At 37.9% G+C, this 63,994-nt stretch overlaps 1 protein-coding gene across 1 annotated transcript; it reads right to left on the bottom strand.

Annotated features, from left to right (window-relative positions):
• Positions 1 to 15,728: 15,728 nt before the first annotated feature.
• RAB21 (RAB21, member RAS oncogene family) lies at positions 15,729 to 50,337 on the bottom strand. The gene is made up of 7 exons (XM_522469.9): positions 49,925 to 50,337; positions 35,591 to 35,650; positions 34,749 to 34,856; positions 31,415 to 31,478; positions 23,349 to 23,403; positions 22,776 to 22,864; positions 15,729 to 19,888 (listed from the first exon to the last, which is right to left on the bottom strand). Exons 1-7 carry the CDS (start codon positions 50,078 to 50,080, stop codon positions 19,746 to 19,748), a joined length of 675 nt encoding a protein of 224 aa, XP_522469.2. The 5' UTR covers positions 50,081 to 50,337; the 3' UTR covers positions 15,729 to 19,745.
• Positions 50,338 to 63,994: the final 13,657 nt, after the last annotated feature.

Raw genomic sequence — 63,994 nt, 5'->3', positions numbered from 1 at the left:
ACTGGGGGCGTGCCCTCCTGATGTCAGTATAGAAACTCCCCTAAATGATTGTAATATGCACTCAGTGTTGAGAACTATGCCCTCTGTTCTTTCTTTGTACTTCTTTCCTTCCCCGTCTTTAATTTAAACCTATAATTTCAAACTTACTTTAGCATAGAATTATTTCAAAGAAATCTCAATAAATAATAGAATTTAAAAGGATAAACAGTTTTTTTAGGCAACTTAAATCACCATTGCTTGCAAAATCCTAATATCACCTCTTTGGAGATCTAAAAAGTAGAGTAGAATTTAAAAACTACTTTCTCAGGCCTTTGAGTATCATCCAGAAGCATTTACAAAAGTGCTGGTACCAGGTGAAGTAACTCAGGAGTTAAAAGCCAAATACCGTATGTTCTCATTTATAAGTGGGAGCTAAACTATGAGGATGCAAACACATGCAGAGTGATATGATGGACTTTGGGGACTTGAGGTGGGAGGTTGGAAGAGGGGTGAGGGATAAAAGACTACATTTTGAGTACAGTGTACACTGCTCAGGTGACAGGTGCACTAAAATCTCAGAATTCACCACTAAAGAACTTATCCCTGCACCCAAAAACCACCTGTACCCCAAACACTATTGAAATAAAAAAGTACTGGTACCATAATGACTCCCCATGCACTCATCACTGTCACATTCACCTGCAGCCAGACACTGAGCCAACAGGACTAATAAAGAGTTAAGAACAGCAGTTCCAGTCTTCAAAGGAGTTCCCACTCTAATTTAGAAGACAAGAAAACAGATCATCACAATTCAGTATTTATTCAGCAAATATTTTGTGACAGTCTAGGATGTGCCAGACATTATTCTAGATGCTAAGGATACAGTAGTGAACAACGTGGACAAAATCACTGTCCTGAAACATGAGAGTTCCCTGACCCCCTTCGCAGGATGTGTGACAGGGATGTGGCTTGTCGTGCTCAAACCCCTTGCAAGAAGGGGGAGCATGTAGATGGGCAGGTGCAGGAGCCAATGAGAGTGCTTTTGGCTCGGGCCCCATGGTAGCATCTAGGGGTGAGTGCCTGCAATTCCTGAAGCCCCAGTGGGCGTGTTATGGTGCTCTTTCAGCTGTGCTCTCCACAGACAGCTTAAGTGTTAACCAGCTCAGTGCCCTCTTGATACCTGGGTTCTTGTCCAGCGTCCAGGAAGAATCAGGTCATACAGACAAATTGAAGGATGGTAAATGTAGGGGATTTTATTGCCAGATGGAGGTAGCACTCAGCAGGATAATTGGGGAGCTGGAAAGGGAATGGAGTGGGAAGATGACCTTCCCCTAGAGTTTGGCCATCCCGTCACCAATCTCTCCAACCGTCCCCAGCCGAACTCCTCTCAATGTTCACACACTCCTCATCTCTCCTTCTTTGCTGCACTGCCCTTCTGACTCCTTTGTTCTTCTGCTCATGGAGGCCAGGGTTTAGGGTTTATTTGGGTACAGGAGAGGGGGGTGTGGCAGACCAAAAGGCAACATTTGGGCCTGAAAACAGAAATGCCTGTTCCCATTTAGGGCCATGGGTTTCCAGACTTGAGGGTGGGGTCTTTGCCAAGGAACCACCCCCTTGTACCCAGTATCTCCCTACCTCCTGTACATATCACTTCCTGATTTTATCTTCCAACCAGGGAAAACAGACGTGAAAGAATGACTAAAAAGTACACTATGTTAGAGGGAATAGGAAGTGTTGAAGAAATTATAATTTTAAAAAGGGTGAACAGGAAGTTATGGGGTTCAATGGGATGACACAAGAGTTATCATGAAGAACGTTGTAATTGACCTAGGTAAAAGCAATTTAGTGGAGTTATGGGATCAAGTCAAAAATTGTGGTAGGTTGAGAAGAGAACAGGAGAACATGGAAACAACAGTGTGAACTTTCATAGGAAAGAAGAGAGGTTCACAAAGATGAATTTTGTGGAAGGAACTTGATCATGTTTATAATTCTAGAAAAAGGGCCAGTAAAGAGACAGTTTGTTCAATACACTGTGGGGAAAATGGGACAATCTATAAAAAGACCACCAGGTAGAAAGGGGTGGGATACAGGTAGTAGAGAGTGTTAACCCTGGAGGGAAAGAATGATATAAGCAAAATCTTCTGTTAATAGCAATAATTGCTAATATTTATTTAAAATTTACCATGTGTCAGAGTATTCTAAGCACTTTATATGTAATAACTCATTTATTATGAGAAACCTTATGAGGTACATTATTATCCCCATTTTATAAGTGAACAAACTGAGACACAGAAAGTTAATTGTCCACATCACACAGAAAAATATAAGTAACATTTCAAACCCAGGCATCTGGCCTGTAAGTCCAAGGTCTCAATCCCTACTGTATATCGATAAGAGAGAAAGGTGAGGAAGAGGGAGTTCAAAGAGTTTAAAGAATACCTTGAATTTTATATAGATGATGGTAAGAATAGACAAAAGTTAGGGATTTTCAGAGAAGGTCAGACTGAATATATAGCCAGAATTTTGGAACAAAAAGGATCATAAAGGTTGCTCATTTTCCTGAGGCCCAGAAATGCCCACTAGACTAAAAGCTTTATTAGGACAGGGATCATGTCCATTTGGTTTACCACTGTGAACACATGCAGCACCTAGCACTCGACCTGATGAATAACAGGCACTTATTAAATATCTGTTGGCCAAATTAAGAAAGTTGAAAGTAAATATGTGCCTGAGGTATCGGGTTGAACCATATGAAATTGCCATTTAGGTTAGTCTTGATTCTCCTGCAAAGCACCCGCTCATCTTTCCTTTTTATTTCCCTTACCAAGCCCAGTGACCCAGTCAAATTAATTTGCTAGTTAAAATTTGCTGTTTCCCATTTCTATGACTTTGCATATATCCTCCTCTTAAAATGTTACTTCTCTTAAAATGTTACCCTTGATCCATGTTTCTCTTCTTTCAAAGTCCGTTGCAAATACCAAGTATTCTTAAATGATTAAATTTATCTTTGTTAATTTATTACTCTGTCATTTCCTTTATCCCATTTTTCGTTTTCTTTGAGTAAAAATACTCAGTTTTTTAGTATATGCTGTTTACACCTAAACTTTCTTTAAGTTTTATTTTTATTTATTTATTTATTTATATTTTTATTTATTTATTTATTTATTTATTTATTTTTGTGGAATAGACAATATATTGCATGGCTTCTACTTAAAAAAAAATACAAACAGGGCCAGGCACGGTGGCTCATGCCTGTAATCCCAGCACTTTGGGAGGCCAAGGTGGGCGGATCACGAGGTCAGGAGTTCGAGACCAGCCTGACCAACATGGTGAAACCCCATCTCTACTAAAAATACAAAAATTAGCCAGGCATGGTGGCAGGTGCCTGTAATCCCAGCTACTCAGGAGACTGAGGCAAGACTATCATTTGAATCTGGGAGTTCAAGTGAGTTGCAATGAACCGAGATTGCACCCTGCATTCCAGCCTGGGCGACAGAGTTAGACTCCATCCCCTCCCCCAAAAAAATACAAACAGGTATCCAGTTATTAATAGAAGTTTGCTTCCCACCCTTTCCCCTATCACACTCAATTTCTCACCACCATGGCTCAGATATGAGCCACCATGCCTGGCTTTTTTATTATTTTATAAAAATTAACAAGCTGATTCTAAAATTCATATGAAAATGCAAAGAATCTACAATAATAATAAAAAACAATTTGGAAAAGAACAAAGGTGGAGGGTTAGCACAATTTGATGTTGAGACTATAAAGCTACAGTAATCAGCACAGTGTGGTATTGGCATCAAAATAGACAAATCAGTGGAACAGAATAGTGTTCAAAATATAACCACTCAAAGACAAACAACTCATTGTTTTTAAACGTGTAAAAGCAGGCTTGGCACAGTGGTTCACACCCATAATGCGACTACTTTGGGAGGTTGAGGCAGGTGAATCACTTGAGTCCAGGAGTTTGAGACCAGCCTGGGCAACACAGAGAGACCTTGTCCCTATAAAAAATTAAAAAATTAGCCAGGCATGGTGGTGCACGCTTGTAGTCCCAGCTACTCCATAGGCTGAGGAGGGAGGATCGCTTGAACCCAGGAGGCGGATGGAGGCTGCAGTGAGCCAAGATTACACCACTGCATTCCAACCTGGGCGATAGAGCAAGACTCTGTCTCAAAAAAAAAAAAAAAAGTGCAAAGCAATGCAATGCAATGCAATGGAGAAAGGATAGCCTTTTCAACAACTAGTGCTGGAACAAAAAAAATGGACTGCAATTCTTACCTTGTACCATATACAAAAAGTAATTCCAAATGAATCATAAACCTAAATGTAAAACCTAAAACGATAAAACTTTTAGAATACATAGGAGAAAATCTTTGTGACCATGAGCTAAGCAGAAATTTCTTAGAAACACCACCAAAACACAATTCAGAAAGAAAAAGATTTAGCTGGACTTCAACTGAATTAAAAACTTTTGTTCTTCAAAAGACACTCGAGAACCAGTTGCTGTGGCTCATGCCTGTAATCCCAACACTTCAGGAGGCCAAGGCGGGCGGATCATTTGAGCCCAGGAGTTCGAGACCAGCCTGGCCAATGTGGTGAAATCCCATCTCTAGTAAAAATACATAAATTAGCCAGGTGTAGTGGCAGGTGCCTGTAATCCCAGCTACTCAGGAGGCTGAGGCAGGAGAATCGCTTGAACCCGGGAGGCGGAAATTCCAGTGAGGAGAGATAGTGGCCACTGCACTCCATGGGCAAAACTCTGTCTCACAAAAAGAAAGAAAGACACTGAGAGAATAAAAAGACAAGGCAGACAAGAAAGAAAGATTTGCAAATCATACACGTGATAAAGGATTTATACCTAAAATATATAAAGAACTCTCAAAACTAAATTTTAAAAAGCCTAATAAATGCACAAATATTTGAACAGACATGTCACTGAGAAGATATACAGAAGTCAAAGAAGCACATTTAAAAAATGCTTAACGTAATATATCATTAGGAAAATGCAAATTAAAACCACAATGATAAATGCATCTATTAGAATGATTGTAATTGAAAAGACTGATCATATTAAGTGTTGATGAGAACGTGGAGGAACTGAAACACTCATATACTGCTGGTGGAAATGTAAAATGGTACAACTACTTTGGAAAACAGTCTGGCTGTTTGTCAAAAAGTTAAACATATACCTACCAAATAATCCAGCCATTCGCCTGATTAATAAAGAGAAGTAAAAGCATCTGTCTTTATAAAGATGTGGGCACATAAAAGTTTACAGTAGCTTTATTTGTAATAGCCCCAATGGGAAATAATACAAATGTCTATCAACAAGTGAATAAATACACAAAATGTAGTTAATCCCTACAAAGGAATATTACTTGGCAACGAAAAGGAATGAACTATTGATACAAACAACAACATGAGTGAACCTTAATACAGTTGTGCAGAATGAAAGAAGCCAGACTCAAAAGTATACATGTTATATGATTTTATTTATATAAAATTATAGAAAATTCAAACTAAACTATAGTTTAAAGAAAGCAGGAATGGGAGGGAGAAGGGATTACAAGAAAGTGTAAGGAAATTTTGTGGAATGATGGATGTGTTAATTATCTTCACTGTGATGGTGGTTTCACAGATCGAACTTGTATACTTCATGTGCAATTAATTTTTTTTTTTTTTGAGATGGAGTCTCACTCTGTTGCTCAGGCTGGAGTACAGGGGCGTGATCTTGGCTCACTGCAACCTCCGCCTCCCGGGTTCAAGCAATTCTCCTGCCTCAGCCTCCCAAGTAGTTAGGATTATAGTTGCTTGCCACCACACCCGGCTAATTTTTGTATTTTTAGTAGAGATGGGATTTCACCATATTTGCCAGGCTGGTCCTGAACTCCTGACCTCATATGATCCACCCATCTTGGCCTCCCAAAATGCTGGGATTACAGGTGTGAACCACTGTGCCTGGCCTGTGCAATTAATTTTATCTTTACTATACTTCAATTGTCTACTATACTTGTTCAATTTTAAAATATACAGTATACAGACTGTTCTGCCTGGCTTTTTAAAAAAACTTAATATTCCTGTTGATGGTTTCTTTTAAATATGCAAAGCTTTCTCATTCTCTTTTTTATAGCTACCTAAAATTTTATTATATGCATGCATAGTAATTGATTTTACTATTCCCCTACTGGTGTCAATTTACAAACAATACTGCATTGAAAAATGTTGTACAAACTCATTTCCTTCATACATAAGCATATTTACAGGATATATTCCAAGAAGTGAAACTGCTAGGTCAAAAGAAAAGACAATTTTGATTGCTGTTGCCAAATTGCCCTCCAGATCAGTCAGCTTTCAATGCAGGAAACAGAAGCCATTATAGATATTTTAAACAGGAAGGCACTTTTTAAATGGAATTTGGTGCTTATAAAGTTACTGGAAGGGTTGAAGGAGCAGGGTTTAGGAATCTAGGTTGAGCCTATGGGAATGAATCCCACAGTGACACAAACATGATTCACTGGGGGAACTACAACCTCTGGTCACCATGGAGCCCTGCTGGGAACCAGAGGCCAGCCACTACAACCTTTCACTCCTGGGAAGCTGGAGAAAGAAGATGTAACACCACAATCTAGGGGTTGGAATGTCAGATTAAGAAGCTGCTGCCACCACCACAGCCTATCCATATTCAGGAAGCTGAACTATAGACACTTGATCACTGCTGCATGGAAACGTTTTTCACTACCTTGTAACATTCAAGAACTTCAAAACTTGGCCTCTGCTTCACTTTTGCCTTTCAAATCATGAGGAGAGAGCATATAGTTGAGAAAACTTAATTAGCATTCAGACTGCCCCCCCATCTGCATAAAAAGTTCTGGGTAACAGTTTAATAATTTCTCAGCCTCTGCAACTTGAAGAGTACATTGGGTAAATAAATTCAGAATTCACTGTCATCCTTAGCGGTTGTTCCAGTTTACCCCTCTATCAGCAAAAATACTTGTTCCCTCCATTCTTACCAATAATATCTAGAATATTACAATGTTTTATAAAACTAAAAAGTCTTTCTGGATTAATAGGTTAAAAAACTGGTATCTCAGTATAGTTTTGTCTTATACTTCTCTTAGTAATAAAGTTGAACATTTTTCCGGCTTGAATCATTTTATTCTTTTCTGTGAAAACTGTTTACAATTTTGTACCTTTTTCTTTTTGGATCATTGGACTTTTTCATTTCTAGGTGTTCTTTATAAATTAAGCAATGCATGATATGATTTGAAGATATTTTTTCCAAATTTGTCATTTTTCTTTAGACTATGCTTATGGTGGTTTTTTGCTGTGAGGAATTTATTTTATATAGTGATATAATTTATTGTTATATGTTGGGCATGGTGCCTCACACCTATAATCCCAGCACTTTGGCAGGCTGAGGTGGGCAGATCACTTGAGGTCAGGAATTCAAGACCAGACTGGCCAACATTGTGAAACGCCATCTCTACTAAAAATACAAAAATTAGCCAGGTGTGGTGGTGCGCACCTGTAGTCCCAGCTACTTGGGAGGCTAAGGTAGGAATAATTGCTTGAACCTGGGAGGCAGAGGTTGCAGTGAGCCAAGATCATGCCACTGCCCTCTAGCCTGGACAATAGAGTGAGACTCCATCTCAAAAATAATAATAATTTATTGTTACAAATTTATAGTGAAAACATTATCATTTCTTATTGTAAATTCTATTCCAAATTTTATATCAAATTCAGGAAAGCCTTTACCGCACTAAAATCTTTAAAAATTCTCTGACAACCTCTTTGGGTACTTTAAACATTTCAGTTTTCATATTTAAACTGGAATTCATTTTGGTTTATGAGGTATGAATCCAGCTTTGTTCTCTATAGCTACCCAAGTGTCCTACTACCTTTAATGAATAAACCATATTTTCCCCACTGAGCTGAAACGTCACTTTCTCCTCCACTAAATTCCCATATCTGGGTTCATTTTCCTTGTTTGAATGATCTGTCTAGTCATATGCCAGTTCCAGACTGTTTTAATTATTGGAGCTCTCTTGTTTAAATATTTCATAAGGCCAGTCTTTCCTCATTGTTTTTTCCGTTTTCCTGGCTAGTCTTGCTTTTTTTTTTTTTTTTTTTTTTCTCAAAGAAACTTTGGAATCAGCGATCTAGTTTTTTTTTTAATCCTTATATTTTTATTGGGATTGCATTCAATTTAGAGAACTGAAATGTGTATGTTGTCTTCCTATCCAAGAATATGATATGCATCTCCATGTGTTTGAATTTATTTTCATGTGAAATACAAAGTTTTGGTTTTGTGGTCACGCATATAACTTGTTTATTCCTAGGTATCTTCTCTCCTTTGGTCTTACTTTAAATGGGCCTTTTCTTCTATTATATCTTCTAACTGGCTGTTGTTTTTATAAATGAAAGCTTTTTATTTCTGTGATGAATTTTATACCCAGTGACTGTATTCGTTTTAAGAGACTTTCAGTTGACTCTTTTAAGCTTTGCACTATCATCTACAAATACTAACTTTACCTTTTCCTCCATTTTTAATGGGTCCAAATTCTCTTACCTCTGTTAAATAAATCTTCCAATAAGTTTTTAAGTTCCTTGAGGACATTAATTATAGTAGTACATTTTGTATACCTTTCAGAGCCCCTGTAAAATGCTCCACATAGAATGGTTTATGACTAAGCCCCATTATGAAAATGGAAACACGAAGTGTCTATTAAATTCTGAATCCGCTCAATGTATTTATTTCCACCACTTTTCTCAATACCACCCACAAATGAAATAAAAACTAATTTACTTCTAAAAGGAGATTATTCCATTCTATCGCATCTAATGCTTTTTTCCTCTCACAAATCTTTAAAATGTTATGTACTTTTTTTCCAAACGAAACAGGCCTTTTAGCTTACAAGTCTTTTTTCTTGGATTTACATATGAAATTGTAAGCCAAACTAAAGCTCTTAGTCAACGGGTTTGATTAAATGTTCTTGATGATACTCAACATTGTCTCTAGCAGTTTCCTTGAAATTATGTATGATTTCACTTAAAAACTACACACTTATTAGGTACAACATGAGGGGAACAAATGACCAGTAAAGCTTAAAATTAAATAGATCCAAACCAACCACTGAAATAGAAGATTAAATGCTACAAACTATACAAGATAATAAGTCTTACTTTATAGTCAGGGATCTTATGTTAACGTATTTCCAAATGACACCAGTTTCCTAGATAGGAAGGATAAGCCAGACACATGTCCATCTTAATATTACAGAAAATCAGAAGTTCCACTTTGATAAAGCACATATTTATTCCTCAGGCTATTTGCAAATGTAAGCATTCTAACCTCTAAGTTAATCTTTCATAAGATGAAGTAAAAGCTAGAAATAATATGAAAATTAAGGAAAGTACAGACAAAAAGTAGCTCTTAAAACTGCCCAGCAAAATGGATAAAATTTGTAGAGTTCCCTCACAGGGCCATGAGACACTATCCCAAGAGTAACTCTAAAGCTATTCTCAAATCTCATGATGAGGTTCTCTACTTCAATAACCAATTCCTCCTTGGACCTTATATTTCTTGGATTTTACATTGTCTGTGTGTATACCACAGAGGCTATTCTATGCTTTGCCTCTTTTCCTGTCCATTTCCTGTTTAATTCTCAGAGTGCCCCATCAGGCATTTGCAGAGAGGCTCCTTGTAGCATTTCTTGGCGAGTATGTACATTAGAATGTCATAAAATTTCATTTGAGTTTATATGGTAGTTTTAATGGTTTGCTTTGAATCTCCCATTAGATGTATTAAATTAAGTAACTGGCACATGCAATTTCTAGTTGCAAATAAATAAAAAGCAAAAACAGCAAAATTATCTTGAAAAACTGAAGAAGTAAAAAACTTCACATATACTTTAAAAAATTCCATCACAGACTAAGGATTTTTGGACACAAAATTCTACTCAGTTTTCAACAATGTAGCAAAAAATGGGGGTGAACACCTCCAGTTCTCTAGTTCCAGTGTTTCCAAGAGATGACAGGCATCATCCTAATGAGCTTCAGAAAACCAGAGCAGAGATGTAAGTGAATTCAAGGACAGCATTACTAAAAATTATGGCATATAAAAAATTTAGAATTCTTCATGCAAATACCAGGTAGCTGGAAGCTTCTGTGTAATTTATAATTTACTGATCACAAATAAAGGCTTTTTTTTCTTCTTTTGGCCAACTCTGAAAGAGGTATTAGTTAACCTTAAATTAGTTAAATTTGTGACTAGAGGTCATAGAAACAGTCATAGTCTTCCCTAATGATGTTTAAGCTGACTTTAAATGTCAGTAGAAGGCATTATTACGCTAGGGACATTCCCAAATTTCTCCATTTTATTAAATATAAGGTTTTGTTCTGTTTTGTTTTGTTTTCAAGCAGTGCTTGGCTTAGAACAGCTGCTGCTGCTTCTTTTTTAAGCACCACTACAAATACCATGATGCTTTGACAATATTTTTAAGGGGCTATTCATGGATTCTTAACTTTTAATATTCTGAATCACAAATCTTGCTCATTTTTATTTCTCTAGTGAAATCCATCCATATTCCTAGAATTCATTATCAATAGAAAAGGACAAATAAAAGTCACTTGCCAGACTAGTGGTCTTAATCAACATTGAACTCTTTAGCTCTTAGTTCCATATTTAAGAAAATTCCCCCCAATTTTTAATAATCTTATCCCTGTCAAACATTCCACAGATGAGAATTGCTTACACATGGTGATTACTATGAAAATAATTCGACATCTAGTTAACAACTTTTAACTTTTTTTTTCAGACAGAGTCTCACTCTGTCACCGAGGCTGGAATCCAGTGGCACCATGTCTGCTCACTGCAACCTCCGTCTCCTGGGTTCAAGCAATTCTCCTGCCTCAGCCTCCCAAGTAGCTGGGATTACAGGGGCTCACTACCATGCCCGGCTAATTTTATATATATATAAATATATATATGAAATATATATAAATTTATAAATATAGCTGGGCGCGGTGGCTCACGCTTGTAATCCCAGCACTTTGGGAGACCGAGGCGGGCGGATAACAAGGTCAGGAGATAGAGACCATCCTGGCTAACACGGTGAAACCCCATCTCTACCAAAAAAATACAAAAAATTAGCCAGGCGTGGTGGCGGGCGCCTGTAGTCCCAGCTACTCGGGAGGCTGAGGCAGGAGAATGGTGTGAACTCGGGAGCCGGAGCTTGCAGTGAGCCGAGATAGCGCCACTGCACTCCGGCCTGGGACAGAGCGAGACTCCGTCTCAAAAAAAAAAAAAAAAAAAAAAAAAAAATATATATATATATATATGGTTTTGTTTTGTTTTTAGTAGAGACAGGGTTTCACCATGTTGGCCAGGCTGGTCTCGAACTCCTGACCTCAGGTGGTCCACCTGCCTCAGCCTCCAAAAGTGCTGGGATTACAGGCGTGAGCCACCATGCCACAACTTTTAACTTTTTTTTTTTCTTTTTTTTTTTTTTTGAGACAGGGCCTCACTCTGTCGTCCAGGCTGGAGTGCAGTGGTGCGACCTCAGCTCATGGCATCCTCTAACTCCCAGGCTCAAGCAATCCTCCCATCTCAGCCTCCTGAGTAGTTGAGACTACAGGCACACACCACCACACCTGGCTAATTTTTGTATATTTTTGGATAGAGATGGGGTTTCGCCATGTTGTCTACGCTGGTCTTGAATTCCTGGGTTTAAGGGATCCATCCACCCACCTCAGCCTCCCAAAGTGCTGGATTACAGGCATGAGCCATGGCTCCCGGCCAGCTTTTAACACCTTTGATTGGAAAGGGCCAGCTTTAGTCTTAGCAGAGCAGCAAATGTCAGCCTCAAGGCAACATACCAAAGTAGTAAATTATTAGCCTAGAACCTAGAACCCAGAACCCAAAATCTACCATCTCCTTCCTTTAACAATGCCCTTTCTGACCATCTTCAAGAAAGTTCACCCAAAATTATGTCTTTCGCATAAATAAATTTCTTATGCCACTACTTTTGGCTAAAGTCTTTTGATGGGGATGAATTACTCCTCTCACATCCTCTAGCTTTTCCTTTACGGGACTTTTATGTTTTGAAGAACTCATTAAATCACTAAATTTACTCACCTTTTGTGAACTAGCAAGAATGAAAGTAACTTGTTTATAACCAACTAATGGGATAGTTTTTGTGTGTGTGTGTGTGTGTGTGTTTAAACAGATGATTTCGCTCTATTTTCTCCCCAGAAGGGCCAGGAGGACTAGATGATTTAACTTTATTATATTGTAATATCAAAAATATCCTTAAAAGACACTGAAAAGATGTTTAGAAAATTCATATTCATTAAACCATCTTTCTGACCTTATCTTCAATTTCAGATAGAAAAAAAGGGACCCACACTCTTAAACTGGAGAGTGCATTTAGAATTACACAAACTATCCTACTATGACTCAGGAATGGATTGTGTTCTGGCTTACTGTGTGGTGACAAGGCCATATCTGTCAAAGGCAAAGAAAACAATATGATTGCTTTTTAAATTGTATTTTTTCTAGGTTAAAAAAAATCACCGCAAAACCAAACCAAACCAAACAAAAATGGCTGCTGTCTAAATAAGCAGGAGGCATCAGTCTATTCACTGCTACCACAAAATTTGGAAAAGCAATTTGGGTTAGAGGATCACTTAATTACCCCCTTGAAGCTAGAAAGTAAGTTATTCAATTTTAATCTGGCTTGAAAATGTATTATTTGCAAAATTCAAAAACATTCTTTCCAGCTTTACCTCAAATTCACTGTCAGCTTCAACTACTGTCATTCTAATTACCTCACTCCAAAAGTTTGGCAGGTACATATCTGATCAAATACAGAATGTGAACATGTGTGCACAGGTGACCTTATATCCCCAGATAAATTACTTATATCTTGGACTATGCGCAACAGGTATCAGCTCCTCATCTCTAGGTTCCAACGATAAAGGAAGGCACTTTGGCTATCTGGTTCTCCCATGTATGTACACTGGGCACATAGCAGTTTGTGCACTGGGCATACAGAAGGCACTCAACAAATGAGTGAAACTAACCAAAGTCATAAAAAGCTGAATGTTTGAAAATTTTTTTAAATACAGAAACAATTATTAAACTCACATATATGCTTAACCTGCTTTCTGAATTTTCATTTAAAAGTCAAACATGAATAAATGCATTTGTTCTGGGGCACACGTTTAACCTTGTGTCATAGCACACATATGCTAAGCTATAGTCTTGACAGTGCAGAGAAGCTCCTATAAATTGTTGGACACTGTAATGCTCTCCAAGTAGGAAAATACACCAAGAGGATGAGCCCAACCCAGAGTTTTATGTGTATTAAGGAGCTTGGACTTGTACATTGCTCTTTCCCAACCCTATTTCCACAGAGGATAGCATTCAAGAGTTTGACTTGACTTTCCCAGAATGCTACAAGTTTTTAAGCTTGATGTATGATAAACTTACATCTCAAAAGTCCAGTAAGTAGTTAACTTCTAGTTCCAGAACTATTACTGCTGATTTAACTTGCTTTAAAAGAGTATGATTCTAGGGTGGGCATGGTGGCTCATGACTGTTATCCTAGTACTTTGAGAGGCCAAGGCAGGAGGATCACTTTGAAACTAGTTCAAAAACCAGCCTGGGCAACAAAGCGAGAGCCATCTCCACAAAAAAACAAAACAATTAGCCAGGCGTGGGTGGTGGTGTTATGCACCTGTAATACCAGCTACTTCGAAGTCTGAGGTGGGAGGATTGCTTAAGCCCAGGAGTTTGAGGCTGCGATGAGCTATGATCATGCTACTGCATTCTAGTCTGTGCGGCAAAGCAAGACCCTGTCTCAAAAAAAACTTCCAGAAAAAGAAGTATGATTCTAGTTTGCCTTGGTAAATTGGTCAGTTGAGGGTGGAATTTGATATAGGGTAGAAGTTCCATTCAGGGAATGGAAAATTTACAAAGGCCAAATATAAATATAAAACTGCATAATAAAGACACAAACCAAACTCTTAACAATGGTTACCTTTAAAAAGGGATGTGGGATGATGAGGGAAGGGAGATCTAAAAAGGAACTTTTGTTTTTATTCTATATTAAAGGCACAGATCAAATACAAGTTTGAATTTTTGGTAGCATCATGTCCTGTTATGGGAGTTGCTGTCAGAGTTGTATAAAGACTTGTTTTAGTTTATCTTGTACTTTTCCCCATCAGTTATACCTTTCCTCTTTTTCCTTCTTCCCTCCAATAAAAAACGTATTCTGAGAAAAGAATCTGCTAAAGTTAACTCCTAGATTTTATACACTAAGCAGTCAACCGTCAGCCAAAAGTAATGAACTTCAAATACATTATAAGAGGCCTTCTAGTTTCCTGATTCACATGCTTAAAGCAGACCCTGATTCTGTCTAAGCATTGGCTTGCATTTAAATTCTATGATACTGACTGGGCATAGTGGCTCACATCTGTAATCTCAGTACTTTGGGAGGCTGAAGTGGGAGGAATGGTTGAGGCCAGGAGTTCAAGACCAGCCTGGGCAACACAGCAAGACTTCCCATCTCTACTAAAAATGAAAAATACAAAAATTAGCCAGGCATGGTGGCTTACACATGTAGTCCCAACTACTCAGAAGGCTGAGGCAAGAGGATTGCTTGAGTCCATGAGTTCAAGGATGCAGTGAACTATCATTGAGCCACCACACTCCAGCCTGGGTGACACAGCGAGACTGTCTCAAAAAAATGAAATAAATAAATAAATAAATTTGGATACTAATGAAATCCACCTAACAGACCAGATTCCTTTTCAGGTTTCATGGAGTCAGAGGCTATTTTAAAAAAGAAAAAGAGAAAAAAAAAAAAAAAAGAAAAAGGCAAGACACATCCATAGAAATGTGGGAGGAAATAAAATGAAAAAGTCTGTATTTACCAAAGAGCTCCTAGACACGTTGGCAAGAGAAAAGGCAAATGGCAAAACACATGGGTAAGACACAATTTATGTGAAAATTTAAAACCCACAACACTATGTATTTCTATATGTAAACATATAGATATATTAATACATAGCAAAAAGATATTTGAGGAGTATATACTAGAGACCAATAGTTACTACCATTTGGGAGCACTACCAAAGGGCACTTTGACAATATATGTTTTTTATTCTTTTCCTAGAACATTTTCTTACATAATTAAATACAAAATGAGGAACTTTCATATTTCTAGGAAGTACTACATACAATGATTTCCTTAAAATAGCTTGCTACTAAAGCTAGAGTTTAGCAGATACCACTTCTTTCTACTTTTCAACATTATACTTTATCCTTGCTATCCCTCACCATTCTCTCATTGATCTACACCTGTTCAAACGTAAAGAAATCACCTTAGCTTTTTCTTAAAGTACTTGATAGTGAAGAGATGATACAGTTGCCAGAAAGTATCAAAATCAAGACTGAGAACTGGTATAGTGGGAATAAAGGCCATTGAAGTAGGCAACTCCACCTCCTCTTGACTTGTGCCTTTAATATGATGCATTTGAAAATATGTGCAGACTTCCAAAGAAAGATGCTTTAAGAATAAGAGACCTAACTGGGTATGCTGTGTAACATTAACTCATCATGTTTACTCATATATCTACTGAAGAGAAAATGTTGCAGTAGAAAGGTTAACGCGCCAAAGCAGTTTTCCAGAAAAGCAAAAATGTATAAATCCTAGATAGCACAAGAACTGCTGAAGGTCTATCAATTAAGTGGTATTTATTTAGAAGAGAAGCATTTCTGCTTGAAATTGAAAACTCTTAGGAGTATTTCTAAATTTTTTCCAATACATAACACTATTAAAATATTACAACTAGGAAAATTTTGCTCAAAATTGCAACTGTTTTCTTGAAAAGGTAAAGGCCATCAGACATATGTGTAGCACGAATTTTGGTCCAGAACACCAAATATATTACTCTGTTATAGTTGATTACAGATAACAGAACAGCAACATACTAAAATCAATGCATATTATGAAATCAAGTAGATGCGGTTCAGTGAATCCCAGCTTTTAACTATTAAAGCCTAGGTAATGCATTTTATAATTTAGAGAAGAGTACTTAGGGTTCTACTCAGTTTATATCTTTAGACATTATTGTGAGGCTCCTTCGGGTCACTACTACTATCTATATCCTTTTCCAGAAAATATCAGCATCTTAAATGGTCACAAATTATGTATTCCCTCTTTGTCACACTGAATCTACAGAGAAAACTGAAAACTCTACAGTGGCAAACAAGTCAAAAGATGAATTCTAAAAGTTAAAGGCACAGATCAAACTACTTTTAGAGATAACGTAACGGGTAATTATAAGAGTAAACTATACTATCTGAATATGTAAGATCAACTATCTAGAATCCTGGTAGCACTTATAATACAGAAAATTGCAAATTATATAATTAAAGAAATAAACAGTATCACAATCCATTTTTAAAATGTTCTTAATATTTGGCATAATGCATAGTTTGCCTTAATTAGAAACTCTTTGATAAAAGTAATGTACTTTTCAAAGTGATTTAAAAAACTGTCAGGTTGTAGTTTTTTATTTACTTGACTTCCATTCTATTCCTCCCTATGCTCTTTCCCTATTTTTCCAATTTTATCTTTCACTACTAAAAACCTAAAAGTGAAGTACTACTCTTCTTCTTCACTTTAATGTCAAATATAAAGTACTCCACTAATAACATATGGCTACTGTTAAAAAAAAAAAAAAGATTTCAATGCAGTAACAGCCATAGCTTTAGGGTATTCTTAGGCAACACCCCAGACAAAACAAATCTCAACACTTATATTTCATACAATAACATAATGCTTTTTTCTTTTCACATTACTGCTTACCCCAAAAGCATGGCAATATACATTTTCAAAAACAATCTTCCCCTGTAATTACAATGAAAAACAAGAAGCAGAATACCCATCATCATTACAGAAACAATGATTGTATACTTTTAACATAATATTCAGGTATTTTTAATCACTATCTTAAACCAATTTTTAATTATATAAGTTAACTGTATATGCTTACTGGTTGAAAAAATACTGGCACAACCTACCTACTGCTTTTAATACACAACGTGGTAACTTGTGTCTTCCGCCTAATAGCACAATTATCAGAAAAAGAATGCAAAAGGTATATTAGAGAAATGAAGAAAGCATCAGAAAAATTTCCTCAGCCTTGGTTTATCATCTCTTTGTCTTTCCTTTGTATATATACTGAAGTTGACTGGTCCTCTTTCATTACTCTATTCCTACCCAAAGACCTTTTGGGTTTCAAAGTGACAGCAGCCATATCATGTTGTCTATTGTTGCTATTGAATTAGCCTGAATTACAGGCCCCCACCAAAAAGGATAAAGAAATACGTGAGGTTAAGAAAGATAACACAGAAACCAAAGGAGAGAAAAGAAAAAAAAAAATATGAAGAATAGTTATGACCCACCAATAATTATCTGGCAATTCTGGAGCAGAGGTTCCTATCTGGCTGTTTCATTAAAGTAGGATGAAAAGCTGAAGTATAGCTCTCCAATTATCAGGCTTTAGAACATTTTTTAAAATAAAGCTCAATTTCATCTCTAACTAGTTTTTGTGTCTTTTACGAGATGGAGGTATCAGTGTTACCTAGGCTGGATTTGAAATCCTGGCCTCAAGTGATCCTCCTGCCTCACTCTCCCAAGTAGCTGGCCCTACAAATGCATGCCTCTGTGCCCAGCTACTCTAGTTTTTAAAACATATTTCACTGTAATGAGAAAAGCTTATTTTCTATCTACTTCTACAACAGTAAGAATGGAAAAGCTTTCTTCACTCTGTCTGAAAGAGCCAGGAGGTCAAAAACAAAGTACCGTGATACCCATGATTCTTGCTACCTTCCCCCACCCCCACATAAATACTAACTTCACAGGAAACCAAGAGACTACAGAGTACAATTACCCCATAAAAGAAGACAATTTTAGCTTATCTCCCTGACTCTTCCCACCCCAACTTCCTCAAAAACACATAACAGAAAAGTCTGTGTTGAGTTTAGCAAGGACAATAATTAAAGAAGGTAAAGTGAAGGCTCACAGAATGCCTCCCAGTTTAAGTTAAAATTCCAACATCAGAACATCAGCGTGTCAATTCATTCAACTTTTAACCCATTTGAGAAGGTTTAAGTTATTAACTTAAAAATATGGCAGTATTTCTTTTGTGACTATAATCTCTTTATAGCCTCTTAATTGCTCATGCTAATAGCTTTATTACATACTACTGCTTCTTATAAGAAGTAAATCCAGGGGCCATTCCATTTTATCTTAGACATAATATTTACTAGTTTTCCAAGCACGACAGAAATGAAAAAATATATATATTAGAACAAGAACAATTTATGTTAATCTCTACAATCTGTGTTCCTTCTGCGAGCAGTGCCTGATTCTACTAAAATTAACACATTTAAGTTCAGTCTTATGCTTAAGAAAAAAAATCTAATGAGGGACTAATTTATAAAGTATACACAAATATAATTCTTTAATAAATCTTTCCAGTGTTCACTATATCTGCATTACATGTAATGTTTCCATCCACAGAAACTCAGGATAGTTCTTGTAAAATGAAACAGAACATTCTGTGTTCATCTCTGGCAAGCAATGAACAAATAGAACTTGCTCACAAAGGATCTAAAAGTGCTGCCTCAGGAACATAAACTACGTGCTATATGAATGAGTCTTGGTTAACTGGCTACTATCTGGGATCTCTTCCTCTGCTCATACCACTGAACCCATCTCTTATAAAGCCTATGAGAAAACTAAAGCTATTGCAGAAGTGAAATTCAACATGAGCCACCCAAATTCTTCTAAGGTAACCATTCTAAAGCAAAATCAGCAGAAGTCATCTCTTCTATAATAACAAACAAAAAACCCAAAAGGCAAATGCTACTGCTCAATCATCAGATGAACTCAGAGAGGCAAAAATGTGTGACAACAGCAATAATTCAAGTAAAGTATGTATGAAAATTTAAACACGCCATGTTCAAGTTAAGACAGAAGTGAAGGGGAGCTATGATCTTTATATTAGTCAAAAAAGCTTAGGCATAATCACCAAATGTTAATTCACTTTACAGTCATCAATGAGACTATTGTATATATTTTTGCACCTTGCGCTTGTAAAAGCAGATAAAATATTTAATATGTAATTTACAATGTATTTTACCAGCTCAGCATACAGGATGTATACAGATTATATCAAAGTAGTAGACAGTTACGGGCCTGTGCAAACCCTGCAAAAATAGTACTTCAGATTTCTGCTAATTAAAAACAAGAACAGAAACAAAAACAGTTTGCTGTTTAGAAGTGATACAATTTAAACTACCACAAAATACAAAGGGCTGCAAAAATGTAACCATTCCAACAACATATATAAGTTATTAAATAAAGATTTGATTTGAAAGAATATAAATGAAGCCTTTAAGTAGGTCTTTTCTACATGCATATTATTCCTCATTAAAGAAAAAATATGTAAAAAGGCCATTGGTAATTGCTTTGTTAACATTTGTAGAAAATGCCAATTCTCTGGTCACAAACTCCACTAAGTTTAGCACTTAAGGTCTCTGCAGTGTTATAAACGTAATTTAAAATACTGTTAATTCTATAATTCCATTGGTAAAATAATGTGACTTGGAATATGGCAGTCTTCATGTTGAGGGCAATGATCCACAGTTTTGTTCTGTCTTTTAATTTCTTAGGCGTGAACAGTTATCCAGAAGAACAGCACCCTCCACCACTGGTCTGGGCTTGAGGTTCATCATCAATAATCTGTACACCTCGCCTTGCAGTTCCCGGCTGACTAGAGCCATTGCCTTTTGCTCTCTCATCCACTTGTGCTGTTTCTATCATCCCTAAGACAGAGAGAAAGCAAACATTATTAGGACCACAATATTTGTGTTTTCTCTTTCTAAAATTTCAGTATAACACTATGATAGCTATTTCTGACTTTCGACCAACAAAGAAACTAAATATAATGAACATTGGGTCAGCTCACTAAAACAGCTTCACCTGCACGTTTTAAAAAACTAGTGTCAAAAACTAGTATCAAGTAGTAAGCTTATTTATCCAGTGGTATAATGGCCACAGTGACATCAATAAAGAAAAAAATTTTTTTGCTCTGAACAATTGCCTGCGTACAAGTATAATCCTTAAGATTTTCCAAACACACTTAGAAATATGTCAAAGAAGTTCAAATTATTCCAAGTAATATTTAGGGGGCAGGATTTATTCTTCAACTAGAAATGTAATACTTTTAAGTAAATGATTCTTTTTATTTTTAGTTTTGAGAGACAGGGTCTCGCTTTGATACCCAGGCTGGATGTGCAGTGGTGTGATCATCACTTACTCACTGCAGCCCCTAACTCCTGGGCTCAATTGATCCTCCTGCCTCAGTCCCTGAGTAGCTGGAATTACAGGTATGCAACACCATGCCTGGCTGAGTTTTTTTTTTTTTTGCTAGAGATGGGGGTCTCACTATGTTGCCCAGGCTGGTCTCAAACTCCTGGGCTCAAGTGATCCTATGGCCTTGGCCTCATAAAGCACTGGGCTTATAGGTGTGAGCCACTGTCCCTGACCACAGCGATATTTGAAGAATAATGGATTTTAAGATGAGGGAACTTCAAAGAACACAGCAGAAAGACTCACACCACCTGATTGCAAGAACTAGTATAAAGCTACACTAATCAAAACAGTGAGACAATGATAGGAGAAATAGATCAGTGGAACCAAAAAAACACAGTCCAGAAATAGACCCCGTAGATATGGTCTCTTGATTTTTGACTTGGTTGCCAAGGTTATTCAATGAAGAAAGAATATTTTCAAAAAACAGTAGTATTAATAGAACTGGACATCTATTGTAAAAAAAAAAAATCAACCTTAACCCATACCTTAACATCTTATGCAAAAAACAACGAAAAATGAATTATACACTTAAATGTAAGACATGAAACAAAATTTCCAAATGAAAACACAGGAGAAAAATCTTCATAGGAGAAAATTTTTGTGACTTTGGCTTACACAAAGAGTTCTCATGTAAGACATAAAACATGAATCATAAAAGAAAAATAGATAAACTGGACCTCACTGAAACTTAAAACTGCACTTTAAGAGACACAGGTAAGAAAAATGGGAATACACAACACAAACTGAGAGAAAGTATTTACAAAACACGTATTTGACAAGATGAAGGAAGAAAAGAGGGTGTCCTTAAAATACAAAAGGGCTCTTAAATTAGAGACTGGTCTTGATTAATGGTTTACAATTTGAGGTATGTGGGACAATCCAACAAGAGGAAATAAGAAAACATTATAAATTCTATATCTACTTATTTTTAACTTTCCAAAATTTCTATTTTTTAGGTATGTTTTAAAATGTACATATTAGTACTTGTACATGTTATATAATTTCTAAATAAACATGTGGAGCATGCAAAAATTGTTTTGAAGATGTGATATTTATAACATTTGTAAGCCACTGACTTAGTGCATTGTTATTTAAAAGCATTATCAGAAGGAAGGAAGGGAGGGAGGGAGGGAGGTAAGGAAGGAGGATATCCTGATGACTAGCATCACCACCACTTGGGTGCTTGTAGAAATGAGGACCTCAATCTATCCCACACCTATTAAATCAAAATATGCATTTAATAAGATCCCCAAGTTGTTATGTACAGCATTGGCTCTTATATTTTAGTGTGCATTGGAATCTAAATATGAAGCGTTTGTTAAAACACAGATTCTGGGCACCATCCCTAGAAATTCTGATTCGGCAGGCTTGGAGAGCCCAAGAATTTGCATTTCTGACATATTTTCAAGTGATATTGATGCTGCTGATCAGGGGTCTTCACTTAGATAATCAATATTTTAGAAGAATTATGAATGACTTGAGGGTTTTATAAAACTAATTTATTCCAAAATGTGTGTGTGTGTGTACACACACACACACACATACACACATATCAATATTCTTTTCTAGAGAGAAAAACCATGATTTCATCAAATTCTCAAAAGAGTCTAAAGTCCATAAACTCAGACATGCATTTTATTGGTAATATAAGAAATGATTTTCAGAGTATATATAAATTTATTTTCCTTTTTCTTTAAAACTATAAACTTTTTAATATGGAAAATTTCAAACATAAAGTAGAAAATACAGCATAATGAAAATCCATCACCCAATTTCATGTATAACCCTAAGCATCCCTACCATTATTTTGAGTCAAATCTCAGACCCATAACTTTATTCCTAAATTATTTTAATGTGTCTTTAAAAGATAAGAACTCCTTTTATAAAGCATAACCACAATACCATAATCACACCTAAAAAATTAATAGTATCTTAATATCATCAAATATCTTGTTTCACAAACACTCTTTTTCACTAGTTCGACAAATCGGTGTCCAAATAAGGTCCATTCATTGCAAGAGGTTGTTACAGGTCTTAAATCTGTTTTAATATGTAAATTCCCCTTCCACTTTTAATACTTATGCATATATTATAATATACATTTAGCCCATACCATACTTATGATTTCATAACCATTAATTACTGCTTGAAACAGGGTTAAAGTAGGTATTTAAGCATTAAAAAAATAGTTACAGCACTTCAGAAATATTACCAATAGTCAATAGTTTAAAAAGAACCAATTCTTTGAAAAGTAACACTGGTGTAAAATACATACTATTTTTTAAAAAATAAAAACCAAAAACCATTTCTAAACAAACTAAATCTGAATATACCTACTTTTACAAAGGTCAAGAAAGAGTTCCTCAATTCCTTTGTTCTGTTTGGCTGAAGTATGATAATGTTTTGCTCCCACAGATTCTGCATACCTTAAAAAAAAGTAACATCGGTGATTGATGTAAAATATTATTCATGATTTTGTCTTAACTGCTTTTTTATAGTAACAGTTTTAGTGACATATTAATTTACTCAACTTTAGTGAAATTAAGTTTATATAGCTATTTAAATTCTCTATACATTAAATCAAATTTTAAATAACACAAATGTAACAAGCCTCGAAATTTTTATAGATTAATTTGGGACTCAAATACTTCAAAAGTTTTTGTGGCTTACTGCCTATTTGATCATGATAGTTTTGTTTTATATCACTCGTATTTTTCACTGAAGTCAAAAAGGGAAGTAAGAGCTTTATTGCCACAAGCCCAGAAATTACCATGTAAACATGCTTCACTGAATCCAACACCTCAATCCATGCTAAGAGATTTGAGTAATACCTAAATGGTAAAGCAAAACGTATAAAGAGGAAGATTTCTACTAGGGAGTGATGGGGAATGGGAGGGTCACAGTACTTACGACTCTGCTTCTTGAATGGAAACATGTCTCTCCTTTTCCAAGTCTATTTTATTACCTATTTTGAAAAAAGTAAATATTTATCTTTATACTGATTTATTTTCATAACAAAATTAAGCCAATTCTAAATATAAAATTGCCATTTTAATTACCGGCAAAAATAATGCAAATCCCCACCAGACTTCTAATGTCTTGAAATTATAAAGTTAAGCCTTGTGATCTGAGGGTTGATCATGCCTCATCCTCCTTCAAATGACTCAATTCATACCTTTCCTGAATCTGCAGCCTCTGACAAAGAAAACAACTTTTCCAAAGAGACAGGCACTCTTTTTTGATTTTGGGGGATACCAGAGACCTAGAGATAAACCTGTGATTCTTAGGCAAGTGTAAATGATCAAAAGTAAGAGCAAAATTTTCTACAGTTCCCATTAACTTAGAGCCGGTCAATAAGTATGGCTATCTTAGTGTTTACTAAAATACATTAAGCTAGCCTCTTGGATCCTACGAGTATTTTCATTTCCTGGATGATATAAACCAGTTAAAGTAAAAATTAAAGTGTACAGATTTTTAAGTACTCCACAATCATAAGGGGAAAAACTGTATTCTCTTTTTTTTTTTTTTTTTTTGACGGAGTCTCACTCTGTCACCCAGGCTGGAGTGCAGTGGCGCCATCTCGGCTCACTGCAAGCTCCGCCTCCCGGGTTCACGCCATTCTCCTGCCTCAGCCTCCTGAGTAGCTGGGACTACAGGTGCCCGCCACCACGCCTGGCTAATTTTTTGTATTTTTAGTAGAGATGGGGTTTCACTGTGTTAGCCAGGATGGTCTCGAACTCCTGACCTCGTGATCCGCCTGCCTCGGCCTCCCAAAGTGCTAGGATTACAGGCTTGAGCCACCGCGCCCGGCCGGAAAAACTGTATTCTTTGTTTAAAAAACAATTTTAGTGAGTTATTAAAACTTAATATATGTATATCATGCAGATTTAAATTATAAGGTTAGCTCTCCTTAAACAACAGAACCAAGCTGGGATTATACTTTTAAAAAAAGCCATCAGAACAAAAATGAAGAAACTGCAAAATACTGATTCCTTGAACTTAAGACGAGTTGGCTGGACACCCAGAGTGCTAAAGGTAATAAAAACAGTAGATAATGATAAGGAAAAATACCCTATGGAAGGACACTTCAAACAAACATTTTTATTCTTCTATTATGGCTTTTAGGGAGAAAAGAGAAATCTTATAAATAAGGTTACTTTTTTTCTTGGAACCATATAGATTCTAGGAGACAATTTCAGATAAATTTCAGATAAGGCATTGAAATAAGCACCCAATAAAAGATAAAATGTTTAGCACTGAGGTGGACAAGTCCAAAGGTTCTATATACTGAGGACCTCGAATAATCTGAGAACCTAGTTGCTGGCAACTGCAAGAAACTATCTGCCACCATAGCCTAAGAATCAGAGAGAGGGAAGCAGACAACACTAAAGCTCAGTGGATACCAACAAATTCAGTAACAAACTCTTCCTTCTTTGAACAGCTATCTACCACAGCAAGAAGTTTCATATTAGTTCTAACTTCCTACATTATATTTGTCATTGGAAATTTTAATTAGCTAAATATGACAATGTCTGACAGTAACCAGAGGAAAAACCGTCGTGTTATTCTGTAAAGAATGCAAAAAGCACCACCTGGTGGCCAGTGGCTCCAACAAACAGGAAAAAGATTCTGCCTCACAAAGGCAAAATAAGATAGTCTCCTACTAAAAGTAGCAATATTAATTTTGCTTCAATTACCTAAAACCCTATGGAAATTTTTTCTAGGTATTTAATGGCTCATGTTCCAAATTCCATCAATATCATCAATACCTATAAAAAGAGTGAAGAGAGGAAAAGCAGGCAATCACCTTACTGCCTCAAATGAACATTTAGGAGAAATAATTCAGACACTGCTTTATTATTTAATAATATTTTAAATGACTAATTTTAATAAATCAGGCCATTAATAAATAGCTATCTTAATAACCTATTATTTTAAACTTAAAATATTTTAAATCTAAATAACTATTATTTCTTTGAATAATCAGTGTTCACAATGGATTGACAGCACAGAATACATTGCAGAAACCTGACTGGCTAGTGACTGACCTCTTTCCAAAGCTCAAAAACCCTTTTAGTTTCTGTATTTTTTCAAAAGCAAGACAGCTAAGGAGTAAGGCTTTGAGACTCGTATCTGCTTCAATACTACTGTGCAGCTAGCTACATACGGAACTTTCTGATAGGCTTAAAACACCTGAAAACAAGGACAATAACCGAAGCAAGCACCTACTTAAAAGTATAGTACTATAAAGAATTAATAACATAAACAAATAGGCTGACACTATTGGAAAGGGAGGGAAAAAGCTACCCTCTAAGTTAAGCAGATCTTCCTTAAAAATACATATTTGAATTAAGAACATAGAAGGGGCATGTCCACTGCTAAGGGCAAATGGCCTAATGATATAGAACTAGAATCATATTATGCTTAGACTGAATGGTTGTGGGGCACAGTGGAAAGAAGCTTTCAGAAAGCTTTTAAATGTGATAAAACTTGTTTTTAAGTCCTTGCTTACTCCATAACTGTAATTTTTTTTTTGTTTTACCTTTTTTTGAGACAGGGTCTTGCTCTGTCACTCAGGTTGGAATGCAGTGGCGTGAACACGGCTCTCTGCAGCCTCCACCTCCTGGGCTCAAGCGATTCTCCTGCCTCAGCCCCGAGTAGCTGGGACTACAGGCACACACCACCACATCTGGCTAATTTTTGTATTTTTTTGTAGAGATGGGGTTTTGCCATGTTACTAGGCTGGTCTCAAACTCCTGGACTCAAGCGGTCTGCCCACCTTGGTCTCCCTAAATGCTCGGATTAAAGGCGAGAGTCACCACGCCTGGCCATAACTGTAATATTTTGGACAAATTAGTTAACCTCTGTTAGTCTCACTGTATGCATGTGTCGCTAACAAACCTTGCAGGGTTGATGTGAAAATAAGATATATGTAAAAGGCCTAGCATATACTATATGCTCAATAAGGAACAGTTATTAATATTAATGACATTCATCACAGTGAATGATCAAATGGAAAGTCAATATTGTTGTAAGACAATTAAAGTCCATGACAGGTAATACAAACTTACTCCTGACCTCAAATGATCCGCCTGCTTCAGCCTCCCAAAGTGCTGGGATTACAGGGGTGAGCCACCACGCCTTGCAGGTAACACACTCTACCATCATCCTACTGGCTTCATCTAGCTAACAGTTTATCCAACACTTGGTCTAGGAAATTTTCCCTTATCTCCCCCTTGCACCCCAAATCTAGTTTGTTTGCTTTTGTGCTCTCATAGCACTCCATTCTGCATTTCCCTTCCATAGCATTTATTATAACATATAATAGTAGCTTGTTTTCCTCTCTTTTTCCACACAAGAGACTCTGGGAGGACAAGAACCGTATCTATTTTGTTTACTTATTCACTACACTATTCCCAAAGCCTGGCACATAGTAAGCAATGAAGTGTTTATTAAGGATATGGGCTTGAAGTGGCAGGCAGATCTGAGTTAAAATCCCAGGTCTACTTCTAACAAACTATGTGACTTTGGGAAGTTTCAAGGTCTCTAAGCACATTTTTTCATCTGTAAAATGAAATGGTCTTCCCCTCAGCATTGTCAGGAGGCTTAAATGAAGTAAAAAATGTGTACTTAAAACAGTGCCTGGCACTCAGTAAATGGTGACTACGATTAATAATAAATATTTGTTCAAGAAACATACAAATATTAAGGATAGACTAGATGCAGAATACTATCAACCACAGCCAAGGGTGCCTATCAATGGATTAATGACAACCTAGAGGAAAAAGTCTCTGCTATTGAAACATGTGGTTCTCTATTACTGGTTAGCACATGGATATCAGGGACTTAGATAAGGATCTAGGAGGTTAAGTATTCAATTTACACATGAAAATGCTAGTAGACTGTATATCAAACATAAAGATTCAAAAACATGACAAACTGAAATTTCTACTTAGCTTTAAATAGTTACACGAGAACAAGCTGGGAAACATCTGGCTGAATAGCAATACTTATAAAAAAGGACTTGAGATTTTAGATAACTATAACCTATGTAAAAGAGACTAGTTGACATGTCTGCTAAAAAATTTAAGCAATCTCAGGCAATCCTGATAGAAGGCCAGTGTGAGGAGAGAGACAGGGTCTATAAGAACATACTAGCTCAACAACATTTGGATTCTATGGTTTATTTCCAAGTGTGGGAGACATACTGACACAATAAAATAAACCTAGGAGAGAAAATGATCAGGATGATCAGAATGTCTGGAAGGTAGGCCACATAAAAAAACAGCTGGTCTAGAGAATTTAAGACTTAAAGTGAGCCGTTTAAGTAGTCTTCAAATGCTTGAAAGGTTATCTTATGTAAAGAGAAAAGAATGAATTCTTGTCAAATGTTTACCTCTATGCCAAGTATTTTTCAAATCATTATATAATCTTCATCATAACCCTGAGAAGTAGTATTATTATTTCAAAGTTACTAATAAAACAGAAGAGAGAATAAACACTGAACTACTACAACAGAGAATAAAAATCAAGAAGTGGGAAAAACAATGCAAATGTCCATCAATAGCAAAACAGATAAACTGTGGAGTATTCATAGATTAAAGTATTAGACAGCAATCAGAATAAAATGAACAACTATATACAACATAGAGGAATCATAGGCATATAATGTAAAGTCAAAAAATCCAGACCCAAAAAGAGTTAATATTATATGATTCCATTTATATAAAATTCAAAACAAAACTAATTCATGCAGTAAAAAGGATAGTGACGGGGGTGGGGAATGGTGAGGGGAAAACAACTGTGAGTGGTGGGATGAAAAAGCAACACAACTCAGGGTCCTTAGGTACTGCTTACACCGTGCAATTTTCATTTTGTGAAAATTATGTTATTGAAGATTTGTACACTTTTCTGTACATATAATGAAAAACTCACTTTAAAAATCAGTTAAGTGAAGGATACAGGGAGTATGATTTCAGCTAAATGTGAAGAAAAATTCGTTTATTGCACTGTGTCAGAAAAAATAAGTTGTTCTCCAACACCAGCATGTATGTACACTAAATCAGAATTAACAGCACACAGTGCCTGGTACAAAGAAGCCACTCAAAAATACTTGTAGAAGGAAGAAAGGTGGGGTGAAAAGAAGGAATTAATTCTTAGTCCCATCCATAGAGATTTTGATTTAGTGTATCTGTAACGAGGCCCAAAATACTTTTTTTTTTAATCCTTTAAGTTACCCTAATAAGTTTGGGAAAAGTAGTAAATAAGCTCTCAGAATTCTTTTTTTTTTTTTTCTTAAACGGGAGACTGGAGTTTTATTATTACTCAAATCAGTCCCTAAGTTCTCAGAATTCTCCCAACTCTGAATTCCAAGTAAAATTCCATGTCACACTTGTCAACAGAAGAAAGTGAGAGCTTTCTATACTTCACACTAATAACTAATAAACATTATATAATATTAAATGGGGTATTTGACCCTACCTGAGGCAATAGGCTACCAGATCCAATATTCCTAAAACGTCTTATAATATGAACATTAAAAATATACACTATATAAACATTTTTAAAGAAACCAATTCACTATCTGGCAACCACTCTCTCTGATGCTCCAGTGAAAGTATCTTCCCTGAGGTTCAATTTAATGTTATGCCTTCAACTTTTAGAGAGGGGCAACATAAAAGGTACTTCATTGAACATTAAAAAAAAACAAACACACTTTAAACTATTCATGAGCTTATTTAACTTAGATGATTTTTTAAATGTTACTTTGTGACCTTGGTCAAGTAACAAGCTCTTGGGGTTTCCTTGACTTTATGTATATGTTAGTAATTTCTATCTTCAGAAAGATGATCAGAATCCCAAAATATTAAATCTTCAGTCATTCATCTACTGTGGCCACTTCCACTCCTAGTAAGTCCATATACCACACAAAGTTACACAAAACTCAGTACTGATTAGCTGTAGCTTTGGTTCCAAATCTCCAAGCAGCCTACTACTTCAGTGTTCCAGTCTGAAATATTCCTGCCTAGCCTAACATCTAGCATCTAGACCAAAACACAGGGGAAATCATCTCGCTTTTTTCCCCCAAGACTTGCCCGATCTGGTACTATAAAGCTACCAATGTAATGGTGGCAAGAGATAAGAAATGTAAACTCAAGTTAAAAAAAATTCTTGGCCGGGTGCAGTGGCTCACGCCTGTAATCCTAGCCCTTTGGGAGGCTGAGGCGGGTGGGTCATGAGGTCAGGAGTTTGAGAACAGCCTGGCCAATATGGTGAAACCCTGTCTCTACTAAAAATACAAAAATTAGCTGGGCGTGGTGGTGCGTGCCTGTAGTCCCAGCTGCTCGGGAGGCTGAGGGAGGAGAATCGCTTGAACCCAGGAGGCGGAGGTTGCAGTGAGCTGAGATCACACCACTGCATTCCAGCCTGGGTGACACAGCGAGACTCCGTCTCGAGAAAAAAAAAATTCTTAAGGCTAAAAGCAGAATTTGCCCAAACTGACCATTCCATTCTTTCATTTCCCCAGATACTACCCTTGTCTTCCACTGAAATGATCCTACCCTGGCTTCTCCCATATTGCTTTTAATATTATCAGGTATGTAGAAAGAAAGCGAGAAAACAGCATGAGGCTATACATCTTAAGGATTAGCAACCTAAGAGTCAGAACGACTTCATTTCAAATCCGATCTCTGAAAGCTACCTGACACTGGGCAAGTTATTATCTCCAGGACTCACCTTCCTCTATAAAACCCTCATAGGATTATGAGGATTACATGAGATAATGTCTGTGAATACACAGTACAGTGTTTAGTATACTTTTATTGTTCAATACTTGTGATATCACAGAAATAATAATCTAAAGAAAAAGGGAACCAAAGAGAAATTCCAGAAGTCCAAAAGTGAGTTGCAGAGTTCCTTTATACCCATTAGGAATATTCCTCCACCCTGGGATCATGATCTACTTGTATCCTTATGGCCAAATCTGACCATTACTCAAAAATGTGTAGTTAAATGTACAGAATAAGAACACAGGCCGTAGTCATTTCCTTAATTTTATTTTAAAGTAGTTACTAAACTTTTTTTCTAAGCAAAATCATACAGTGAAAAAGAAAGGTCAAATTGAAGCAAGGCTGGGAAACTTGAAGCCCCAACTGTTTAGTTTCCAATTTGCTCCCCAAGGCATTCCTTAGAGTTTGAATCTCCTGGAAAATCACTTCTAAATCCTAAATTATTCTTTTTTTTTTTTTTTTTTTTTTAAGACACAGTCTCGCTCTGTTGCCCAAGCTGGAGTGCAATGGCGCGATCTTGGCTCACTGCAACCTCCACCTCCTGGGTTCAAGTGATTCTCCTGCCTCTGCCTCCCAAGTAGCTGGGATTATAGGTGCCCGCCACCACACCCAGCTATTTTTGTATTTTTATTAGAGCGGGGTTTCACCATGTTGGCCAGGCTGGTTTTGAACCTCAGATGATCTACCTGCCTCAGCATCCCAAAGTGCTGGGATCACAGGCGTGAGCCGCTGTGCCCAGCCTATTTTTTTTTTGAGATGGAATCTCACTGTATCACCCAGGCTGGAGTGCAATGGTGCGACCTTGGCTCACTGCACCCTCTGCCTCCCGGATTCAAGCGATTCTCCCACTTCAGCCTCCCAAGTAGCTGGGACTATAGGCATATGCCACCACTGTCTGGCTTTTTTTTTTTTTTTTTTTGTATTTTTTTTAGAGACAGGGTTTTGCCATGTTGACCAGGCTGGTCTTGAACTCCTGACCTCAAGTGATCCACCCACTTTGGCCTCCCAAGGCGCTGGAATTACAGGCATGAGCCACCGCACCAGGCTAAATCCTAAATTATTCTAAAATATTTATATTAATATGCCATTCTTCCTTTCTCATATAACTTTAAAACAAAAATTACTTGTCTTCAATAAAACATTAAGGAAACAGAGGACTTTTTTTTAGAAAAAAGTAATGATGCTTACCAACTATACATAAACAGATTTCATTTCCCAACATTTTCCGTAATTCTTTGACCCAGTTTTTTACCTGTAGATACAAAAGAGCACATATTAAAACAAATCCTGTTGGAATTACTACTATCACAACACCCAAAAAACTCAACACTGTCAAAATACCTCAGAATTTTAAGAGTCTATATTATTTAGTTATTACTAGAAATGATTCACTGAAGAATCATTTATTGCCAGGTTATATTGCAAACTATATACATATAAACATACAATGGAAAAATACACAGAAGCAACTCTAATTATAAATTTGCATCAGTCTTCCACAGATCCAAGCAAAGCTATTCACTAGAGCAAAAGCATATCAACTCCAGCTTCAGATAACAGATGCTTTAACAATATAGATAACAGTGTCACTTTGGACTTAGGAACACATGGGTTTAAAACAGTCTTTTATACCCTAATTGATTCCTAAATAGAGGGCAAAGGAGCTTCAGTGTCACACACTTAAAGACACACACACACAAAAAATGTATATAAGCACCAAAAAAAATTAGAGTGCTAAAATAATTCAATCATTTAGTGTACGACAGGGTTTTGCAACCTTGGCAATACTGACATTTTAGTACAGATAATTCTTTGTTGTGAGGCACTGCTCTGTGCAATGTATGATGTTTAGTAACATCCCTGACTTCCTACCCACTAGATGCCAAGAGCATCCGCCAGTTGTGACAACCAAAGATGTCTCCAGGCATTGCCATCCCCGGTAGAGAACCAATGATATACAGTAACTCCAGTTATGAACTGATTCTCTGGTATGAGTGAAGCATAGTAGTAGACATAGTTGGCAGTAAACTGGAATTAAGTAGATTAATCTTTTGAACTCATGATTTTAAATGTTGATTATAATAACAGAATAAAAGGCAAACTTGGACACCTGCCTTCATTCTTTTCAATGAAATTTAATCTGGATGTAATCAAATCACACTGAACTTATATAACCTCCTGAAAAAATACACATATATCTGTAAATTCCAAAAATTACATTAGCTATGTGGTAACCATTTACTGTGCATCTGGTCTTATGGTGTACAAATGTAACACTTCCCCATTCCTATTCTCTACAGAATGAAGAGGAACTATCTTTGGCAACCCAAAATCCTTATAAAAGCAAAGGTAGTTATCATCACCACATTATCTTTATAACAGCACTGAATGACAGTTTTCTCAGTATAGCCCCACCTTTTTGTTTCATTCACATATATGTATAAAGTTTTCAAAGCATTTAACTTCCACTTTATTGATTTCACATAAGAAAAATTTGACTTAAAATTTTATGCCAATACAATTGGCATAAAATATACATCTTCACCACCTCAAAAGAAACACAGCAGAATCCAATTACGTATCCCTCTCTTCCATGTGCATATAGTATCACAACCTACTAATCTGATCAATTTTTTTTTAAAAAAGCTTGTTAGTCATTTCAAATTAGATACCCCTCCACAAGCACTCTATCTATTCTTTACCCCCATACATTTTTGTTGAGTTAGAGATGGTCACAAATTCTTTGCTAATCTTCCCATTAAGTGGTAGAGTCAAATTCCCCACCCTCTGAATTTGGGCTGGCCTTGTAACCTGCTTTGACAAGAGAATGTGGCAGAAGTAATGCTGTGCCAATCCCAGACTTAAGTCTTAAGAAGGCCTGGTAGCTTCTACTTTTAACTCTTGGGATCCAGTTGTCATATAAAAAGCTTAAGGTAGAATACAGAATAATGAGAGAGCACATAGAGAGAGTACTGGATGATAACACACCAGATATAGTGAGAGGCCAGATGGAGAACTAGGCCTTCTTGGATATTCCAGCTCCAGCCAAACTCCCAGTTCAGTGCAGCTCTATGAGTGACTCCAGTGACATCACAAAGAGCAGTGGACCTGCCTGGTCAACCCACAGAATCATGAGAAATAATAAATTATTGTTTTAAGTCAAAAATTTTGGGGGTTTTGTTACATAGTAGTAGACAACTGGTCCCTTTTCAACCTAAATGACTCGATCTTTTTTTTTTTTTTTTTGAGATGGAGTCTCACTCTGTCACCCAGGCTGGAGTCCAGTGGCGCGATCTAGGCTCACTGCAACCTCTGCCTCCCCAGTTTAAGCAAGTCTCCTGCCTCAGCTTCCCAAGTAGCTAAGATTATAGGCATGTGCCACCAAACCCAGCTAATTTTTTTGTATTTTTAGTAGAGATGGGAGTTCACCATGTTGGCTGGGCTGGTCTCTAACTCCCGACCTCAAGTGATCCGCTGTCCTCGACCTCCCAAAGTGCTGGGATTACAGGCGTGAGCCACTGTGCCTGGCCTCAATCTTCTCTTAATAAAATACTTAAACTATGTCTTTTCATGCAAAACGTGAGAGGGAGATAACAAACAGCAGCACCAAAATAACTTTTAAAAATCATTAAATCTACAAGGTACCTATCGTTTCATTTTCTACTTTTGGATTAAGTTTTTCCATTTATCATTAATAACCCAAGGGCTAACTTGTATATCTGCTCTATCAGATTTAACTGGGAAAAAAAATAAAGAGAAAAAACAAAACAAACAAGGTAAGTAATTTTACCAAGAACAAGCCTGTAACTCAAGGCAAGAAAAGTTTCTTCCTTGGCATTATTCCCTGTAGTTACACATTGTTGACATATTCCAAGAAGAGCTTTAGGAGAAAAGGTCAAATAAGTAACCCATCTGATTGTGATGAAAATTCAGAGGTAATTAAATGGTAACTCATTTTTGGTCCCAAACAACTTTAAGAGTCATACGTATGTGGTGTGTATTTGAAGGGAAGTAAACTAATGAGATAACTTTAAGACTGTCCTTTTAAAACTTTTATTATATTTGGCAAGGAGAAAGCTTAAATGTGATGTTGTTCCTCCTTTTTCCTCTTCACAATAAAGGAACCCGTCCAGCCACACCAAGTTTAAGAGCCCAGTGCGTATGGAATTAAGGAAATATGTGTGATTTTTCCTTAAGAGGGAAAAACAAAAGCCCCCATATTTTTCTGAAGCTCAATTTCAAATATTTCCCTTCCCTAATATTTGAGAAAGCCATGTAATAAGGCATTAATTATTCTAACGTAAATTAATTCATATGAATCAAATATTTCATTAAACATATGAGTACACCACCATGTTGTAGGTGAAAAGAAAAATAAAATGTAAGTGGTCACCAGTTATGCACAAATTATATACTTTATTTTTAAAAAGAAAACTAATCACATTAGTGAATAAAGGTATATTAATGGAAACTTGAAAAATTACTATTGTTCTTCTAAGACATCTACCCATGAATAGAATACCTTCTGAAAAGAATCTTCATCTGTTATGTCATAAACTAAAATAGCTCCATTTGAATCTCTGTAGTAAATTGGACCCAATGCATGGAATCTCTCTTGACCTGCCGTATCCTAAAGAAAGCAACAAATGCTTATTAGATCAGAAGAAAAATACAAATCTGCGATTGCAACTATGGTGAACTTTTTGATTAATTGGAAAATATGGCATAAAGTCAAAGACAACCACAAAACCCTACTAACAGAAACAAAACAGCAAAACAGGCCACACACAAAATTTTTAAGTTATGACCAATATGTAATGTTTTAGTGATATACGAAAGGTACTTTTTCCCTCCCAACCTTCCTCCTCCTCAGCAACTTCCCCACCCCCATTAAAATACCAGTTTCAGTTGCCAGAGGGTCAAAACAACCAACACAGTATTATAAGCCAGGAATAGGCTCTGCCCTAAGTTTAAGTTCCCACACTGGGAGAGACACGGAAATGGAACGTGCATCAAGATCACCAGTCAAGAAGTATCTGCTGCATTATCCTCACCCACCAGCCATTCCCTTAGAAGGCTGGAATATGGAGACACAGGGTAGGGAAAAAAAGGCCAGGCAAGCTGTCCACCCACCCTGTCCTCTCTCTGAAGTGGAACCCTTCTGAGTTGACCCTTCTCCAACTGAAAAGTTATGACAGCAATATTCAAATATACAATTATATTCCAGATATAATTCTCAACCAGATTTTAAGATTCTTTTTAATTAAAAAAAAAAAAAAAGTGTTGGCTAAGCTCCAATTAACTTTAAAAAAAAAGAAAAAAGGAAGAAGCCTCCACGCATAATAGTTGAAAAAGTTCACTTACCCATATGGCAAGGTTTACTCTTTTCCCACCAATATTTAACTTCTTTGTTAAGAATGATGCCTAAAAAGAGAAATAAACATTAAACAATGTTTCTTATAAAATAAGGTTCTTTACCCTAACAACTATAGATGAATGAATCATCTCAATGTAAAAGTTATCTGGGAGAAAAAGTAATCACCGAGTTTTAAATTAATGATCGAAATTGTTTCATTAAAGATAAGACATTATTTACATTTTTATCTAAAAAAAATCTTGTTTTCTGAAAATAGGTTATACAAAACACACAGAAAATAAGTATTTTTTTCTTAATATTTTTCCTTATCTATGTGGAACAAAATTTTCCCTAGAGCATTTAATTTGATGCTACCTTATCTACTCACAGAAAGAAAGAGTCTAAGAGATTTCTAAGATAAAATAAATGTTTACTGGTGGTTTACTTAATGTACAAATATCAATATTATTCAAAATGATTCCACAGTTACTTCATAACTCAATTGTTTAACATATATTCAATAATTATCCTAAGTATTAATGTCAGAGAAATGAAGGGACATGGTTCTACTCTTTATACTCTACTAGAGAAATAAAAATAAAGAGAATTACGATTCCATGTGATAATGGCTAAAATGGAGGGTCTTGCCAAATACACTGTAAAGATAGTACTGAGAAAGGAAGTATAACAGTTGTCTGAATGAGTCAAAGAAGGCTTCAGAGAGAAGGTAATGATCTCCCCTTTAGGAGCAGTAGGGATTGTTCCTGATAGATGAGTGAAGCCACTGAAGCCTCAAACACATGACTCCATCCCACAGGGAACTCCAAGTGGGTATGGTCAATACCAGAGATGAAACTACACAGATGGACTTTACCTTGTGGGTCTCAATAAAACCTGTTCTAAGACACCAGACATGTATTTAGACACACACACACACGTCAAGTATACTTTGGAAATACTATTTATTGATTTTTATACACCAACAATGCACATTAACACATTAGGATGCTGCCAAAAGGAAGGCTAGCTGACTGTATTTATACAAGCATTTCCCAAACTCATTTGAACTTTTTTTCCCTGATTTTCTTCTGTATAGCACTGAACCTTTTTTTCCTGGAAAAATACCAAATTCATCCTAAAGAACAACTGTTTGAAGAAACAGGACTACTGACAAGGGAGAATCACTGAATGGTTTCAAGCAATGGGGAAACAGATCTATATTTTAAGAGAATGACCCTGGGATAGGAAGGGAGGTTGAACTAGAAAAGATAGGTAGAAAGAACACTTACAAAATTGGAGAAAAATATAAAAAAGGAGATCTGAACTAAGACCATGAAGATAGCAAAGAAAGAAGAGTATCAAGAGTTACTGAAGACGAAATATATCCAGAATCCAGAGTCAGCTGACATGTTTAAAAAAAAGGAATAGAGAGCTGAGTTCAGACCTGTATAGAGATAGTCACATTTAGGTGTTATTTATATAGAAGAAAGTGCAAAGAAGGTGAAACAGATAAAAGGTCAGGATGGTGAATTACTGAAGGAAAGAAACAACTGAGATTTCTTTTACCTCAATTTCAGGAAGGACTTTTTGCTATGGGCACACCACAGAAAATTAGAACTAAGAAAAGGCCACTGGATGTAGTGATTAACCAAGGAGTCTACAGATAAATATAAATGGCAGAGCTGGGTTCAAACCCATGTATGTCTGCCTTCAAGGCCCAAGCTATCCTCAAGATATTTTGTAAATAAAATAAAAATTATACAGAAAAGAAGAAAAATTAAATGCCAAAACAGCAAAGTAACCTGAAAAATGAGAAGACCAAATACATGTTATGACAATAAATGTCTTCTCCCATTCAAGCTAACATAGGAGCTAAGAATATGAACTTTGGAGCAGAACCTGTGGATTTGAATCTCAGCTTTGCCACATACTAGCTGTGTAATTTATTTGAACTCAATCATTTTCATGGTTTCAATATCAATGCCACATGGAAAAAAAACAAAATCTGAATCCTATCCGAATATTTAATGGATAGGTCAATTTAAGTGCCTCTTTTTCAAACACATGTAAGAAAGACTGAACCGATCTTCTCCCCAAAATTGGATTTTCATTCTGACTTTAGTATTTTGATCACATTCGCCTTCTCATTGAAGTTTAGAAACTTAGAAATATCTTCTTAAGCCCTTGTCAGTCTATATGCCTCCAAAATCTACCAAGCCTTGTCTTCACATTTCCCCTGGGGTCTATGACCACCAGTCTCTTATTATATCGTAACATAAATACCTCTGGTTCACCTTACACCCCGCTCTGCATGCCATATTATCTTCCCAAAGCTTCCCTGGTTAAAACAAAAACAAAAACAAAACAAACAAAAAAACCCCACAACAACAACTTACAACTCATCGAAGGGTTCCCTAACAGGTTATCATTTTTAATAAGTATGCTTGAACATCACTGCTGACAGCTAATATCATAACCTTTTGGTCATGAGTGTTGTGGAGATTTCTCAGAAGAAGGGAGTGCATCAGAGTTGGTAAAGCTGCCTCATTTCTTTTCTACCATCCCCTCTGAAATTTCCCACCACTCTCCCACGGCAAATTTAAAGGACGGTATTAAGTCTCCATTAAGGAACTATGGATACACAAAAACACTTGTACGGAAAGGGTACACATGACAACATTGATTATATAGAAAAACAAAAACAATGAAATTATCTGTGTTCATTAATAGGTAAGTAGTTAAAAAATCACAAAAATAGCCATCCATGCAGTAAAAACACTACACAGTCATTTCTACTACTGCTGCTAATACTAGCTAACATTTATTAAATGTTTATTTTGTGCCAAGTACTGTGCTATGCACTTTTCACAAAATCATTCATAAGCTGCTTCTTTATAAAAGTTGGGGAGCCCACATTTACAATTAAAAGTCTCAAAGCCTTATCTTTATATCCAAAGACTTCCACAACGTGTCCACATCTATCTTCTTAGGATAGCTTCCAACATTTCTTTACTTATTCTCCAACTTATATGGCTTTTTTGCATCCTCTTCAATTCTTCTGTCCATAAAATTCCCCTCTAATTTGAGCCTATTCTCTGTTCTCTATCTGAATTCCACCTATCCAAATATGGCTCTTTTTCCTTGAAATTTCATGTTCTCTTATACTCATGCACGCAATGCACACAAATTTTTCTAGCCTGAAGAATTTTAGGGAATCAACTCTGCATTTACTGCAGCTTATACTGTCTTATACTATAAATTATCTTTTCATGGGTATAAGTATTCTGTTAACTAGACTACATATTTTTATTTAACGTTTCTACAGCACTTACAATGAAATGGGCAGTGTTCTAAGAGCTTCTCAAATATTAATTCACTTAATTCTCAGGTGCCAATAACACCCTGTGAGTCAGAGATAATTGTTATCCATGTATTACAGATGTGGAAAATGAGGCATAAGGAGGGTAAATATCTTGCCCAAGGTCACACAGTAAGTGACACAGTGCCACTTGAAATCCCAGGCAGTTTGGCTCCAGATATTAATTATAACTACTATGCTACGATACTTCTCAGACTGAGATCTGAGCTAACACTTCCTCTCTTGTGGAAGAAGTGGGGGGAAGTCATAGTACCCTGCCCATAATTGACAATCAAATACTGTTATTATAGATAAGCACATCTACAATATGCCCAGGTAAATCAATGCAGGTATAACTCAATTTAGTAGGAGATATGCTCCTAAGTTTCCTTATCAAATTATTTTAACTCATATATATGATGCACTAGTAAAGCATATTATCAAAGCATCCCTAGTAAATATTTTTTTCCTTCATAATGAAAAACTTAAGCCCTGCTCTATGGAAAGATTCTGTTTCGTAAATCATCTCATTTGATATAAATCCTAAGTTTTTAATATTTTTTATAGACATTTTCTTCAAGGGAGAACTCTTTTTAAAAAACTTTAGAAAACTGTTTTTTAAAAAATAAAATTATGAATATATGTAAGAAGAAAGCTGAAACATCAAGATAGCAACAAACAGGTATAAAAATAGGCACGTAGACCAATGGAACAATAGAGAACGCAGAAATAAAGCCAAATACTTACACTTACCTGATCTTCGACAAAGCATATAAAAACAGAAATTTGGGAAAAGATAGCCTATTTAACAAAAGGTGCTGGGAAAACTGGCAAGCCACATGTAGAAGAATGAAATTGGATCCTCATCTCTCACCTTATACAAAAATCAACTCAAGATGGATCAAAGACTTAAATCTAAGAACTGAAACCATAAAAATTCTAGAGGATAACATTGGAAAAACTCTTCTAGACATTGGCTTAGAGAAAGAATTCATGGCTAACACCCCAAAAGCAAATGCAACAAAAACAAAAATGAATAAATGGTACCTAATTAAACTGAAACGCTTCTGCACAGCAAAATAAATACTCAGCAGAGTAAAAAGACAACCCAGAGTGGAAGAAAATGTTCATAAACTAAGCATCCAACAAAAGACTAATATCCAGAATCTACAAGGAACTCAAACATATCAGCAAGAAAAAAACAACCCCATCAAAAAGTGGGCAAAGGACATGAAAAGACAATTCTCAAAAGAAGATATACAAACAGCCAACAAACGTATGAAGAAATGCTCAACATGACTAATTATCAGGGAAATGCAAATTAAAATCACAATGACATACCCCTTACTCCTGCAAGAATGACCATAATTAGTCAAAATAACAATAGATGTTGGTGTGGATGTGATGAAACGGGAACACTTTTACACTGCTGGTGGGAACGTAAACTAGAACAACCACTAAAGAAAACAGTATGGAGATTACTTAAAGAACTAAAAGCATCATAGAACTATCATTTGATCCAGCAATCCCACTACTGAGTATCTACCCAAAGGAAAAGAAGTTGTCATATGAAAAAGACACATGCACACACGTTTACTGCAGCACAATTCACAACTGCAAAGATATGGAGCCAACCTGAGTGTCCATCAACCAACAAGTGAATAAAGAATATGCGGTATATATACGTCATAGACTACTACTCAGCCATAAAAAGGAACAAAATAATGTCTTTTACAGCAACTTGGATGGAGCTGGAGGCCATTATTCTAAGTGAAGTAGCTCAAGAATGGAAAACCAAATATTGTATGTTCTCACTTATAAGTGAGAGCTAAGCTATGAGGATGCAAAGGTGTAAGAAATGATATAATGGAATTTGGGTACTCAAGGAGGAAGGTTTGGAGGAGGGTATGGGATAAAAGACTACATATTGAATATGGTGTACACTGCTCAGCTGCACCAAAATCTCAGAAATCACCACTAAAGAACTTATCCATGTAACAAAAAAACACCTATACCCCAAAAACTATTGAAATAAAAATAAAAATTTATAAAAAAGGATAGCAGCAAACAATCAAAAGGCTGAAATTTGTCTTTTCTTTTTTAACCACCACTACTAGGCACATTTAATTTGGCCAGACTACTGAGATACCACTGTAGTTATAATAATTACTCTGGAGCAGTGGTTCTTAATTCTTACATGGTAGTGACGGGGGAGAAGTAATTATAAACTTCTTTAAGAATATGAAGAAATCCATGAACCTACTCACTCCCCAAAACACCACTGATACGCACATACTAAAAACAATTCCCACATACTTCCAAGAGATTTATAAATGCCTGGCAACATCTCAGTAAAGAACTCCCAGTCCACAAACGGAAGGAGGGAGAGTGACATTAAACAATAGCCAATTCAAAAGGTTCTAGGACTATAGGAAGGGGAGAAAAATCATACTATGTGCCAAGCACTGTGCTTGGGCTTTTTCATTTAATTTTCAACAACTCTGTGAAGTAGATATTTATCCTTACTTTACAGCTGTGAACCTGATTTTTTTTTTAAAATACAGTGATTCACGGAAGGTCAGACAGCTCAGCTGGGTGCTGCAGTGGGTGGAAGCCTGTCTGACTCCACAATGGTTTTTCCATTGCACAAAGCTAACTGTTCTAGGACATACACACATTTCTTAATCTGGCACTCCTCCACTTGGACAGTAAGTGTTCTTGGACCCTAACCTCCCCAAATATTCTCAGGGTAGGCACAAAGTATTACTAGCAAGGATCCATGTAAGTTATGGCACATTCTCCACCCTACCTCCTTCAAATCCTGAGTTATTTCACCAGTACATCTTCTAATCTCAATTATTTCATCTTCTATGCTTTAGTGATATTACAAAATTAACAATCTTATTAGCTCATGTTGTCATCTGTAACTTGTATTAATACCTGATTCTTGTTTATCCAACAGCTCAGTGGCTATCATAGTGGAAGACAAAAAAAGAAAATGCTATTTAAAAAAAAATCAATCACAGGGAGGAGGAAAAAAATTAAAAATTTAAAAACTTAAAAAAAAGGATTATAAGAGAGAAATAACAGGGAAAAAATATATCTGCCAAATTAAAGTCTTTTCATAACTTGTTTAATCAATTTTTTGGTTCTCTGTTAGCGGGACCATTTGCTGTGCTTGCTAACTACCGTTCTGTCAAAGCAAACCACCTAAAGTAGTATTTGATAATTATAAGGTATCTGTTGAAAGCAACATAGTAACTACATTGTGAACAAATACTTTCCTGGCTTTATCTAGTATCAACTAAATTCAACAGACTTCATTAATTGGGGGCCTGCCGTTGGGGAGTGTATGAGTAAGATAGTAGGAGAGTGTGTGTGTGTGTGTGTGTGTGTGTGTGTGTGTGTGTGTGTGTGCGTGCGCGCGCGCGCGCGCAAAATAAATATTCTTGCTAGTTGCTAACACTGGTGCAGACTTAAGTATTTAAATAATGTACAACTATTTGTTAATTTTTAAAATAAAATAAATAAATAAATGAGTAAAGCATTACCACTTCCATACTTAAGAGATGACAGAATTAAGGCAGGTTAATTTATAAAATTAGCCCTCTCTAGCAAGGCAATAAAAATTAGCTATCAAAAAACTAAGCTAGGCCGGGCACGGTGGCTCACGCCTGTAATCCCAACACTTTGGGAGGCTGAGGTGGGTGATCACCTGAGGTCAGGAGTTCGGGACCAGCCTGACCAACAAGGTGAAACCCCATCTCTACTAAAAATATAAAATTAGCCAGGCTTGATGGTGGGCGCCTGTAATCCCAGCTACTCAGGAGGCTGAGGCAGGAGACTTGCTTGAATCCACGGGGCAGAGGTTGCAGTGAACTGAGATCATGCCATTCCTCTCCAGCTTAGGCGAAAGCGCGATACACCATCTCAGGAAAAAAACAAAACAAAACCTAAGCTAGGTGCTTGAATATTTTCACATTTCTTCTTAGTTTCTAAAAACAAGGATTATAATTAGTTTAGGAGTCCAAATAAAGACTTTCAAAAGGAAAGTCAAAGAATCATGTTTAAAGAGTAACTCAAAGCACAAAGCAGAAAATGGCAGTCAGATATAGAAATTTGTGGCCACATTCACAAAAACTCATTTCTTAAGTAAAATCACCCAAACTTCTATAAAATACTAATAAAATACTAAGCAGAAAAAGATTTTAAAAGAACTTCAATTATTATACTGTATGAAGATATTATAATAAATCACTTAAATTAACAGTAATATGGCTTTCAAGAATACTTACAAGATACTTTGAACACTCAAAATATTCTTTATGCAAACAAAGAAACCAAGATTCCTAGACCAAGACTATGATGCAAAATGTAAAACCACTGCTACAACCTGAATGCCAAGTGTTGCTCAGGTTAAGGTGTGTTTAAAAAATAAATAAAAGCCAAGTGTCTCAAAAATAAAATAAAATAAATTTTCTTTTAAGAAGTAGTAGACTAGGCCAAAAAAGGCATACCATTTCTATTTTTTAAATTTATTTATTTTTTATTTTTATTTTTTTGAGATGGAGTCTTGCTCTGTTGCCCAGGCTGGAGCACAATGGTGCAATCTTGGCTCACTGCAACCTCTGCCTCCCAGGTTCAAGTAATTCTCCTTCCTTAGCCTCCTGAGTAGCTGGGATTACAGGTACCCACCATCATGCCTGGCTCATTTTTTGTATTTTTGTAGAGATGAGGTTTCACCATGTTAGCCAGGCTGGTCTTGAACTCCTGACCTCAGGTGATCCACCCACCTCAGCCTCCCAAAGTGCTGGGCTTACAGGTGTGAGCCACCATGCCCGGCCCTTTTATTTTTAGTTTTTTAAAATAGGGTCTTACTATGTTGCCCAGGTTGGTCTTAAACTCCTGGGCTCAAGCTATCCTCCTGCCTGCACTTCTCAAAGTGCTGGGATTACTGAGCCACTATGCCCAGCTGGCACACCATTTCTATTTGTGGGACCTTGGAAATTTAATTCAAGTCTTTTTCATTTTTTAAGAGACAGGGTCTCACTCTGTCACCCAGCTGGAGTGCAGTGGCACAATCATAGCTCACTGCAGCCTCAATCTCTTAGGCTCAAGTGATCCACCAGCCTGAGCCTCCTGAGTACCCAGGAATATAAGTGTGCATCATCATGCCCAGCTATTTTTTTTTTTTTTAACTAGAGATGGACTCTTGCTACATTACCCATTATGGTCTTGAACTTGTGTCCTCAAGCAATCCTCCCACCTCATCCTCCCAAAGCATGGGATTATAGGTGCGAGCCACTGCACCCAGCCAAATCCAAGTCTTAGTTTCCTCATTTGCCAAACTGTTAGGATACTACCTGCCTAGCCAACCTTACAGCACTACTTTGTTATTCACCCAGGCACCTATCCTAGACTTCAGGAGGCAGGCAGAATTCTATAGTTGGGACTCTAAAAAGAAAGGGGACTGTTGATCTTGATTAATCTTCAATAAGCACCTTCAATAAGGGGAAAAAAAAGGGGTACATAACCCAGGCGCACAGATATAAAGAAGGCACACCAAATTGAGGAAGTGGTTAAAACCAAAATGGCACAATCCTTTAAGAATAAAGTCAAGAAAAGTAACTGATAGTTAAAGTACCTTGCTCATCTTTATATTCCCCAGCTAATACAATGTTTGACATATACCAAGTATAAAATAAATGGTTCTTGAATTTAACTGCATAGATTCAACAGTATTGCCTTCGTAAATTCCAGAGAAACAGTAGTAACTCCCTCACTCCAATTGTCTTTCTTATTTTTCCCAAGTTTATCAAAGCCTCAAATCAGCGAGGAAATCACACGAGAGCTTGGGGACTCTATATAAGTTAAGAGAGCTTACGTACAGGATTACTCCGTAACTATCAGTAACCTTGGAGCAGCTCTGGAAAAAGAGAGCCACACTAAAACACCAAAGTATGGCAAATGTCACAATTAAAAAACAAAAAAAAGAAAGTGAATTCCGGAAATGTAGATCTCAGTGAAAACACTAGAATGGATTTGCTTTGTTTTAAAAATATTTAACCTATAAGCAATTTTAAATATAATGACCCCTCAGAGACAGCATGAGTTCTCAAAATAATTCATGTGAAAATAATCCCATTACCCTTTTTGACTGAATTGCCATGAAAGAAAAACATAAATCCAGCATCATTTATTCATTTAACATCAAACAGCAAACATTTATTAAACAAACATGTGCCAGGCTCTGTGCTAGTAGCTTTACATATGATGGCTGTCTATGTAATAATCCACATAAAGTCCTATGAGTAAGGTACTCCCATTTTAAAGAAAAGGAGCTTGCTTACAGGCATTAGAATATCCTGTCAGGATCACGATGGCTATGAAGTGGGAGTAAGAATTCAAACCCCAGTGTAACTTCAAAGTCCTTTCTCTTTTCACCACATTATATGGCCTCCTAATAGATCTGAGTACTGCAGAAACACAGCCTATCTTGTCTTCTGCAAGAATTTGACAAAGCGTCTCATGATAACCTTGTGGGCAAGACAGATGTAGCTTGGGCAAAAAGGAGAACTGTAATGCTGGAGTAAATGTTTACATTTTATTAAGGGATTTGTGTCCACTAGGTAGTAGCCCATAGCAGTCATTAATATGTATAGCACTCCATTAACAACTGTTTCTTACTCAAGGGAAGGAGGAGGGGATGGCCTGTGGCCCATTAAGATTCTATATGTCCACAGAAAATTGCACTTCTGGTCATGTATCACTGGACTACAGTAAAACTTGCTGCAGAACTTTGTACTTGGCCCTCTCTCTCTGCTTTCTTTCAAAGTCTTTAATAATGACCTGTTGAGAACATTAAGGGCATTCTTACCTAACTTTCAGATGACAAAGTTAAAAAGTAGCTAATCCAGACAGTAGATTCCACACCTTACTCTTTGCCATGTCCAGGACCCAACCCAGTACCTGGCCCAAAGGAGCCCAGTCAGTGTTTTGTGAATTACAGAATCCAAATTAAAAAGGACATTAACAGGCTTAACTACTGGAGCAAATCTACCAAGGCCAACCTTAATGGGTCAAGTATATTAGAAACAAAAGAAAAAGCTTAACTACAATACCAAAGAAAAGAGAATCTGAGAGATACAAATAATACCCTTTTTTTTGAAGCAATTAAGACTAAGATGTTTCAGTTGACAGCAAATTCATATTTATCAAAGAGAAATTCTGAGAGCTTCCCTAAAAGCTCAGAGAATCTTTTCTACTTCAGTGTTGGAAAAGGATTCTCAACAGGAGAGGTGACAGCCTGCACTTCTCTGTTCAGTTCAAACCACCACACCTGGAATTATTTCTACAGCTCAAGGAATCACACTTTAAGGAAAGGACAATGATTACATAGTGCCTAGAAGAGATTCAAAATAGTGAAAGGGCCAGGCACAGTGGCTCATACCTGTAATTTCAGCATTTCAAGAGGCCAAAGCAGAAGGATTGCTTGAGCTCAGAGTTCTACAACAGCCTGGGCAACATAGCAAAACCTCAACTCTACCAAAAAAAAAAAAAAACATTAGCCGAGCATGGTGGCGCACGCCTGTGGTCCCAGCTACTTGGAGGCTGAGGTGGAAGGATTACTTGAACCCAGGAGTTGGAGGCTGCAGGCAGCTATGATATCACCACTAGAGCAAGACTCTGCCTCCAAAAAAAAAAAAAAGTGAAAGGATTTAAAACGATGTCACTGTCACTGGAGATCCAGTTAAGGGAGCCAGAGTTGTTTACCCAAGAGAAGACAAGATAGCTGTCTTCAACTATCAGAAGGAATGTCATATGAGACACCAAGACTCAGTGGGGAGAATTAGGACTGAAAACTACAGGGAAACAGATTTTGGCTTTCTATACAGAAAAACTTATTAGAAATTAGACCTGTCTAAAAATAAAATAGGACCGGAAGTGGTGGCTCACACCTGTAATCCCAGCACTTTGGGAGGCCGAGGCAGGTGGATCACCTGAGGTCAGGAGTTCGAGACCAGCCTGGCCAACATGGCAAAACCCCATCGCTACTAAACATACAAAAATTAGCCAGGCATGGTGGCACATGCCTGTAGTCCCAGCTACTCGGGAGGCTGAGGCAGGAGAACCACTTGAATCCAGGAGGCAGAGGTTGCAATGAGCCGAGATCGCACCCCTCCACTCCAGCCTGGGTGATAGAGTGAGATTCCATCTCAAAAATAAAAAAAAAATTTAAAAATGAAATGGGACACCTTAGGACAAAGTGAGCTTTCCACTTTCCATAATACCAGTTCATTTCACCTCCAAGACATTAAAAAAAAAAAAAGGGGGGACAATCACTTGACTAAACATTAGAAGACCAAAATAGTGATCCATACATAAACTGTCTTAAATTCCTGTCAATCCTGCAATTCTTTGAAATGTATGAGAATGTACTTTATAAAATACAAAGTAGTTTACAGAGATAGGTACTCTGTTGACAAGAAAAAAGGTGAACTCTTCCTCTCATATCTTCTGACATGATTTCCTCTCCATTTGGAAATTAAAAGAATACAAAGTTGTGTCTTACAAGTCACATAAATCAAATTCCTCTGAAAAACTGTTAAGAAAGATGAGGTGAACTGATATCTCTGAAAGAGATTAGACACATTGCTGTTTACATACATTGGTGAACAACAAAATCCTAAATTCTATAATATAATTCAGATATTAATACTGGATATCTACTATAACTTCATCCTCCCCTCTGCAGGAGTACAGTGGCTTTTCATATATTTAAAAACCTTTACTCTGCTTTTAGTTTCAAGAATGTTTTAGAAATTTAAAATGGAAGTGTAATTTTTAAGTTGAAAGGGTATGGCCAGGTGCAGTGGCTCACCCCTGTAATCCCAGCACTTTGGGAGGCCAAGGCGGGCAAATCACCTGAGGTCAGGAGTTCGAGACCTGCCTGGGCAACATGGTGAAACCCCCGTTTCTACTAAAAATACAAAAAAATTAGCCAGATGTGGTGGCGTGTGCCTGTAATCCCAGCTACTTGAGAGGTTGACGCAGGAGAATCACTTGACCCAGGAGGTGGAGGTTGCAGTGAGTGGAAATTGCTGCACTTCAGCCTGGGCGACAGGGCAAGACTCAAGTTATCTTTTGAAAAAAAACGTGGAGACCTCAATTACAATAGTTTTCTTTTATCTTAGATCTTTGCATAAAGGAAAACACTAGATGGGTTATTTATCAATATACCGAGGTAATGTGATTTAATTGCTCAAAATCTGAAGTCAGACAGGGGTTCAAATTTGAGCTTGGACACTCCTGCACCATTGACTTGTGGTAATATTACTGCCAGCAAAATTACTCAACTAAACGTTTTTCCTCAGCTGTAGGGCTATCCACTAAACTATCCACTTCATAGGGTGTTATAAGAATTAAAGCAAGCAGACAGAAAGCAAGCAAAATAATCAGCACAGTAAGAACTCACTAAATGTTAGCTATTGTTACTACTTTACCTAAGTAAATCTCTAAACTTCCAAACGATCCTAGGTATTTGTCCAGTGAATTTTCTTGATCTAAAACACCAGGCTCTCACTAATGACACTGAACAATAACAACTCATTATTAAAATTTTGTCAGTGTTCTGGTACAAGGATTTTTAAAAAATGCAGTTTCCTGGCACTCACTTTTTCAGATATGCTTTACATACGAGTAAAATCAGAGGAGTAAAAATAGAACATGGAATCAGAGCCAGAGCGTCTTGTAAATTCTAGACTCAGTAGTTTAATAATAGCATCAAACATCCAATGTCACAACAATTAGGAGATTACGCATTCTATTAAGTAGTGTCGATGTTCTCACATACTACACATTTACTAATTAAGACCTATTGGGCAAGTTGGGGCGGTTAATTAAAGACAGACAACTTACACTGGACCAGGTCATCAGTGCTTTTTCTGTATATTTATCCTGACAACCCTATGAGCTAGATACTACTATTATGGCCATTTTAACAGAAGAAACAGGCACAGACAGGTTAAGTAACTTACCCAGTATGACACAGCTAGTTAAATGGATGGAGGTGAGACATGAACCTGGACAATCAGGCTCAAAAGTCCACTAGACTTTACTGCCTTTGACCAAATTGGTAAGTCAAATTAGTAGGATAAATTTCTCCTAATAACATCAAAACTGATTTCTCTGGGAGAGGTGGGGTGAGTACAACTCCCTCAAAGGCCCGGCTTCACTCTCAATCAATGATAACATTTTAACACCTTTCCAATGTACCTGTGGAAGAAAGCCGACCTTTTATTTTACAGGTAAAGAAACTGAGTAACAGCAGCGGCTTTTAGTCTGGGGACCAATTGTTGGCCAGTATTCACTTGATGTTTCAGCGTGGGTCAATCGACCTCGCAGAATATGAGTGACCCGCAAGTCAGACCCACGCAGGCTGCAATGAAACTGCGTAACACGCCTGGGCAAGCGGTCATTTCAAAAAACCTCCAGAGATGGCTCTTTTGCCATTCCTGTTACTCAGGACAAAATGGAACTTGCATAAACACTTAGTCATCAGTAAGCGCTGAAGTTACAAATCACCTAATTCGCAAAATCAAATGCGCAGCTAAGTTCCTAATTCTGAAAGAAAGAAAAGGAGCTAACATTTGGAGACTGCAACACTGACACCTGGGACCCAGGAAGTGCAGTAAATGGGAAAAAATAGCCCACGGACGGAGACCACAACGTGCGCAGCCACCACGGGGGACACTGGGGACTTTTCAGGGCCCTTCCACTTCCCTCCCAACAGCCTGTCCTCGCGTCTACAGGCTGCCCCGACCTGGTGATTCCCCAGGGCGAATTCGGAAAGGTAAACCGAAGGCGGAGATGACAGGCCTGAGATTTGCCAGCCTACATCCAGGGGACCAGGGCGGCAAAGTTTCCCCAGCCCCGGAGGGGTAGGGGCCCTGAGGCGCCCCCTCCCGCTCCCCGAGGTCCGCACCTGCAGAGTGGTGATGTGCTTGTCGTTAAACTTGTTCTCGCAGTAGCGCAGCACCAGCGACGTCTTCCCCACGCAGCCTTCCCCCAGCAGCACCACCTTGAACGAATAGGCTCGGCCCGCCGCCGCCGCCCCGCCGCCGCCGCCGGCCGCAGCCATCCCGTCGCTTCCCGGCCGCCCGAGCCCGAGTGTCGCGCCGCCCTCCCGACAGCCGCGGCAGCGCCTTCACAGCCACGGCCGGCTCAGCCCCCACCGCCTCGGCCCCGCCGACCCGGGCGCTGTCCCCACGCCCTCCTCGGGCGAGGCCTGGAAGGGCTGAGGGAAAGTCCGAGAATGAAGGGCCCCAGCCCACCACGTCAGGCACCGGAGGAAAAGCGAAGAACGATCCCTCTCTGCCTCCCTCTAATGGCGTCTCCTTCCTCCTACGTCACACCTCGGGTCACGTGAGCGCCGGTGCCGGGGCGGCCCCTGCGACTAGCCCCAGAAGAACGTGCCTGGACGTGGGCGGGGCTTCTGGGGCATCTCCCGGGGTGGAGCTGGATGTGAGTCGAGCGCCTACTGGCAATCTAGGGCAGAGCCCCGCCGCTTGCGAGCCACCTCTGCTTTTCAGTTGGTGGGAGCCAGCGGGAATAAGGAACCAGGAATTTGAGGCGAGCCCAGCTCTGGTGAAATGAAGGGCAGAACTTCATCGTTTTTGCATGTTCACAATGCTAATGATCTCTCACACCAGAGGTCACTGTAAACCATATCTGCCAAGGTGCCCTTGAATCTCTCTGTGGGATCCCGAATCATAGCGCTTCCAAGTTCCTCTGACCGCCTGGTCAACTACTCCATCATCTTTCAAGTCTCAGCTTAAACCGCGTCCCTGACCACCCAATCCTTCCCCCATCCTTCCATTCCCCCACCCCACAAAATTAGGTATTTCTTACCACCAGTATACCTCCTTTACTAGGGCTTTACACACTCCATGGATATTATTAATACTTTGCTAAGTGTTTATCGACTCTCATTAGACTATAGGTTTGTTGAGGGCAAGGTCTGTATAAGACCTGCCCACCTTTGAATTCCTAACCCCAAGTGCTCTTCAGTTTTTCTGTCTTTCATGAAGCCTCTGACATTCCATGGTACTCCACCTTGAGGTGGCTTGTTTGATGATTGCTTGTTTTTTCTCATCTGCATCCCCATTCTTTTTTGTTTGTTTGTATTGTTAGTTTTGAGATGGAGTATCGCTCTGTCGCCCAGACTGGAGTGCAGTGGCGTGATCTCAGCTCACTGCAGTCTCTGCCTCCTGGTTCAAGTCATTCTCCTGCCTCAGCCTCCCGAGAAGCTGGGACCATAGGCGCCCACCACCGCGCCCCGCTACTTTTTGTATTTTTAGTGGAGACGGGGTTTCACCATGTTGGCCAGGCTGGTCTTGAACTCTGACCTCAAGTGATCCACCTGCCTCGGCCTCCCAAAGTGCTGGGATTACAGGTGTGAGCCACCACGCCCGGCCTGCCTCCAAGAAATCATACTCCTCCAAGAAATCATACTAATATTTCTGAAAATTTGCTGGAAACCTGGTGTCAGGTAAACATTTTTTTAAAAATCAAACTTCTTTCACACTTCAAACCAGGTTTAAAAAAAAAGAGGCCGGGCGTGGTGGCTCATGCCTGTAATCCCAGCACTTTGGGAGGCCAAGGCGGGCGGATCACAAGGTCAGGAGATCGAGACCATCCTGGCCAATATGGTGAAACCCCATCTCTACTAAAATACAAAAAATTAGCTGGGCATGGTGGCGCAAGCCTGTAACCCCAGCTACTCGGGAGACTGAGGCAGGGGAAGCGCTTGAACCCGGGAGGCAGAGGTGGCAGTGAGCCGAGATCGCGCCACTGCACTCTAGCCTGGCGACAGAGGAAGACTCCGTCTCAAAAAAAAAAAAGAGTCGGTTAATTCATTCAACAAATATTTGCAAGTGCCCACCATATGCCAGGCACTGTGATCAACAAGATAAAATGTCTCTGTCCTCACAGAGCTTACATTTTATCAGGGAAGACAGACATAGTCAATTGTACAATAAATGCTTTCATCTTGATGAAACAGTTCAGAGTATCTTGCAAGCATATATGGGAACCCAACTGATTTAGCATGCTAGAGAAGCTTTCCCTGGAGAAAGTTATCTTTGGGTAAGAGTAACCTAGTCAGGAAGGACAGGAGAGCTCTGCAAACAGAGATAACAGCATGTTCAATGGCTTCAGATAGGAAGGAGCATCTAAAGTTGAGCAACTGTAAATGTGACTAGAATTTAGGGAGGAAAAAAAAACTCCAGAAGAGACCATGAGGAAGTTGGGGATCAATACTGAAAGGGTCTTTAAGCAAATGAAGGATTTTCGTAAGATGACTGACATAATCAGATTTGACCACTCTGGCTATCATTTGAAAAGTGAATTGGAGAAGGATAATATTTTAGATTTGTTTAGAACCAACCATTAAAGAGGCTCTATGTTTTATAAAATATCCTCATGATTGTATCTAAAGATATATTTTCTAACTCCTCCACATTCCTCCCCTTAGGGTCTTTGCACATTTGTAGACACTTCCAGAACTAGGAAAGAACTTCATTTTGAGAGAGCACCTTCCATTGTTCTTTCTGAGCACTTCCTCATATTGGATTGAAATCTGCCTCTCTTCACCTGCAATTAATTATTTCTGTTTATATTTATACATTATATATCGAATCCCTATTCCCTATAAACATATGAAGAAAGCTGTGTGTTCGTCCTTTAAGCCTTCTCCTTTCTTCTTTTCGATACAGCCAATCCTTTCAACAACTTTTCAAATTGTGTGCGTTTGATTATTTAACACCTTGGTCATCTTAGAAACTAAATGCATTACTTTGCATTTATCACTAAATCAAAGCAATTAAAAATTTTTTTATTGTAAAACAAAATAATTTTTTTGTGAGACAGGATCTCACTCTGCTGCCCAGGCTGGAGTGCAGTGCCACAATCACAGCTCACTGCAACCTCAACCTCCTGGGCTTCAGCAATCCTCCCACCTCAGCCTCCCGAGTAGCTGGGACTGCAGGTGTGTGCCACCACACCTGGTTAATTTTTTAATTTTTTTTGTAGAGACGATATCTTGCGTGTCTTGCTGTGTTGCCCAGGCTGGTCTTGAACTCCTGGGCTCAAGCAATCCTCCAGCCTCAGCTTCCCAAAGTGCTGGGATTACAGGTCTAAGCCACCACACTCAGCCAAAATAATTTTCGAAGTTAAAATAAGTTTTTACATTTAGCTTACGTTGACATTTAAGAAGGTAGTGCAAGTTTTCATGGGTTACAATAAGTAGGTTGGCATACTTTTGAGCACAGAGTGGGTAAATATAGATGTAAATTGTGATAGGCTGATAACGGCCCCTAAAGATATCAGCTCCTAGATTCCGGAGCCTGTAGATGTTACCTTATTTGGGAAACAGGTCTTTTTGATTTAAGTTAAGGATCTTGAGATGGGTAGATTATCTGGGTGGGCCCTAACTGCAATCACAAGTATCCTTATAAGAGAGAGGCAGAAAGAGATGCTTCACACCCAGAAGAGGAGAAGGCAGTGTGACCATAGAGGCAGATTATGGAGCAATGTAGCCATAAGCCAAGGAATGCTTACAGCCACCAGAGCTGGAAAAGACAAGAAGCCCCTAGAGCCTCTGGAGGGGGTTCAGCCCTGCAGACATGCTGATTTTAGCCTAGTGAAACTAATTTTGATACCTGACCTCCAGAACTAAAAGAGAATAAATGTGTGTTGTATTAAGCTACCAAGTTTGTGATCATTTGTTACAGCAGCCATAAGAAACGTACTTAAGTATGTTGTGAGAAAACAAGTAGCCCATAACAGTCAAAGCATTGAAAGAGATTCAGGCCAATTCTGGGATAGATTCTACGCCCTTAAGAATTTAGGTCAGTCTTAGAGTCAACTATGATAGGTCTGTATAAACTTAACAGGGACTGCCACAAAAAAAAAAAAAAAAAAAACACTAGAACTCCAGTTCCTCCGTAGAGAAGAGCTGCAAAAATATGGGGACAGTTCAGTGAGTGCATAACTCAAAACATATTCCTGAATGGTGAGGACTGAGGCATGATAGGGTGCAAATTCATGTAGCTCCTCTTCCCCCAGTAAAAATCAGGAATAATTATACAGGTGAAATCAAGTTAACAATTAACATGTAGCACAATATCAAATGGGGAAAAATTGTTGCACAGAGGTAAAATGCAGCTTTAATTCTGTAGGAGGGAAAGAACAACCTCACCCATTTTGTGGTGGTTATAAAGTTGAGTTTATGGACTACTTATAATGTATATGAGACCTAGTTTTTGGAATGACTCTTCCTTTCTCCCCCTGTTCTTGCACTACGTTTGTGAATTAAGACCAATGTCCTGGGCTGGGCATGGTGGCTCATACTTGTAATCTCAGCACTTTGGGAGGCTGAGGCAGGAGGATCGCTTGAAGCCAGGAGTTCAAGACCATCCTGGGCAACATAGCAAGATCCTGTCTCTACAGTATTTTTTGTTTTGAGACAGAGTCTCACTCTGTTGCCCAGGCTGGAATGCAGTGGCACAATCTTGGCTCACTGCAGCCTCGACCTCCTGTGCTCAAGTGATCCTCCCCCCTCATCCTCCTGAGTAGCTAGTACTACAGGTACACACCAACATGCCTGGCTAATTTGTTTGTATTTGTAGAGATGGGGTTTCACTGTGTTGCCCAGACTGGTCTTGAACTCCTGGGCTCAAGTGATCCGTCTGCCTCAGCCTCCCAAAGTGCTGGAATTACAGGAGTGAGCCGCTGTGCCTGGCCCTGGAATACATTTTAGAAAATAAATTAAGTAGGCATAGTGGCATGCACCTATAGTCCCAGCTATGTGGGAGGATCACTTGAGCCTAGAAGTTCAAAACTACAGTGAGCTATGTTCATGCCACTGTACTCCAGCCTGGATGATAAAGCAAGACCCCATCTGCAAGGAAAAACAAAAAAAAGACCAATATCATGAATCCCAGTATGATCATATAACCATGTAGAGACCTCAATTGTTGAATTTTGATGAAATAGCTAGAGTCAAGGAGTCAGATAATTCTTATTTTTCATTTGGAATGGAGGATTGTCAATGGCCTTTGTATATCTCTGGTTCATTCATCCTTCACTCATTCATTTACCATTGAAAAAATATATGGTGAGAGATGAATGTAAAGAGGTAAATAAGATTCTATACAACCTTGAAAGTCATGCTTGGGCTTTACTATAGGAACAATGAGAAGTCTTTTAGGACAGTGTGACATAAAATGCAGTCTTCAGGGCAACAGCAGCAGTTAGAAGCTTGTTAGAAATACAATTCTGCCATCCCCCACCCCCATTAAATCAGAATTTCTGGAACTGAATCCAAGAAGAAACTTTTCTTTCACAAGCCCTCCTTGTGATTCTTATTCATGGTAAAGTTTGTAAAGCACTGACTTGGAAGGTAGAGTTAACAAGACTTGGGGAACAATGGTTACAAAAAGTGAGAAAGTTAGAGACAGGGAGGAATAAAAAATGAATCCTGCAGTTTTGGTTTAGTCAACTGGTAAATGGTGATGACTTTCACTGGAATAAAAAACACAGGAGGAAGAAAACATTTTTTGATTGTACTTTCTTGGTTTTGTACATTTTGATTTTGAACTGCCTGAGGTATTCTCAAGTATAAATATCTAGTAGGCAATTGGTTTTATGAACCAGCAGCTTAGGAGAGAGATCTGGGCTTGAGAAAAGGACAAAGACATCATCAATGCACAGAGAGAAATAGCTTCCATAGGGGTAGAGGAGATCACCCAGGGAGAGTGTATAAAGTGAGAGGGTCAGAGGGCCTAGGACAGAGCACCTGAGAACAATGACTTTTAAGAGATGGGTAGAGGAACAGGAGCTGCAAAGAGATACACAAAGAAATTAGAGGAAAACTGGGGAAGTTAATGTCAAGGAGAGAAGAGAACATTCTAAGAAAAAGGGAATCATGAAATGTTTTGGAGAGGTGAAGTTAAGTATGGACTGGTCTTTATGTGTCTTAAGTATCTACTGGTTTAGCTACAAGAGAGCAATTGGAAATTTTGATTTGAACGGTTTCAACTGAGTGGTAGGAGTTGAAATAAACTTGCTCAGGAACTTAACTAAAGATGGTTGATTTAGTCTACTAGTTCTTAACCAGGGGTAATTATGCTCCTCAGGGAACATTTGGTAATATCTGGTGATATTTTGCCTACTGGCATTTAGTGGGAAGAGGCTAGAGATGCATTTAAACATTTGACAATGCACAAGACAGTGCCCCACAACAAGTGCCCCAGCCCAAAATGTCAATGTTGCCAAGGTCAAGAAACCCTACTTTAGCCTAATGAAGTGTGTATATTTTTACAGCCCGTCATAATTATAAATCCACTGCTATATTAAGTTATGGAGGCAAACAGAGAGTAGGGCTGAACAAGTAGTAAAAGAATAAGAAACTCAAAAGCTCGAAGAAACTATTTCCAACTTTGCCAGTATTATCTATGCATGTCTTTCACATAGTCATTTAAGTATTTTCTCAGCTTCATTTCTCCACGTAGAATTATCTTGTATCCCCAAGGCATTTTTAATCCTCCATTGAACATTGGTTCCTTTTATCAACTGTTACAGAAAATACATTCTTATTCTAATTAGATTTTTCCTCAGAGACAAAAGGAGAATTCAAAAACACTTTTATAACTACTTGGAGAAATTCTAGTACTTACAGATGCACTGTTTCTATATCACTTTTCTACAAGTACAAGAAATTTCAAGGAATTTGGGTTAATATACTATAATATGCATCCTTTCAAAAAAGAATAAGTTGAGTATTAGGAGCTAAAGTGTAGAAAAACAGGAGTACAACAGGAGAGATAAACGAACCTGAAGAAAAACAAAACAAAACACGATTCCTGCAGCTGCCACAGTGGAGGGAGCTGAAATTGGGGGTTTGCCAGCAAAGCAGGGATTTTGTCTGATATGGGCTAGAACTGTGTCTGTCACATTTTTGTATCTCCAGTTCCTGGAATGTAGTGCTCAATTAATATGTGTTAACTGAAACAAAGGAATGAATGGAGCTAAGCCTATAAAATACTGTGTATTGAAAATGAGGTTTGAGAAATACTCCTGGGCATATGGAGCATTGTTAAATAAAATTTACTCAAAGCAGCTGGGTGTGGTGGCTCATGTCTGTAATCCCAGCACTGTGGGAGGCCCAGGCAAGTGGATGACACGAGGTCAGAAGTTTGAGACCAGCCTGGCCAACATGGTGAAACCCCATCTCTACTAAAAATACAAAAAATAGCCAGGCGTGGTTGTGCGTGTCTGTAATCCCAGCTACTCGGAAGGCTGAGGCAAGAGAATCGCTTGAACCGGGAGGTAGAGTTTGCAGTGAGCCGAGGTCGCACTACTGCACTCCAGCTTGGGCAACAGAGCAAGACTCCATCTCAAAAAAAAAAAAAAAAAAATTTACTCAAAGCATTTTCCATCTTAAGCCTCTAATAAGGGTAATAGAATAGCAGCTATCAACTAATGTGTAATTTCTATGAATGAATCCCATTTATTCCTTTATTGCTCAATCATTCAACAACCTTTGTTGTTGAGTGCCTGGCAAGATGTCTCTGCCATCATGGAGCTCATATTCTAGTGTGGGAGGCAACACAGAAACAATTACAATATGTGTAGTGATCATGTTTGATATCTACCCAGCATGCACACCCCTTTCTCCTTTCAATCAGAATCCAGTCCCTGCTTAGCTATCTACCCTCCCTGGTGTAGCCCAGGTCCCCACAGCTTTGGGTCAGTTCTAATCTCATTCCCCTAGGTTCTTTGCAGCTTTTTTTTTTTTTTTTTTCTTAATAGAGATGGAGGTCTCACTATGTTGTCCAGGCCGGTCTAGAACTCCTGGGCTCAAGTGATCCTCCTGCTTCGGCCTCCTGAGTAGCTGGGATTACAGGTGAATGCCACCATGCCTGGCCTCTGCAGCTTCCAAAGCCACTATTTGTACATCTGAAGCAATCTTTCAAATGCTTCTCACTGGCAATAAACTGAGCTGTAATTGTAGTCACTGGCCACAGAGAGGCACTAGCAGCCCAATAAAATTTACCAGGTTGGCCAGCATACATTTAAAGCTGCCAGCGTAATTCAAAATTTAGGTGTCCTTCAACATTAAAAAGAAGGAAACCATGGGGAGATTTTCTTCTGAGTTGTAGAAAACAAGAATATTCCAAAATCCTATGACTCTTGGGTGGAAAAGGGGAGAAGATACAGTTCACAAGCCATTTTTCCCTAAGTTGTTAACTAAAAGTGTCCCAAGAAACTTTACATATATTTGTCAAAGAAGGAATTTAAGTCCAATATTCAGCTTCTCAGATCTTTCTACCAGTTTCTACTAAAAATATACACTCTCAAGAGTTAAAAAGGGAAGGCAAGTAAAGAAACTGAAAATGTTGTTTAGTCATAAATATGTAAAGTCATTCCTCAGTATTCATGGGGGATTTGTTCCAGGGTTCCTTATGGATACCAAAATCCATGAATGCTCAAGTCTGTTATATAAAATGGTGTAGTATTTGCATATACCCTATGCACATCCGAGTTTCACTCTGGTTGCCCAGGCTGGAGTGCAGTGGCGTGATCTTGCCTCACTGTAACCTCCACCTCCTGGGTTCAAGTGATTCTTCTGCCTCAGCCTCCCAAGTAGCTGGGATTACAGGTGCTCACCACCACACCTGGCTAATTTTTGTGTTTTTAGTAGAGATGGGGTTTCACCACATTGGCCAGGGTGGTCTCAAACTCCTGACTTCAGGTGATCCACCCACCTCAGCCTCCCAACTTTCTGTATACTTTAAATCATCTGTAGATTACTTATAATACCTAATACATTGTAAATGCTATATTAATAGTTGTTATACTACATCGTTTAGGGAATAATGACAAGGAAAAAAGTCTGTACATGTGGAGTACAGACATTTTCTTTCTTGAACATTTTCTATCCTCAGTTGGTTGAATCCACAGGTGCAGAACCCACAAATGGTGGGCCAATTGTATTTTATTTTGCCTTTAGAAATTGTATTTTGAAATAACCATGGCATGAAGCTTACCTAATTATATCAGATGGAAGTGTATGTTTGAGATGATTGGCAATAGGATGTATAACAGCAATTTTTTTTTTTTTTTGAGATGGATTTTCACTCTTGTTTCCTGGGCTGGAGTGCAATCGTGCAATCTTAGCTCACTGCAAACTCCGCCTCCCAAGTTCAAGCGATTCTCCTGCCTCAGCCTCCCAAGTAGCTGGGATTACAGGCATGTACCACCAAGCCCGGCTAACTTTGTATTTTTAGTAGAGACGGGGTTTCTCCATGTTAGTCAGGCTGGTCTCGAACCCCCAACCTCAGGTGATCCGCCCACCTCGGCCTCCCAAAGTGAACAGCAATTTTTTAATTACTAAAAAGTTTCAGTTCAGAATGGTAACAGTCTCAATGAGTCAGTCTGCAGTATGTTGATTTTTAAAAACTAGATGCCACTAGTCATATGAAACTGGAAATTCTAGAGATATTTGTCTATTTGGATGGGCCTGAATGACTATACTTTCGCATCTTCTTGAGAAATCAGTCAGTGTAGAGAATTTTAAAAGCCTCTTTAATAAAGAAATTGCTTTGCCCTGGTGAAATAATTTGGCTGAGGATTCTTACAGATTGGTGATGTTGAGATTGGAGAGCTTTGGGATAGCTGTAGTCGAATGGGAAGTTTGTAAGTATTAATACTAGTGTATACTGAGAATTATAGCATTCAGTACCACTTATTTGAGTGCTTTTTCCTATTGGTTACTCATTCCTACTTGGAAAAGATTTTAATTAAAATCCAGCTGTTGTTAGGCCAGGCGCAGTAGCTTGCATTGTAATCCCAGCACTTTGGGAGGCCAAGGCAAGAGGATCACTTGAGGCCAGGAGTTTAAGACCAGCCTGGGCAACATAGTGAGACCCCCCCCCATCATCTCTTCCAAAAATTTTTTTAAAAATAAAATCAGCTAGGCATGGTGGCGCGCATCTGTAGTCCCAACTACCTGCAAGGCTTAGATGGAAGGATCACTTGAGCTTAGGAGTTTGAGGCCACAGTGAGCTACGATCATGACATTGCATTCCAGCCTGGATGACAGAGCAAGACCTTATCTCTAAAACAAAACAAAATCTTACCATTCTCCTATACCCCTTTCTAAGTACTTCCTAGCATGTATTATTGAGTATTATAATTACTTATTTATCAGTACTAAAGATGTAAGTTCCTGAACTAGTCGAGATCTGCCTGTTTTGCTTACCATTATATCCCATGTATAGAATAATGACTGAAACACAGTAGGTGCAAAATAAATGGCTAAAGGTATTATTCTTATGACTTCATTTTCACTATTTTTTTTTTTTTTGGCTTTTGTGCAAACTTCCATTTCCTTGAACTTCCAAGCGCAGCCTCCCTCCCCAGTCCATCCACCAGTCCTCTCTTGGTCTCTCTCCGTCTCCCTGATTTCTAGCTGCCTCATACTCCCACGCTGCTCACAACCAGGTTCAGACTCCGCATTGAGTATCTAAACTCTTACCAGCACATTTCATTTTCATATATCCTTATATTTCCACTGCATCATCACAAAACGCCAACCTTAAAGTGAACTTCTGGAACAATTTTCTAAGCCACCTGAATTTTGTGCATCAATACAAATTCATAGTTACTAACTTCATTCTCAGGGCTATCAGTCCCTATATTCCTCTGGCTTCAGCTTCCTCTCTTATTCTCCTTTACCACTATTACGAACTTTCCTCAGTCTACTTCTGGTCCTAATTAGAGTTGTTCATAGCATACCCTTATTATCCTTTAGTGTCTGTGGTTCTGTAGAGATCTTCCCTCTTTTATTTTTGATATTGGTTATTAAGTATTCTCAGTTTCTTGGTCAGTCAAGTTAGAGATTTATCAAGAATTCTCAGTTTCTTGGTCAGTCAAGTTAGAGATTTATCAATTTTAATTATTTTTCTAAGAGTCCACTTTGGTTTTATTGATTTTTCTCCACTATTTTTCAATTCTCAATTTCATGGATTTCTGCTGTTTATTATTTCTTACTTCCTGCTTGCTTTGGGTTTAATTTGCTCTTCTTTCTCCAGTTTCTTAACATGGAAAATTAGATGACCGACTTGAGATCTTTATTCTTTCCTATTATAAGTACTTAATGCTATATATTTCTAAGCACTGTTTTAGGTGCATCCATAAATTTCAACATGGTATATTTTCATTTTCATTCAGTTAAAAATATATATATTTAGTCAGATGTGGTGGCTCACGCCTGTAATCCCAGCACTTTGGGAGGCTGAGGTGGGCAGATCACCTGAGTTCTGGAGTTCAAGACCAGCTTAGCCAACATGGTCAAACCCCGTCTCTACTAAAAATACAAAAATTATCCAGGCATAGTGGCACAGGCCTGTAGCCCCAGATACTCGGGAGGCTGAGGCAGGAGAATTGCTTGAACCCAGGAAACAGAGGTTGCAGTGAGCTGAGAGTGTGCCACTGAACTCCAGCCTGGGTGACAAAATATATATAATTTAATATATACATACATATATTATATATAATTTAATATATACATACATATATTATATATAATTTAATATATACATACATATATATTATATATAATTAATATATACATACATATATTAAATTATATGTAAATTATAATATACATACATATATTAAATTATATAGAAATATAAATATATATTTATATATTATAAATATAATTCAACATTTAAAAGACATATTTATTAATATATCTGTTAATGAATATATTTATTAATAAAATATTTATTAATAGGTATAGTGATATATTTATTACTAGATATCTATTGATATATTTATTAATAGATGTATTTATTGATATAATATTTATTAATAGATATTTATTGATATAATATTAATAGATGTATTTGCTGATATATTTATTAATAAATATATAATTTAATATATTAAATATACTATATATAATTTAATTTCCCTTGAGACTTTCACTCTGATGGTTGGGTTATTGTAGAAAGCAGAATAATGCCCTCCCCCTGCCCTGGCCACAAGATATCTACATCCCAATTCCTGGAACCTGTGAATATGTTAAGTTATGTGGCAAACAGGGGAATTAAGGTTGCAGATAGAATTAAAGTTGCTCATCATCTGACCCTAAAATAGTAAGAGTACCTTGGATTACCCAGGTGTTTCCAGTAATTACACGATTCTTTAAAGTGGAAGTGAGAGTTAGAGATGTGATTACAAAAGCAAAATCAGAGTTATGGGATCCACCATTGTGAGCTTTGAAGATGTAGGAAAAGAACCTATGAACTAAGGAATGTGGGTGGCCTCTGGGAGCTGAAAAAGGCAAAGAAAATGACTCTCCCCTATATCCTCCAGACAGGAATGCAGCCCTTCCTATACTTTAACTTAATTTAATTTAATTAATTTATTTATTTTGATACAGTACCTCACTCTGTCACCCAGGCTGGAGTGCAGTGGCGTGATCTCGGCTCACTGCAATCTCCATCTCTGGGGTTCAAGCAATTCTCATGCCTCAGCTTCCCGAGTAGCTGGGATTACAGGTGTGTGCCAACATGCCCCACTAATTTTTGTATTTTTAGTAGAGACAGGGTTTTTCCATGTTGGCCAGGCTGGTCTCAAACTCCTAATCTTAAGTGATTTGCCCACCTCGGCCTCCCAAAGTGCTAGGATTACAGGGGTGAGCCACCGTGCCCAGCCCCTGTACCTTCATTTTAACCTAGTGACACCCATGTTAGACTTCTTACCTACAGAACTGTAAGATAATAAATTTGTGTTTTTTTAAGCCACTAAAATCATGATAATTCCATTACAGCAGCAATAGAAAGTGATACAGCGATGTTAAAATGTGTCATTTAATTTCCAAATATTTGGAGATTTGCCATAACATCTCTTTCTGTCATTGATTTATAATTTGATTGTTATGGCTTGAGAACATACTTCATATGATTTTTATTCTTTGATTTGCAGTCTGACCTCTGTATCCACTGGTTCCATATTTGAGGATTCAACCAACCACAGACAAAAAATATTTTAAGAAATAAAAAGGGCAGTTATGGTGGCTCATGCCTGTTATCCCAGGACTTTAGCAGGCCAAAGCAGGAGGATTACTTGAGCCCAGGAGTTCAAGACCAGCCTGGGCAATGTCGTGACACCTCATCTCTAAAAAAAGAAAAAAAAAAAACCAACAACAACCAGAAAAACAACTAGCCAAGGATGGTGGCATGCACCTGTAATCCCAGCTACTCAGGAGGCTGGGGTGGGAGGATTGCTTGAGCCTGGGAGGTTGAGGCTGCAATGAGCCGAGATTGTGTCCCTGTACTCTAGCCTGGGCAACAGAGCCATACATCGTCTCAAAAAAATTAAAATTACAAATTACAATACAACAATAAAAAGTAATACAAATAAAAACCAATACAGTATAACAACTATTTACATAGCATTCACACTGTAGTAGGTATTATGAACTCTCATTTGAAGTATATAGGAGGATGGGCATAGGTTAGACACAAACACTACTCAGATTTTGGTTTCCTCTCAGGTTCCTGGAACCAATCTCCTTTGGATGCTGACAGATGACTGTAGTTTAAGTGTCTCATTGCCAAGATTTTGATCTATCTTCGTGAACGTTTTATGTGTATTTGAAAGGAATGTGCACTATGCTGTTGTTGAATGAAGTTTTTTATAGATTGATAAAGTTGTTGAGATCTTTTCTATTTTTATTGATTTTCTGTCTCCTCAAGTCTCCAACTTCAATTGTGGATTTGTCCATTTCTCCTTCCAGTTCTGTTAGGTTTGTTTTTGTTTGTTTTGTTTATCTGTTTGTTTGTTTCTTTGAAGACAGGATCTGGCTCTGTCACCCAGACTAGCGTGCAGTGGTAGGATCTCAGCTCACTGTAACAACCTCTGCCTCCCAAGCTCAAGCTATCCTCCCACCTCAGCCTCCCAAATAGCTGGGACCGTA

This window comes from Pan troglodytes, chromosome 10 (assembly GCF_028858775.2).
Source record: "Pan troglodytes isolate AG18354 chromosome 10, NHGRI_mPanTro3-v2.0_pri, whole genome shotgun sequence".
Lineage (NCBI taxonomy): Eukaryota > Metazoa > Chordata > Mammalia > Primates > Hominidae > Pan > Pan troglodytes.
Note: the sequence above shows the minus strand (reverse complement) of the source record. Positions and strands in the feature narration are given on the sequence as shown.

Excerpts from the sequence above, each read along its gene's own strand:
- RAB21 (XM_522469.9), bottom strand. The coding sequence starts at position 50,080 with ATGGCTGCGGCCGGCGGCGGCGGCGGGGCGGCGGCGGCGGGCCGAGCC. Across the intron at positions 31,479-34,748 it reads ATGAAGATTCTTTTCAGAAG|GTAAAAAACTGGGTCAAAGA; the intron begins GTATTCTATTCA and ends TTGTATCTACAG. Across the intron at positions 22,865-23,348 it reads TCCATTCAAGAAGCAGAGTC|GTATGCAGAATCTGTGGGAG; the intron begins GTAAGTACTGTG and ends CTTTTTTTTAAG.